Genomic DNA, 60,948 nt, shown 5'->3' with positions numbered 1-60,948 from the left:
CAGCACGCAACAAACCAGCACACAACATCACAAACAACAAGCACAAATCATTTTATTACTGCAAGGGGGGTACAACTAGGTCTCGTGCTACGCGGCCAGGGTCTTGTCTAAGGGCACGTCTTAAACTGGGGGGGTGCATCACTAGGACGGCGTCGGTCATTCTACTCGCGGGGCGTGCCTTCTCCCGGGGCGGGAAGGGTGAGAGGTCCTCGCTCGCCGTCCTCTGGGTTCCCATCTGTCAAGGGTTGCGCTGCAGCATTCGCTTCGATGGCGGCAGCGGAACATTCAGGGTTCTCGGGTGGGGCTTGTGTGTTTCCAAAAAGGGGTCCCCATCCTATGATGGGCGTCCCGAGTAAAACATGGTCCTCCCCAATTGCCGGGACTGGTGTCCCACTTCGGGTCCAATCTTGCATGCGCCGGTCTCGGGCTTGCCTGAGGCTTTCTTGGGCGACTGCTTCGCTACTGACCGCAGCTGCGGCTCTTGCCTCGGCGTGGGCGGCTCGGATCTGCTGTAATCTCACTGCGAGCTCCGCTTGCTCAGCTCGATGGGTCTGCTCCCTTAGAAGGTTGGCTTGCTCATCAAAGAGTTGGTCCAGGGCGGCTAGGTAAGTAGCCACTTGGTACAGGGGGCCTTCTTCGTAGCGTCGTCGTTCCAGGTTTCTCATGCGTGCCTCCCAGACTGGGGTTCTGATGGCCGGCGGAAAGAACTTCGCTGGTGTGGGGGCGAGGTGTTCTTCAAAAATCTGGCACAAATAACGGAGTGCTTTTCTGATGGCCAAGGGGTAGGTGTCTTGGTGTCTAAACCCCGTGGTGGTCGCTTGCCAAGGCTGAATGTCGGGGTAGCGGTTGCTCCTGGCGATGACCAGGATCACCCTGCAGCGGAGGGTACCATGGTGCTCGTACTCTCGGCTGTAGTACCTTGGGCGTTCCGTAATGCCAAGGTCTTCCAGGGTGTTGATTAAGAGGCCGGGAAAGCCAGGTGCTGCTTGGCAATCGCCCTGGGTCCATCCTTCCTCAGCCATCTGAAACATGAACAGGGTAAACAATTTTGCACAGGTACAACGAGGGAGTAGATAACATTTATTATTGCAACATGGGGGGGGTACAGTTTCCGGGGCTACGTGGCTTGTTAGGGTAGAGTTCTAGTTCAGAGTGCTAATCCTATCACGGGGATTCCTCCTCGGTCCTGATTGGGCGCTTCTTTATTGGAAGGAACCGATCCATCTCATTTTCGGTCTGAGTACCCTTATCCCAATGGGTTTCCATGGGTTCTTCTTCTTCTTCCTCTATCCATCCACCTATCCCGTTGCGGTTCTCGTATTCTTGCATCTGGGCTTGGAGGGCGGCTAAGGAATACTCGGCGCTTGCGGCTCTTGTCCGTTGTTCCTCCAGCTCCTGGGTTATCTTTTCAATCCCATGGATTAGCTGCTTCAGTTGTGCCGCCTGTTCGCGGTAGAGTGCATCCAAGCCAGTAAGATAGATGGACAGGTGGGAGACCGTATCTTCTAGGTCTTCTTCTTCTCATCCAAGTCCCCTCATCCGGGCAATCCAAGTGCGTCCTCTTCCCTCAGCGGGTGGGAAAAATCCCATAGGAGTCCGCTGAAGGTGGCGCCTGTAGAGCACACGCAGCCGTCGCAGGGCTTTACGGGCGGCCTTTCGATAAGTGTCGGGGAAACGGAAGCCAGCGGTGGAGATGAACCAAGGGTCCACATCAGGGTAGCGGGTGCTTCTCTCCACAAAAACCATCATGTCGCACCGAAGGGTGCCTCCGGCGATGTACTCACGGTAGGCATACTCCGGTGGTTCCATAATCCCGACGCGTTCCAGGCTGAGCAATAGTAACTTGGGAAGGCCGGGCTCTGCGTGACAGATTCCGTTAACCCATCCATTGCCAGCCATCTGGAACAAGGCAAAGACCAGTGGTGAGTGTTTGTGTAGAAAATTTCTAAATCGGGACAAGTTCTAGGGCCTAAAAAGGGGTCTCGCTCCTAGGGTCACGTCCTACGGCCAGTCTTCGGCTCTAATACCACCTGAAGCGTCCCCCCATCAGGGAAGACTTAAAAGTGTTACTTTATCAGTCCCAGGAGGCTGATAACACTTTTATTACATCAGATGGTACATCACCGTACAACTCTTCGCGGTAATGGGCAGTGAAGCGCCACTATCGCGAGGATTACAACTAAAACCCACACTACTACACTAGCTACGAAAAGAGGATCATCAGACTCTTGCGCCATGCAGAATCCAACAGTGGCCTCAACCACAGGCAAGACTGGGTGCAGGACGAAACCCTACTCGTTGTCTTCGGGGACGTAGTCTGGGTCTTTCACTGTAAAAGTAAGAAAGGGGTGAGTACAAACGTACTCAGCAAGTCCAATCACACCCACGGAGGGGTATAACAGAATTTAATGCACAGGATAATCCAAGGGTAGGGTTATGGTTCATTTGCGGAAAACACGGTTGTGTGCAGGGGTTCGTTTTAAAAACATTTCCAAAACAAGTTTTCTAGTTCCAAGGAGCACACGGTGTTGATCCTCACGGATCCAAGTTTTAAACTGCTACCGGACTCCCCGTCCGCCGTAGCACACGGCACAACTGCCGGACACTTTCCAAACAACTTACACCAGTTCAACCATTCCCAGAGAGAAACACTAGTTATGTGACCACACCATAACTTGCCCCGTACCGTGGGCACGGCTATTCGAATAGATTTTCAACTCTGCAGAGGTGTGCAACTTTACCCACAGGTGGGGTACCACAGCACGAACACCTTAGTGCCGGTGCAGATCCCATCGAAGCCCTTACCCACCTTAGCTGGACCTGACTAGCCACCACGGGATCTATCAAGGGGTCATTCGACCTATCACCGAGGTTTAACCGGGACATAAGTCACACAGAGCTTATCCCGTCTCCTTGATCACCCGTTGCTTCCAGCTCTCCTGATGGCTATCAGACTAACTAGTGGGGTTAGGCCAAGCCGTTGCCCATACAACGGTCAAGTGGTTTGCACGACAGGAAGCTAGGTGAGACGACACATCAACTCGGTCCTTAGGGATGACAAGATGGATATCTCCCCTCCACGCTCAACCACACAGGTACGAGCACACCAACGGCAATTCACACAGAAATGCCATCCATCCCGTCTAACTCACTTTTCAAAACCACATTTTATCCCTTCCCACACGCACACACACTTTCTTTGCAAAACCAGGTGGTCAAGGTATGGTTGTCACAACAAGGGTGGCTATCCTACCATGGTTACGGCACGCAAAACCATGCAATTTTATAAAACAGGCCATCGGGTTGTGTTTATAAAAACTAGGACAAAACATGCATCAAAGGGCGGAATTGAACTTGCCATCGTCAAATCCCTGCGGGAGGTCCTGATCGAAGCACTGTCCCTCGGGTTCGGGGTCGCAGAACTGGTCCTCGGTTGCTTGGTCGCAGTCGGGAACTTCTTCGTTCACTTCGTGTCCTACGACGCAATCAAATAAACATACAATCAAGCGAAAGAACTAAAAGCTTTTATCGTTGGGCTTGAATCGGAAATAATTTAGTTACGGAGTTAGGGGTGATATCTTTGGGTGGTTTCTTAATGGCATGGCTAAAACTATACTAGGAAGGGTGTGGTAAAGTTTTGGGTCGATCGGAGGTCGTTTCGCACATAAAATGACGAGGCGAAGGGGGTTCCAGGGATTTAAACGGGGGTCCAGGGGCTTGCTCGTAAACTTTCTAGAAACAGAAGGGCCTATTTGTAAATCTTAGAAACATAAGGGGCACAACAAAAAGTGCGAGGGATCTACTTGAAATTAAACTTATATCATGGGGGGGTCTAGTTTTGGAAATAGCAAAAGGAATAGGTTCTTTTTGCAAAGGGATCAAAGGGTGGAGGGGCCTTTAACTAAATAGAGGGGAAGGGGGGGCCTAAGGGCAAAATTGCCCCCTTTCTTCCTCCCCTCTCCAGCAGGAACAGAGGAGGGGGAGGGGAGCTCGGCGCCGGCTCAATCCGGCGGCCTAGGGCCCGGGCCGGCTCGGGGTTGAGGTGGAAAAGGGGGAGGGAGGCGCGGGGGTCCCATCCCCGTCCTTACCCCGGGCCGAGGTGGAGCGAGGAGGCGAGGCGACGGAGGGCAGCGGGCGACGGCTGTGCGGGGCGCGGCGGCGGCGCTAGGCTCGGGAAGGCGGAGGGCTGGGCGTGCGGTGGTGGTTGTGGTGGTGAAGTGCGGCGCCGGGGGGTATTTATAGAAGGAGTGGGCGGTGAGGTGGAGGGGAACGGGGCGGTGGCGGCCGGCGGGCGGTGCGGGGCGCCATCAATGGCGCTCGGCCGCTTGCGGCCGTCGCGACGCGGCGTGGCGAGGAGGGCGCCGAGCTCCGCACGTGGGGAGGAGCGGCGCGAGGAGAACGGTGAGGGGGAAAGGAAAACGTGTCGGCGCCAAACGCGGCGGCGGCCACGGCCGGTCGGCCACGCGCGTACGTCGCCTGCGCGCTGCGCGAGAAGAACAGCATCGCGCCGGCGCTGATCGCGGAAAGCGGTCGCGCGTAAGCGGTGCGAGATGTGACGGCGGTCAAGTCCGCTGTCGGACAGGAAGGGTTAGGGTTAGGGTTTCGACGACGAATGACTTTTAAACGAAGCACTCTAGCGCGTGATTTAGTCTGGTGACTTTTTTAGGGCGTCACACAAATCGGTGTTCCTAAATGGCGACCTGCAGGAGGAGGTATATGTGGAGTAGACGGCTGGATTTGTCATCGCGGGAAGGAGCACAAGGTGCTCAAGCTGCAGAAAGCATTGTACAGTCTCCACCAGGCTCCACGGGCCTGGAACGAGAAGCTGGACGACATGCTGGTATCACTCGAATTTAGGAGGAGTCCATCAGAGCACGCCATCTATGTCAGGCGGAACGTGGATGCCCAGCTGGTGCTCGGGGTGTACGTTGACGATCTGGTGATCATTGGCACCAGCTGCGACGACATCAAGCTGCTCAAGGAGGAGATGGCGGCTGCATTCAAGATGAGCGATCTCGGTCTGCTTCACTACTACCTCGGCATTGAGGTGAAGCAGAGCGCGAGTAGGATCTCGTTTAGCCAAGGCGCCTATGCTGACAAGCTTGTCGGGGTCCAATCCCAGCCAGGTGCCCATGGAAGCGCGACTAATGCTGAGCAAGCAAAGCACTGAGCCGCTGGTGGACGCCACTATGTACAGGAGCATCATCAGGAGCCTGAGGTATTTGGTTAATACTCATCCGGACCTTGCATTTTCTATTGGATATGTGAGCCGGTTCTTGGAGGAGCCACGGGAGGATCATCTTGCGGCAGTCAAGCGAATCCTTGGCTATGTGGTGGGAACCAGAAATTGGGGGCTGTGGTTTGGAAGGAAGAACGGGAATTAGGCACTGCTGACAGGTTTTAGGGATGCTGATTTTGCCGGTGATGTTGATGCTAGGAAAAGCACTACTGGGGTGATCTTTTTGGCCAGCAGCCCGATCACATGGCAGTCCATGAAGCAGAAGGTGGTGGCTCAATCTAGTTGCAAGGCAAAGTATATAGCAGCTGCAAATGCTGCTTGTCAAGCAATATAGCTAGCTCGAGTTTTGACTGAGATGCAGGGTTCATTGCCGAGCGTGCCAATGCTGAAGGTGGACAACAAATCTGCTATTGCTTTGATCAAGAATCGAGTGCTACACGGTCAAAGCAAGCACATTGAAGTGAAGTATCATCTAGTCCGGGAGTCCGCAGACAATGACCTGATCGACGTGGATTTCATCAGGAGTGAAGAACAATTTGGTGATATTCTGACAAAACCTCTTGGCAGAGTCAAATTTCATGAGCTTCGCACCAAGATCGGTCTGGTCGAGTCGATGTGAATAGCAAGCACAACAAGGCTTAGAAGGAGATTGTTGAGAATAATCCTTGTGTGCTAGATTAGTTTCTTTTTGCTATAGATGGTTAGTGGTTATTTTAGGCATGGTAATGTTGTGATCGTGTGCGTGTCGGCAATGTTTATTCTTTCCTTGTAATTGTCAATTTAAGCAAATCAATAAAGTCAAGAAAAGCTGCCAAGTTGACAGCACAAACAAGATCGTGTCCTCTGTTTTTCACGTGAGTTTGTGTGTTGGCAAAAGGAGCTTGCCGGCGATGTGGTCATCGTCGTTCTTCAGGCGAGTTCCTAACAGTCTCCTTGCTCGTCTAGCCCGAGCCCTCCGCCGCCACGCTCCCTGGCCTCCTCGTCGCTTCCCTCGTCCGAGCCTCCGCCGCCGCACTCGCCGGCCTCCTCGTCTGCTTGCTCGTTGCTGGGCTAGCTTGAGCCTACGCTACCGCGCTCGCTGGCCTCCTCATCGCCGAGCTCGTCCGAGCCTCCGCCGTCGTGCTCACTGGCCTCCTCGTCGCTATGCTCACCGAGCCTCCGCCGCGGTCACTACGGCCTCCTCGTCTCCTTGCTCGTCGCTAGGCTAGCCTGAGCTTTCGCTGCCGCACTCACCGGCCTCCTCATTGCTGTGCTCGCCCGAGCCTCCGCCACGATGCCCTGCCCATCGGGTCCCGGATCTCCGGTGCGGTGGAGGCTAGCTTGAGAGAAGCAGCCACTTGCTGTGATCTGCGGAGCAGAAGCAAAAGCGATGGTGGAGGAATCGGAGCTGAGGCAGCCAAGCAAAAGTGGCGGCAGAGGATAACGAAGCGGAGGCAGCAGCCGAGCATGGAAGAAGATGTTGGCCCAAATGAAAGGTATTGCATTTCTCTCAAAGCCCAAAAGATGGTCTGGGTAGATATATATAGGCAGCCAACCATGGTAGGTGGCTTAGAAGCTAAGCAAAGCATCTAAATAGCATCTAAAGAGCATAAATGGTGATAAGATGCACGTAGGCACGAACCAACCAGGAACAAAGGGCACACAGGCACTACTGACAGATTATTCTAATTTACCATCAAGACTTAATTCTATTAATCTTCCCCTAAGTCCTGAATGGCAAACGAACCATCTCACCTCTGGTTCGAAGTTCTTGGAACTTGAAGCTTCCAAATGACTTCATCAGGAGGCTCCCAAGCCCGGTTCTCCTGCTTCATTGCGACACACCATGCCGCGTGTCCCTCTGCCTCAACGAAGGAGCGGGGCTCGCCATCATCGTATGCGTCGACACGGCCCTTGTCGTTGGAGAGTGGCGTGGCGAACCCCTCACGACGAGCTCCGCTCTGTGGAGTAGTTGCCGAAGTCGGTGGGTAGGCACGCTTGGTGATGAAGAGTTGCCTGCTCCCCTAGCTCCCTCAAAATGGATGTAGTTGACTTTGAAGTCGTTGTACGTTGAGGTTGGACCGCCATCCAACATCTTGCCCCACACCATCTCCTTGGTGCCGCGCTGTGCCACCTTCACGTAGAGGACGTAGAGGCGGTTTGATGTAACTCGCTAAGGTTGAACCCCGATCTTTCGGTGAGAGGGGATGCATAACTTGATTAGTGGATGGAGACGACGTTCACGTCCCGACTACAATCATCCAGGGATGCTGCACCTTAGCAACTGATACACCACCTCCAATGGCTGTCGCGACCTTGTGGAGCGCGACACCAGCCACTAGGGCACTTGTCCTGCAAGCAATCGAAGAATTAGCAAAAATAATAGAACAAGTAACTCAATTGCAAATATGAAGTTAATAACCAATCTGAAAACACAAAGATGAGGTTCTGAGTCGAGTACAACAGATAGTCTAGCCGACACACGCGTCTACAAGGAAATAGCAATGGCTAAACTTTCAACAAAACAAAATCCAATCTGCTTGTGGCGGCTATGGAGGTATATGAGAGGGTAGGGGATGACTAGAACGTGGTGTGGGTCATCCCACAACCCTAGAGTGCGTCCCTATTGGTTCTCACTTGATACACAGCCCATCGAGCCAAAATCAGGTGACACATCACCGTGAACAGAAAAAGGTGTTTGTGGTAAATCAAAGATTGCGGCCAGCTCGAAGCAGATATGGACATGATTTCGGATCCATATCAAAGTAGACTTGATAAGATTTCTATCAAGTACTTGAACGCCCAAGACGGAGTCCGGATGCAGTCGTGGTGGCTGTCAGAAGTTGACGCTTTCATGCAGTCCAAATCCAGCCCTTCCAAAACATGTTTGGTTCAATCTCTTTCTTTCTTTGGGCCAAAGTGTCATGGTGGCCTGGTGAAGGACATTGGGAATACATGGAATTGGTCCCCAATCAACTTCTTTGGTCCTCCATGCCTTCCATATGTGTTTAATACTTATTTTTATCAATGTATGTATTTTAGAAAATGATAATGAACACATAACATGGCGCAGCATCAATTCATTAAATGTATCAAATACAATCATGATAAAGAACGGTTTCACCTTTGAATCAAAAGTTTGTAATATGGTTGTATCCAAGCAGGTGATGTCCTCATCATGGTTGCTCCCCCTGACCACCTTGACCAAGAGGCGCTGTCTTCGACCCCAGATGCAAAGCATCCCGCTATCGATCTCCACGCGGGACCCATTCTCATCCAGCTGCCCGAGGCTGATGATGGAGTTCCTTAGCGAAGGGATGTAGTAGACACCGGTGAGCATTCAATGCTCGTCGGTCTTCATGATGAAGACAACGGATCCGGCACCCTTAATCTCCACGGCGGAGGCGTCCTCGAACTTGATGGAGCCTTTCATGGTGGAGTCCAAATTGGAGAAGTACTCGCGCTGCCCAGTCATAAGGTGGGTGACACCGGTGTCGAGGTACCATCTGTTGATCTTCTCATCACTCGCGCGGCTGGTGTGAGCTCGCGACTCATCGAGGTGGAGAAGAGTCGTCGTGGCTGGTGTCGCGGGAAGTAACTCGATGCTCCCGTGAGCTAGGAACAGAGCCGGTTCCTCCTACTCCTCCTCCTCGGCCTGCTTGACGTGGGCCTGGCCGTGTCTCAGCTAAGGGCACTCCTTGGCCAAGTGGCTAGTCTTGCCACAGTTGAAGCACGTGTCGTCCCGTGCGTCGTCGCGCTTGCCGGTGGCGACGCCTTCGATGCCTCCTCTGGCCTTGGACGACTTGCGCGGCTTGCGCTTGCGGTCGCCTATCGAGGAAGAAGACTCCCCCTTCTTCCTATCCTTCTAGCGGGCGAGCTACCTCTCCTCAGTGAGGTGGAGCTAGCCACCGATGGTGACCTTGCCGCTAGAAAAAGGCTCATCGCGGTCGTTGGCTGTGACAGTTCATATACTTGTAAGTTAGGCACATTATTTGTTAGTGTGAAGTATGTGCTTGTTAATGCAAAGCTTGTGTATGTTTATGTGAAGCTTTTGAAAATTTAAAGTGCAAGTAAAAAGGGGTATTTTTGTAATTACAGAAAAAACTTAGGGTTGTTTTTGCAAAATGTATTTGGATAAGGGGTAACTTCAAAATAAGTGAAGGGTGGTTTTGCAAACATGTTTTTCTTACTTTAATCCCTGTAAAAAATATATATATTTATCCAAAAGTTGCATTAGGAATGCATGTGTTGAATTGTATAAAATTTTGGGTAAAGTTGTGAAAATAAGGGTATTTATGTAATTTTACAAAAGTACAAGTCCTTTTATGTAAATAGTTGAATTACAAAAGTAACTCTCAAAGTTACTCAGGACTAAAGTGTAAAAGGTGCAAGTCATCATGACATGTCTATCCAATCATTATGACGTGTCTATCCCGTCATCATGACGTGTCATAAATGCTTGCATTTAGATCCTAAATATTATGAAGTTACACTCCTTAGGACAAAAGTAATTGAAATCCAACCTTTGTCAAAATTTAATGTGTAAAGATATAAGTCTTAAGTTTTTGAACTTGATCCCTAAAGCAATGTTGTAGAGTTTGAAAAACTCTCCAACTTTCGTTTTGGGCATTTCTTCATTAGGGTTTTAAATTAATGAGAAATTATACTTTATAGAAAGGTCCCCGCAGTTTTCTAGAATTACGCACAAGTCCTTGGGAAGTCTCTTTTCTCTTTCTCCTCTGTTCCTCTTCTCCCTGGCGCCCCTTCTTTTTCTTTCCCCACCGGCGGCAGCTCCATCCAAGCGCTTCTTTTCTTCCTCTCTCCCTCTGCTCGGCACCAGGAGCAGGCGTGAGCTCGCGCAGGCGCTGGCGGCGGCTGCGGCGCGAGCAAGCAGCGCAGGCGAGCGGCGCAGCTGGCGGCAGCGGATCCAGGCGGCGCGCGGCGTGGGTGGCTCGTGGCGCAGGCGTGCAAGCCCAGGAGCGCGCGGCTCGGCCGGCGCAGGCGCGCGGCGCGGGGGCTGCGGCTCGCGCTGGAGCGGGCGGCCCCGAGCGGCTGGTGCAGGTGCGGCGCAGCGCTGGGCGCTGGAGCAGGCACGCGTGCCCGAGCGAGTGGCTGGCGGTGGCGCACGTCAGGACCAGCACCCGTGTCGCGCGAGGCAAGGGCCGACGGCGCCCGGCGACGCCCGCAGTGACGCGCGAAACAAGTCAAGGCGACGCCCGCAGTGGCACTGGCGGCTGCTGTCCAAAGACGGGAACCCGATCTTCAGGCCGGCGCCGACGTGGGCGGGCACGGGAAGGGGCAGCCGCCAGTCAGGGGCGCCGCCAGAAATGGAGCACGCACGACGAAGGCCGACGGATTGGAAGGGAGGAGGCAAGCGGCGCACGCGAGATGCAGAGGACGGGCGGTGGCCGGGAAGGGAGGACGCGAGCTCGCTCGCTCGTGAGATGCACGAGGGGTGGCGAGCCGGAAGGAGAAGCGGCGAAGTGAAGGCGGCGACCGGATGCGACGAGCTCGAAGGAGCCACGGTGCAGCCAGGCACGACGAGCTCCCTTCGTCCATGCGGAGATCGGGGCAGGAGCAACGCGGCGCGGGTTCGACGCGCAGCGCATGACCGGCGGCGGTGGTAAACCGGTCCTGATGGCGTCACAGTAGATGGAGAGGGAGGCGGAGTTACAGGATCCGGAGGTCCGAGCGGAATTGAACCGGCACGTTCGCGAGTGTGAGCGGAAGAGTTTTGCCAGTGGCCGGCTCGACTCGATTCCGTAGGCGAGTGCGCGTGCAAGGCAACAGGACACGCGCGAGCAGGTTAACAGCCAGTGATGTGAGAGCAGAACGGGAACAGCGCGCAGGAGATGCGACCGGGCGCGGCGATTCTACAGGAGGCTACGCGGGTGTGTCGGCCATGTTTCAGCAGCACACGTGCGTGAGCAGTGGAGGCTTAGCCCGTGAGCAGGAAAACCCTGAGGTTCGCGGAGGAGTTGGCATAGCGAACCAATCCGGCTCCATCATCTTGTCCCATGGTCCACGACGTCCAGCAGCTCCTATTCCTCGCCGATCGTCCGAGCAAGACCACAACACCTCGAGAAAGCTCGTTAACCCTCTTATCGAGCTTCTTCGATCCCTGTATGCCGGAACATCATCGCCGTGGCAAAGCCGACTATCGTCGCCACGGATCACCATGAGAAATACCTCTCCGGTTATCCTCCACCCACTACAAATCCCTTGGCAAGCTTCTTCGTCATCCACGGAACCTTGCCACTATCTAGTACTTCTCACCGCCGATCCTTTTCACCGCGGGAATTCACTTTCCGCCTATTCTTCTCCACAACCAAAGCTACCCCAAGGTTTGCCCTGATCCACTGAATCTTCCTAATGCCGGTGACCCCTTTTGCCGGAACATCGTCGTTATCTTTCTATTCTCTGTTTTCCCTGACCAGGGACTTAATTGCTTTGATTTAGAAAGTTCTAGGGTGTTCTCTGTAAATTTTTCAGAGCCTTCTTTATTTTCAAATCAGTGAAATTTTACATTACATAGAATTTCGTAGGAAATTCATAAAAATACAAAACCAGTTTTGTTTGAATCCTTAGGTTAAAATCTACAAGTTTTATGCTGTGATCTTGAGTTGAAAGTCTTTGATTTGTGGTCTAGGTGAAATGCTAGGAAATGAATGCTTTGTTTGTACCTTATGTGATATGCATGTGTTGTAGCTGAAAGGTAAATCATAGGATGTACGTCTCAAGTGAAGATGTGTGATATCTAGTTAATCTTTTCACACGAGTGCTCACATCCCTGCCATCAAGACTTTGTCCTTGTCTTGATTGCAGTCTCCTTAAGGTCCTTTTCATATAAGGATCCTTATTAGTCTGTGTGTATCTGCTGCTTAGCTAATACATCTTTGCAGCTATGCTTCAGCGTCGACTATCAGCTCAGCCGCTAAGCATCCGTTTCCTTTGAGTCTATGATGTTTCTATGTAACAGCTGTCAGCCGATACAATTCTTTTGATATGCTTCTACCATCGGCTGGTTAGCTGATGCGGTTGTTATCTTTCTAATATCGGCTACTGCCGATACAATTCTTTTGTTCTGTCCTACATTGGCTACACATAGTTGATGTATCAAAAGTGTGCACACAATCTTAAGATTCTTGCTATCGGCTGATCCAAGCCGATTTTAGTTGTTTTCCATATCGGTCAAATATGACCGATCAATCCTTAGTTTTCCCATCCTTATCCACATACTTCTATCAGCCGATTTATCAGCTAGGAAATCGGCTATATACCTATCACTCACATATCCTCAACCACACTCCAATCAGCGGCACATCTGTAGAACCTATCCTCATCGGCACAAACCCATCAGCCACATTCTCTTCAGTCTAAATCCACACTTGTGGTCTCACCAGCCTAGTCCGATATTAGTGTTCTGTTACACCTAGTTCTTGTAACAGGTCTGACTTAGATAACCCCATCGGCTGTACGTCACTCAATTGTTGTACTGACGTAATCAAGTCGATACAGCCACACCTAGATACCTAGGATAACACTTAAGCACATCTCAGTTAAGACACAGCTGCTTAAGGAATCACCCCTCTGCTAAAGTAATCGATGCTTTCATCGATCAATTAGGAACCCGATGCACCTATCAATCGGCTACACAAGCTAAAGTACACAACCCTAGATCAGCAAGGTAGCACCGTAGACACGCCTCTGTTAGGCACGACCTAAGCACATCAATCGGCTAAACCTGATGCACCCTCGTCGAATAAGGCAAGCCGATACACCAACCAATTAGATAGACCAAAAACATGCTGATAATCCAATCGGCAAGATCCTTCCTTTTCTATACTTAAAGTATTGTACCTTCAACGTTCCTCTCCATATCAACCGATTTGACCTCAGATGAACCCAAGTTGGCTAATCTTTTCTACTTATATATAGAGACCGTTCCTGCCGATTTCTCTTCCAAACAGAAATCAACAGATTTCCTAAAACTGTATAGAGAGCTTCTTTCTTTACCAATTCTATCGACTAAACCCCGGTTGTTTCCAATCGACTCTGCTGTAGTCTTCAACAAATAGCCAATATTAATCAGTTGTCCAACTAAAGCTCCACTCAAGTTAGTTTCTGATCTTTTTGATTGTTATGTGAGTAGTATGTTAAATGAGCGTTAGATTGCAACTTTATTGTAAAGTAAGATAGTTTCATATGCACACTTTGAATGTGATATTGTATTGCATGTAGATACGACTACTTCTGCAGACGGTACCTACGAGATCTCCCAGAAGTCTGCAAAGGATATTCCTGAAGACCAAGTGAACGTCACCAAGGGATTATCTAAAGCCCCGAACCAAAGTTAGGAAGATAACAATACTAACATCCCTGACTTCAGCCCCACCAGTAAAGGCAATCCCCGGACATATCCCACTACTTTATTTACACTGCAATCTATGTCTATCTGTCTATACTTATGCATTAAGTCCAGGAATTGTAATGAAACCCTAGATGCATGGATACTAGGAATCCAGTGTATTGTACCCGAGTCCTTATCGGATAGATGCTCCGCTAATAGGACCGGTAGAAGTCGAGTGATTTCCTGTCACTCGCGCGATATAGGAGTTGAATGTTTACTATCTTGCAATCACTATAAGGATCATGGACGGGGTCATGTGCAGTAACATGACCTGAAAGTTTACCCCGTCTGTGTTGATAAAAGTTGATAAGGTCGCAGTGTGTGGTAGTGGTGGCTAAGCGTTTGAAAGTACTAGCCACATGCCGCGAAATATGGTAAGCGGTAAGCCTAGTACCTGAATGGCCCGGCAAATGGACATGTCTCCACCACTCGATCTTTATTTTATGTTCACACGCACTGACGTGTGGGAGTACATTCTGCAAGGCAGACAGGAATACGGGTTTTGTAGTCGCGCTACAGACGTATGTCCTGCACAATTGGTGTGCGTACGGTCCTGCAGTCGCTTGTGATGGCCCTGATCCATAACCCGGAATATAAGGGAAACGGTTGCTTCGGAACGATCTTTGGATCTTCCAAGCGTGTGTGTTAGGTTTACCTTGCAAGGTTGAATTCGATTTAGAATCATCCGCCTCTCACGAGGATTGAGACTGCTTATCCCTTTTACCACATAGAGTAACAAGAGCAATCTTAAGATGAGTAATACTGAGGTATGCTGTGAAATGGCTCTACCTTGCTTGAGTAGTTATAGGTGCTTACCTAGAATGGATAATCAATTAGAACCTGAAAGCTAAAACTTAAAATTAAGAATCTACTCTTTGTTGCTTTTCAGCTGAAAATAAACCCAGAGCCTTTATAATGCCTTCATGAATCTAGTTATGGGCTAAAGTATACCCAATCCCGGGTAAGCCTTGCTGAGTATTAGTATACTCAACCTTACTAGTTATATGTTTTCAGGTAATGTCTTTGAAGACCCTACTCTTCCCTATTTCGGCCCTGTGCTCTTCCAGATGATTGGTCCGTGGAATGGGATCCGTCCCCGGCCAACACTGATGATATCAAGTGAAGTCGTGCCCGGGCTTAGCATGACATCCATCTTGACGACGCGTGGTAAATCGTCGCGTTTGTTTTCCGCTGCCAAAAACCATAACTTTAACAGTTTGTAATGTTTTCTCTAAACTTGAAACTTCGTACTACTGTTGAAAACTCTTGTAACGTAATTCTCTGTGATGTAAAATATGATGGTGACTGTATCTCTGGACTCACCTTCATGTGAGGTAACCTTATTGATCCTGTATTCGGTGGTTTATCGGGACGTTACCCGACAGGCCAAGGGATTATACCGTTTGAAGCACGTTGGAGCCCTCACGAATGGACTCACGTACTTACTTGAGCCGGTATAATTCAGGTTGATACTGCCACATTGGCCGCCTTGACCCACCCCGTCACCTCCTCGATCGACAACGCTGCAACGTCGAGCAGCGTCTTGATGGAGATGGCCAGCTGTGAGTACTTCTTAGGGACGACGCGCAGTAGCTTCTCAACGGTTTTCTCCTTGTTCATGCCGTCGTCGCCGTACCTTGCCAGCTACGTCATCAGGCTTGAGAGACAAAGGGCGAAGTCGTCGATGTCCTTGCCCGGCTTGAAAGCCAGATGGTCGAAGCTTCTGCAGCGTGGACTTGCAAGCATAGTCGCTGCTGATGCGAGCCGCCGCAATGGCATCCTAGGCATTGGCATTCCTCTTCCCTGAGATATTGGTCGCCATCTCCATCAGGACCACGGCGAGCAGCGCCTCGAGCAATCGTTGGTCCTCAGGACGGTCGACATCGCCGTACTACACCGCGTCCCACATCTGTCGCACCTGCAGCTTCACCTTCATGACCGAAGACCACTCCGTGTAGTTGGTCTTCGGTAGCATCGGGCACTGCATGGTGCCGACGATCGTCTGGACGACGGTAGAGCCGCGCCGGCCACGACGCCGCTCCAGGGAAGAAGAGTCGTGGCGGACCCTCGAAGCGTCTCGCGTCCTCCTGCTCCACAGATCAGAGTCCGAGTCGGGATTGGAGTCGAGATCGGAGTTGAGGACGCAGGTTGGAGTAGCCGGTCTCCTGTTCCGGGGACGGTCGCCATTCAGGGGCTGCCCTACCGCTCGTGCCGGCTCCACGTCCGGATCGGCCTCCAACGCGCGGAGTGCTGCCACAGTGTCGGCCACCTGGCGCCGCGCCTCGGTGACGCGCGCCTCCACCGTCTCAGGCGCGCCTCCACGCTGCTGGGGTGGCCGCTGCCCGCTCCTCCGCCACTTCCTCCTCATCTAAAGACAAGCATGAATGGTGATAGGTGCACGTAGGCAAGAACCACCCAGCGACAAAGTGCACACAGACACTACTAACAGATTATTCTAATTTACCATCAGGACTTAATTCTATCAAAAGAGTCGTACGTGATTTCTTTTATTTTGTTTTACGTGGGACCCACATTGCTTTTTGTGGAGGAGTCGATTCTATCTTTTTGCGTACCTAGCGCTCTCTCTCCTCCAAGATTCAAATCACTACTGCCGATGCCCTGAGCTTCCCTTCGACTCGCTGCTTTACCTATGCACATATATACGAGGTCTAGCGACTGAAGTAGAACGACAGAATACTCAAACTCATCCCTTAACTTTGCTCCAAGGTTCAAGTTAATCCTTAAAGTATCAAAAGGTCACCCAGGTCCTTTAAGGTTCTTTTCTTAGTCAAAATAAGCCCTAGACTTATATGGCAAGCCGCATGTTCATGCCACGTCAACCCTGGTGCTTATAGATTAATTAGCATGTTGGAATTGTCTCTTCTACCCCTAGTTTTCCATTGAACTACTGTGGCTATGTATAAAATTGATAAAATGCAACTTGAACTTTATTTGTTGACACCTTAGATATGATGGCTAACAACACGGTATTGTTCATTTATAATGATTTAAGCTGCTCAAAATATGCTTATTTTAGATTGTAATCTGAGATGCCTAGGAAACAAGCAGGCTCTAAGTGTGACAAACCTTTGTAACTTTGACACTGAGATTTTTATAACTGTCTTGACTAAATTTATGTCATTTACCATAATGAAAATACATGAAACCACTAAAAATGTGGATTTGATTTTAAGAATTATGAAAAGAGAAACAACTCAAGGTTCTTTGTGCGCTTTAGCAACAAAGCACTCATCCCTTGTTCATTCTCTTGGAAGCTCAGTCCCCTTACTTTTAAATAGCTTAACTGACTAGTGGGTTCCATATGTAAGGGTAGCATTCCTTGCTTCATCATAACTAGAGCAGCTATAGATTCACTCATAGAACGACAAACAACACACACATCATCATGTCGACTTAACATGTGTGGTGGTGATACAACAAACATGAGCACGACTTTGATCGGACATCCCATTCACTACCGGATTCAGGATCTTTGCCGAGTGTCTGGGACACTCGGCAAAGCCCCGAATACACTCGGCAAAGGCTTTGCCGAGTGTAACACTCGGCAAAGGGCACTCGGTAGAGAATATTCTGACAAAGACGTCTTTGCCGAGTGCCCTGATTTGCCGAGTGTCAGGGCAGGCACTCGGCAAAGACTGGCTCTTTGCCGAGTGCCAACCAGAGGGCGCTCGGCAAAGAGCGTGGTCTTTGCCGAGTGCCTATGATGTGGCACTCGGCAAAGTTTAGGTCATTTTGCCGAGTGTTTTTTTTATACACTCGGCAAAGAGTTTTTTAAAAAAATTTTATTTTGTTTTTTCCCACCATTTTACATAGGCACATATTCATATAAGAATATTATATATTCACACAGGTATATTATTTGAAATTTTGCATACACAACCAAATTCACACAAGTCTTATCGTCGCAACCAAATTTAACAAAGTCTCGTCATCACACAAGTAAAATCACATACACAAGTTCACCATATAAGTGTTAATAACGATAAAGGTTCATTTGAAATTCACCACACAATTCAAGTTCACCACACAAGCTCCAATATCACATATAGTCTCCAGGGGCAAGACCGTTGAAGTTGTAGCTGAAGCTGCCATAGCGTGCTGAGTGGTAAACAGAGGGACAATCACCACCTTCAGTTATGCTTTCATTCGTTTCTATCACATCCCCTCCTTCAAAGAATGAATCACCAGTAACCTTTACGTTGGAATCACAGCCTTCAATTGCACCGCCACCAGCATTAATGAAGAGAACAGAGTCGTCTGCATCATGACAGGCAACAGAGGAGGTAAGAGCATTGCAACATCATTGCATCATTTTTTTTTTGCTGGCAAAGAGAGTGCATCAATTTTAACAATATACTCACCGATTCACCACGATGTCTTGGGAATATATAACCTTGGTAGTCCACATTTCCCTTGGCTTCTTCTAGGTAAAACTGCAAATTAGTCATGGAATACCCGTTACAAGTACGTTCGAATAAGAAAACAAGGGCTTATGATACATTACAAGAACTGCATTATGCAATGATGGGAATTCAGAGTTCAGATAGAACAAGGAAGACAGAACATGCTATTATCACCATCAGATGTTTCTAATGCAACTAGAATTTCAATTGTTTATGTGGGCATAAAAATGACAGTCTTACAAGAATTAAATGGGGCGTAGCTGTGTAACAACACCATGGTTTGCTCAGATCTTTCACCAACAAGAAAGCTCAAAATGGTGTGCTACAGGTTGAGGCATTTCACAGTAATGATCCACTTACAGAAAATTTTAGCAATTATCTATGCTCAGTTCATATTCTAATTACAATCACGTTATAAAACTAATCAATAACTGACGACCAAAGAGGGAACAGTTGGCAAGTAGCATTTTTAACAGGTCACATTCTGCAACACTCAACTGACTTTTTTTATTCAGTGGCTCAGTGCATCAATAACTAGACAAAGGACCATATCTGTAAATGTCGGTTCTTGGTTGTCAGTCGGTATATAGAGACACAAGGACCTAAAAAAACAAAAGCAATAGCTTCAACATATTCACAGCTATTTATGATGAAGAAGCAAAATAAAGAAATAGAAATCAGACCTGCTGTGGTCTTCCATGGTTCTTTTTCTCACCGACGGTCTGCCAACCTCCATCATTTATCCTCTCTCCTTCCTAAAATATTCCAAATCGTAAGCTCAACAAAACACTCTAAGAAGCAACCATCGTTTGGGATTCTAATTCTTATGAATTGCTAGTTCTGATGGTATCTTTAACCAAAACGGGTAGAACAAGCTATGCATGGGCAAAGCTCTAAAAGATAACCAAGAGAGCTGTTGTGCTATTGCAATTTTGTTCTATGGAAGATTTCCAAAAGCAAATAAAAACCTTGCATCTTATGTTAGTGCATTCTCCACCCTATCAGCTCAATAGTGCATCGGAGAACCATTCATTCAACAGAACATAAACATACCACACTGTTCCTGTGACTAAAACACAAACCCAAAATTTACAATATGTGGACATCGGTTGTAAGTACGATTAACAAGTTATAATGAAAGACGAGCAGGTGAATTGCCCAATCCTTGTTACGAAAGTAAAATGAGGCAAAAAGAAAAATCAAACCTGCTGCTGCCTCCCGTATCCTTGTGACTGCTGCTGTTGCTGCGGCCGCCAGCTGCTGCCATCCCTCCTGTCGTCTCCATCGTACTGCAGAAATTGTCAAATAGAACCCAGAGCAGCTCTATCAGCACGCTGCAATCCAACGAAGAAACCAAAAACACAAACTCAAGTTGGAGATTCAGGATTTGACCTGCGGTGGCAGGGGCGCGGCGGGGGCGCGGCCGGGGGAGCGGCGGGGCCGCGGGCGGGGGCGCGACTGGGGGAGCAGCGGGGCCGCGGGCGGGGGCAGGGGCGCGGGCGCGGGCGGGGCCGCAGAGCCGGCGGGGTCGGGGGTGGGGCGGCGTGAGAGCTAATGAAAGTGTGTGGATAAGGTGGAGGGAGCCGGCGGTATATTCAAGAAATTCAATACAATGAAATAAATTATCGAAATATAGCAAACACTTCAATAAAAGAACCTAAATTACATATCTTGTTGAGGAGAATGTAGGATGGCAATAGAAAAAATTTTAGAGAAATTAAAGAAAAAAATTTGTATATTTTGCCGAGTGTCTGGTCTAGGCACTCGGCAAAAGGCCTCTTTGCCGAGTGTCTCGGACCAGGCACTCGGCAAAGAGTCATGCCATGAATATTCGTGCGCTCGTTTGCCGAGTGTCACCCTTTGCCGAGTGCTCGACACTCGGCAAAACATTCTTTGCCGAGTGTTTTTCTTTGCCGAGTGCCAAACACTCGGCAAAGCATGAGTTCACCGTGTGTTTCTCTTTGCCGAGTGTTGCACTCGGCAAAGAGGCTCTTTGCCGAGTGCCCGATATTTTGCACTCGGCAAAGCAGTTGGCACTCGGCAAAGTGCTCGTTTCCGGTAGTGATTGGCTCCTCCCTCTTGCACTACGGGAGACGGCACCTTTGCCGAGTGCAAAAAATTTTGCCGAGAGCGTTTCGTCGGGCACTCGGCGAATAAGACCTTTGCCGAGTGCCGCACTTGGCAAAAAGAAACACTCGGCGAACAATAGATTTGCCAAGTGTCAAGCGCTCGGCAAACAATAATACTCGGCAAAATCTGTGTTGGTACCTACGGTTTTCGTATCCAACAGGTGAGGGTGAGGGTATGAATACGAAATCTCACCCCACGGGAATGGTTGGGTCGAGTACAGTGGCGGAGGCATGAGGGCTGGCAGGGGCCATGGCCCCTCCTATGCATGCACGCCAACTCTAATAAGCGGTAAAAATTTGCATGTTAATTAATTGAAATCATGCACTTCCATTACAAATTGAGCTGTAAAAGGAAGTAGGATTGAGTGTTAACAATAAAAATAAATACTTTGAATGAAACAAATATGCTCTAAATGAATTAAATACAGTACTTTAAGATTTTATTTTCAGAGAAAAGTTTAGTATGATCCAATACTTCAAATTAAAATTGAATATAATTATACTACTCTAGTGCATATTTATTTTTATCATTAAGACTTGGCACAACTTTCTTCTAAAAATCTAGTTTTAATCTAAACATGTGTTTGCTTGGAGAATAAGGCAGGATGATATGAATCCATCCACCTATACTGTAGCCCCTCGATACCTGCCTTTGTTAGTCATGACTCTAGATGCGGCAGCTGGAAGGGCATCCGACGTGAATTGAATTCTAGGCCAAGCTACTCGCTTGTGCACTCTCAAATATTACCTCTCCGATGCCTAGGTTGGAGCCGCTCGCCCACGTACCCCTCAAGCCTCATCCAACGGGAGCTCACTCGAGATGCTCGTCCAGTATATTCACTTTCTAGAAGATTGTCTAAATTTTTATTGGCCCCCTTAATATGAAATCCTGGCTCCGTCCCTGATCGAGTATCGATAAGGCAGGTCGTATACAAGCATCCTATCTAAATTTACCTGTGGATGCCCATCAGTGCCCAAACACAAGTTTTGTGACCTAGAAAACCAACATTATCATCATGTTTGTCTCATTCTAATATGATTATGTGAACTACAGAGAATAAATATGTGTGACTATGTATGAGAAGTGAGATTTTGTTTAATATTTTGCTAGCGGTATATTTCGTCAGTGCTTGTTGCTCCTAAGATGAATACTTGACTCGAAACTGAATGTACAAAGGAGCCTGGAGAGTACAAAACAATGTAGGACATAGTGTTTAATTCTGTTTCTTTATTACTACTTTGAGTTGATTTGTAGGAGTGTTATATTCAAACTATACTTAATTATATGATTATGAAGACATGTCGTTTGTGCAATAGCATAAAGGATCAAAGATCTGTCAGGTACAGGTACAAAATTCTATCTGGTAGGCTTCATAAGTAAGCAGGGGTAAATTTTGGATTTAGGTCATGTTTTGATCCTCTAGCTAATAATTAGTTAGCTAAAATTAGTTATTAGGATTCAAACAGATCAGCTAATGAAATAGTTAATTATCCCTCAGCTAATTTTTACAATAATATTTCATTAGCTGATTAGACCTGGCTAATCCTAGCTACTTAGTGTTTAAAGTCCTTTTTATCCCTGATCCACTCTCCTCTCTGTTAGTCTGTCAGTTAGTCTGTCAGGATAGATCCCCAGATACTCGCAAGGAAAGAAGAAGTCGGAAGATTTCTCCGTAATCTTATTAGGAATCTACCTTGTAATCCTACTAGAACCCCTACCGTATAACCGACTAGTAACCCGTCCTTAGAGTATATAAAGGAGGGCATGGGATCGGTGGAGACATCGAAAACCAACTCGAGCCTAACCTGGGCAAAACAATATTCAGGTGCAGGGCGCAATATACAACACCTCAATTGGACGTAGAGTAATACGCAACTCTGGCGACCCGAACCTTGTATAAATCTATATCTTATGTCATCACTTTTAGCATCAAGCTTCAGGTTCAGCGATCCCACAACGAACAATCTACTACCTCAAAGTATCCCCTCAGTAGGTTGTTGGATAGAACACCGACGCTCTCTCCTCGTAAATTCGGCGCAAAAAATATAAGGGTAGCATGGTATATTCATGTTAAAAAATTAGCAATTAGATGATGGATTCAAACAGGGCCAGCTAGCTAATTTTTAGTTAGCTGATAAAAACTATTATCAATTAGCTAACTAATCATTAGTCGAGGATGATCAAAACATGATCTTTGTATTCTTCCGGACAGGTATTCGCTCTATCCCACACGGTCACATCTTACCAACATGCTACCATGTCTTGCAGCAGCGGCTTGGTTAGGAGAGAAATGGAAAAATAAGAAGCGATTCCTGCTCGGCTCAGAGGCCCGGCCCAGTTTGACTTTGACTGCTACTTTGAGCCAGCCCACCTAGCCACGCCCACGCATGGCCCCACTCGCGCCGCACGTGTCGGCGCCTGCCCGTCGGCCACTAGCGCACTTCCAATCGCGTGCCGCCACCTCAGCCGCGCCACGTACCTCCAGGCCCTCGCAGCAGCATTCCCCGACTCGCCCCGTCCCGTTCGACCCACCGACACTACGGGCCCTGTTTGTGCGGGCCCATATGTCATCCTTCATTTCCCGTGAGCAGCGTCGTCGAGCGGAGTCCAGACGCGTCCGGCCGCCCGCGCTCCCACGGCCACGCGGAGCGCGTCCCGCCAGCCCGGGCCCACGGCCCCGCGGAGGCCCGCCTGTCAGTAGCCTCCCACCCGGGTCCACCCGCCCACGTTTCATTCCCACCCCCCTCGGGTCTCGTCGTCTCGCCCCGTCTCCTCCAGCGCGACCGACCAGGACGAGGGGAGCAAACAGTGCCCAGCCGCCGACGAGCGCCGAGCGCGGCGCGCGAGGCAGAGAGGGCCTTCCCGTTCGCGAAGAGGAGCGGAGGCGGAGGGAGCGGGAGGGTCGGAGATGAACGTGTTCCGGCTCGCGGGGGACATGACCCACCTCCTCAGCGTGGTGGTGCTGCTCCTCAAGATCCACACCATCAAGTCCTGCGCAGGTAACGCGCTGCTCCTTTCCTTTCTCTCTGCTCCGCTGGGATCAGGGGGCTAGGAACGGAATCACGCTGGCATTTCTCCGGGGGTCCGCGCCCGCGTGCTGGAGCGCGACCGGAGATCTCGATCTCGTGGAGAGCAGGTGGTTGTGGCGGTGTGTGCAATGCCGTGCAGTGCGTGTCCCGCCCGTCGATCCCGTCCCGTTACCGGGGTTTCCTTTCGATGCGCGGCGCAAGGGATTTGTTGTTAGGATAGGAGGAAACGTGAAGGGGGAGGGAGGTTTGGGACCTTGAGGCTGAGGCTGTTCTGGTCCGATTGGGCGGCGGCCGGGGTTGAGGAGGCTCTGTTTGGTGTTGGGTCTTGGCTGTAGGTTACTAATCTTCATATGGACCCTGCAACTGACTGTGATCAGTTGTATTAGAATCTTCCTCGGCTGTGCTCGCCGTAACAAGCAGGGGAGGACTGCCTTTGCCATAATTTTTACCAATTTCTTTAGCTAACTTGTAATGAGGTTGTGCAAGGCTCAAATTGTCGCTGGATTGTGGGAGCTATGCTTTGCTGCAACATGTCAGCTAATAGATAGCGCAAATGAATCTTAGTACAGCAAAACATGTTTCTTTAGGCACTAAGTGTTCATTGTCACAAGCTACACTGTAAGTGTAACTGGTATACACTTCTGAAGATCCAGAACTCATTGGTTCTTGAAGATTTCCATCATTCCTATTTAAGTCACCTTCTGGGGACCATCCCATCCAGTCAGAACTTCAAGTCAATCCATTTTTTGTATTCCTCTATTCTAATAACCAATCTTAACATCACTGGTATTGTCGCAAGCTTCTATTGCTGTTTGGTTTGATGGGTCTCTATGTTTCACATGGCAATTTATTGCAGGCATATCTCTGAAGACGCAGGAGCTGTATGCACTTGTTTTTGCAGCTCGGTACCTGGACTTGTTTGTTCATTTTGTGTCTCTGTATAACACAGTCATGAAGCTCGTCTTCTTGGCAAGCTCTTTCTCAATAGTTTGGTACATGAGGAAGCATAAGATTGTGCGGAGAACCTACGACAAGGATCATGACACCTTTCGCCATTACTTTTTAGTGTTGCCTTGTCTTCTTCTGGCTCTACTCATTAATGAGAAGTTTACTTTTAGAGAGGTGAGTGTTTTTATCTTCCGCACTCTTAGCTACTAACTACTCACTCAAATACAGTACATATGCAATCCAGTCAACACTTAACCTTTCTAGATTATCTGATGGCATTTGACCTTTGGTTGTTGCGTTGTTGGACCCATTATTTCTTAGACATGATGGAAATGTTCTTCCATCCAATATTGTTGAAATTTTTCCTCCTAAATCGTGTGTTTCTTAGCATTTATGTCGTTTTCCGGAGCAGGTGATGTGGGCATTCTCCATTTATTTGGAAGCTGTCGCAATATTTCCACAACTTGTACTGCTACAGCGGACAAGGAATATTGATAACTTGACTGGCCAATACGTCTTCTTCTTGGGGTAAGATCTCCTACAGCAGTAGGCTGAAAACACATAGAAAAGGGAAGAGTATTGGAATAAAACACAGGACTGCACCTTCATGGGATAAAAGTTGTGTATGAACAGTATTTAATGCTGTATTGCGATATTGCCTACTTAGTGAAATCGATGCTAGGGGATGAATTTTCTGATTTCAGCTTCTTATATTCAATTTATCATGCTAGGAACATGTCTTATTCTTTGGGGCCTTAATTTGTCTTCTTTAGTTTATAGGACAAGGCTACTTAAGTATGTTATTCCTAAAGCACATTTATTTGGTGATGATGCAGCGCATACCGCATGCTTTACATCCTTAACTGGATCTACCGCTACTTCACCGAGCCCCATTTTGTTCACTGGATAAGTATGAATTCGCTGCATCTGTTTTCAGTTCCTATGATGGTGGATGCAACCAGTATTCATGCTGCCACTACCTTTTGTTTTGATCAATGCAGGCTGGGTTGCAGGAATTGTGCAAACTCTGTTGTATGCTGACTTCTTCTACTATTATATAATGAGGTATTTCCTTCGGCCTACCTACAACATTTTGTTACAGGTGTTCTAAATCTAACTGTTCAAACAATTTTGCAGCTGGAAGAACAATGTGAAGCTAGAGCTTCCAGCTTAAGCTTGATGTTCCTTCCAAGATAGATTAGGGTAATACATGGTAATACAATGGATATGCAGTCCCAATACACAGCATGAGCATCAATATCACCTTCAGGGTTGTGACATGCATTTTAGTTATCTGGCTTATATCCCTTTGTATCTTTCTCCTATTATTGGGAGGAGAGGCAGGTTGGGCTCACCTTGTAACTTACAATAAGCTCGGCACCAGGAAGCTAGGAGCTATGAGTGTTTTTGGGAGTTTCGTGCTGCTGTAACCCTTTTGGCAAGTGATTCCCATTCATACAATATAATCTCTACTGTGGAACGCGTTAATTGTTTTGAATCCTTCGCCGTTAGCTCCTCTGTATGTGGTGCTACCCCTGAGATTGAACATAGTTACTTATTTGAACTTATAAATACTTTAGGACAGACTATAAGAAATTATGTTTCACATATCCTCTTGGGCCTTAAGTTGGGTCTCAACCAGGCCTAATGGTTATTCAATCCAGCATTCCAGCTGTCCGAATTATCTGATCATATATCAGACGGATATTTGCCTTTTATTCTATTTTGTTGAACCTGACATCCAATAAAAATGTTTGAATTCATATCTGATATTTAAAAAATTGTTCCAAATAAGTATCAAATCCTTTAGAAATATCAACCAATTGCACCCCCTGTATGTGAAGTGATTACTTCCTATATCCACCAAGTTTTGTGAAATTACTATTGTTTTGCAAATAATTTGTTTTTAGAAAGCTAATAAGTGCTTAGATGCAATCATTCAAGAAATTCTGTAGTTTTGAAAATTGTGATATTGCTAAAACCGTAGTCTTTTGGGCTTTTAGGGCCTATTTGGGTATTATAGTTTTGAAAAACTATTGTATTGAAAATTGATGAACTTTAGTTTAAAAGACTAAAGTCATGCAAAACCATGGTTTTGGAAAATTAGGTCTTGAGTGGAGTTTCTAAACTCTAAAGACTATATGGTCTAAACAATATGATGTTTTTTAAAAAAAAAACATAGTTTGTTGCATCCAAACACTTATAGCTTTTCCAAAACCAAACATTTTGCAAAACCATAGTATTTCACAAAGGTCCAAGACAAAACTTTAACCACACAGGGTCTCATAAATTTCAGGCAGCAGTTTCTTTTCTTGCACAACTTTAGTACCTAAAATTACAGTTTCTTGATAGCACGGTTTTCTAAAACTACAATATCTAATCATGTCCTAAACCTCTTCTTTACTGTTGGAACAAGGAAAAAACTAAGAATTGCTTTGTGAAGTAGGAGAAAAAAAGGGAAAAGAAATTGCATTATTCTAGGGTGGCTTATTTTATAGATAGCAGAGTTCGTACCTTTGGGTGCTCTTCCAACCTATTCACATGCAGTTTGAGTATAAAATTGGTTTATGACCACACAGTCCAAAGAGTATTGCAGAAGTAATAGCACAAACATAATAAAAAAGGCTTTCCATGTATGGATATTTCATCCAAAGCAAGATTTCTTCATGCCATGCAATGGTTGAATAATTAAACTTCTTAGTGTCATATGAAACAACCACTTGAGTTCTACATATGCATTGTTCTTTTGCCTTGTGATAAATCTAGTATATCATGTTGGTTGTTGGATGTTTGAGGAAGAAAAGAAACATAAGAACCTTCCAAGATAGAAGTGGAATGCCATGTAATCGCATCCAAATCCAAAGAAGTTATAAAACTTTACAAATAAGGCAACATTTTAAACTAATTATCTCGTGTCTTGTGATGACATGGTCCACTCGCTAAAATGTCATCATTCCGTAGGGATCTAGAAGGCTCGTGATAGTTTAATATAGGGGAATACTTTTTTTTCAAGGGCTAAGATAGCCACCTTCAAAATGAATTACACTATCTATTGGAACTGGCAGATAGTGATTAGGATATATGCGGCAAAAGCCACAGAAGAAAAAGAAAGAGAACAACAAAGAATTATAATCACAACAAATGATTCACTGATAGAGCACCCAAGTCAAGCCTCACAAGGTTGACCAGCCCGTCGATCATCAGCTCGTACCATCATCCCATGCCATGCTTGCCGATTTTGTACTAATAAAAGTTAAACACCACCAGCTAGTAATATGAAGAACTGATTTCTTCTTTGATGAATAGTAGAGCACCTTTTTTTCTTAAAGAAGTGAAAGAGCAAGCGTGAACAAAGGATTTGTGAGAAGCCAAGCAACAATAACATCGCATGAATCCTTCACACTGCCACTTTTTTTTAGTGAGCAGTGGAGACTATTCACTCAGTGCATTTGTTGCTCATATGAGCAAAATTATCTCGTCAAGACATTTTTCTTAGTATCTATTAGTTAATTATGGAGTTCAATATAAATTGCATAGGATATCATATATATAGGTCCAAAAGATTAAAAATAAACTAATTAGGCGACTAATATATTTTGTCGAGTGAATAAACGCCCTTCACGCCCCCTGTACTACCCATACAAATGCAAAATTTGGGTCTCCTCTCTAATAAATAATATACTACTACAATAAAGTTGTCTACCTTGATGAATTGCATAAGGATAGGTGGTATGACAACTTCAACCCATATAATTTCTATAGATACGTTGTAAAAGATGATATTGCTAAACTTTCCCATCAGCTTTTGTGATGTGAGGGTTAGGTAAAGTCTGACTAAAGATGTAACATTATATCTATTTGTATAAAGTATAACTAATATTGTTCTCACTTCTCGCCCCATCAAATAAAATGTTAGTTAAAATTATATCTTGTGAAAATTTATGGGATATGGAATTTAAAACTCTACGTAGCCCTGTACAACACTGGTAAACTTTTTCGAAAAAATCGCACAGATGGCCGCCATTCCAAAATGGCAAAATCTCCATCCATGAGGGGTAGAGAAGGAAAGAAGAAAAACAAGCCTGAACACTGAACAGAAACCAGACAGCCTCCTCTCATCCCTCCCGGCCCGGAAGAACAGGAGCCTTCGCAGATCCGCCCCTCTCCCGCTCCGCTCACCTCATCGCCGTCGCCACCACTTCCAGTCTTCCACTGCCTCATCCATCCGCTCCACGACCCCCTGCTCCAGCCGCTCCCGCAGAGAGGGCGAGAGGCCCTGTGGGAAGGGGAGGAGACGGGAGGGCCCAAACCCTAGCCCGCGGGCTCCTCCTCGCCGCCGGCGGCGGGGATGGATATGGTGGTGTCGGCGCCGGTGCTCCCCGCAGAGGTGGAGATGGGGCTCATCCGGGACATCACCGTCGCAGCCGAGGCCCAAGCCAAGGAGGGCGACACCTTCTTCCTCATCACCACCAGGTCCGGCGGTGCCTGCCCGCTCTGCGTGCCTCTCCCTCCCCCAATCGTGTCGATCTAGTCCCGGGTTCCGCGGCCTTTCTCTCCGCCGTGCCTGGGAGGGTCTTACAAGGCTCAAAATCGTTTTTTTTTCCAGTTGTTTTTTTTGCCGTTCTTGCTGTTGTGCCTGGACGGAGGAATGCGCATGGCCGCCGGCGAGTGTGGCGGCGCCGCTGCGACTGCGCCTCGCGTTGGCATGGAGGTGGATTGGCGGCGCGGCGGTTTAGGTGTTCCTCTCTAATGAAAGATTTGAATCTTGGAGCTTTTCCTACTCCCAAGAGTTGTAGTCGTTCTGCGTTAGACTTACCAGTTTGGTGCGTGCCTCTTGAGCCGGTGGCGCACCTCTGGTTTGCGAAGAGAAATGGGCAGCAATGGTGCAGGGCAAGAGATTGTTTGCCGCTGGGGAAATTCTAAGACTTTTGTGTCAGGCATGACCAGAATTTGACCATTCACTTTTCCCATCTACGTTTGGGACCTGTGATTCTTATTTGGAGTCCTTGCAGTATTCTATATTTGATCTCTGAGCCCTGTTGAGCATTTCAGGACTCTGCAAAGCAATTTGATGAGATTCTGTTGAAGTTTAAATTTTTTGGGTATGGATGCACATATCCATGGGCCATGGAAGTATGTAGGCTGTGGATCAAACTCACAAGAGAAAATTGCGCTCATAACACAATCCAAATCTTCTTGCTGTAATACCATACCATCTTTTTTTCTGTCTTCCCCTCCATGTAGAATTCTGTTAGCACCTTCTTCTCCGCGAGCTGTATCCTCTGGCAGGCAGAGGGAGCTGTAGAGAGGCAATGAGAAAGGAAAAGGGTGCTTGTGGGATTGTGCGCCATGGCTCAGCCTCTGATGTTGCTGTGCATCGAGCTTCATGATCCCTTCAGCAGTTCTCTTCACTCATTCCATCGGTGACAGGGAAATGGAAATATATTGGTGGAAGGCTCGGCATTCGGGATGGGCTGTGGGAGCTCGCCCGTGTATGCGCCACCTGCTTCTCCCTTGATGGAGCTGGTTCGATTTTGGCAGCGGGATTCAGCAAGGAGAGCAGGCAGAGGAGCCAAGGGGCTATATAGGGAGGAAGGCGAGTCATGGGACGAGATGACAACCACAGGGGGGTGAGTAGGTGGCAGCCGCCAGATGCCCTCACCTCTACCAAATCCACTGGAGACGATGGAGAACAAGAGAGAAAGAGAACTGAGGTGTGATCGAAGTTAACAGAGGGCTGATTTCAGGTGTGATCTAGACCGTTGGTTTGCAATCTAATGGTCCGATGCTAGACATAGTTGGAGATGGAGCAGATATGGTGCTATTGTTGCAATTTGGCAAACATAATGGCCTGAGAAAATCCCTTCTGATAGTGCTATGAGAGCATTGCTTCAACTCACAAGTATCATCTGCCTTTTGGCCTTTCTTGTCATGTTATGACTAAAATATTTTAGAGTATGTTTTGGCAAGGTGCACTGCTAGTAGCACACCTATTATGAGATCCAAGATGTATCAAAGCAACCTGCGTCTTTAACCTGGTTCTGGAATGCTATTTTTTTCCCGTTCTCTTGATTTGCACATTTACAAGTGGTCATACAGTGGTGAGCATGAAAATATCTGTTTAAGAAGGGTTCTTCAGAAATGCAGATCCATATTATTTTATTCTCCTTTTCGCCTCATTTAATATATTAGTTTACCTGTCAGTTGCCTCTTTTGTTTACTCTCAGTTTGGATTATAAATGCGAGATTCTTTGTTTGCTTAACAGGTGGTGGCAAAGTTGGATTGATTACGTCATTCAAGATTTGACTAGTGTAACAAGTAATGGTTCACATCATCATGAGTTTGGTTCAAAAACTCCTAGAAGGCCAGGAGCTATTGACAATACTGATCTAATTGATGATGCGGCACTTGAAGTCTCCAATATGGGGATTGAGATACATGATACCTTAGTTGAGGGCCGTGATTACATACTGCTTCCTCAGCAAGTATGGGAAAAGTTGCATGGTTGGTACGTCACATTTGTTTGAACTCTATACTATATGATTCACAAAGACTAATCCTCTCCAGATCTGTCACTTTTAAAATACCTCTCTGTGCCTAATTGTGTAGCAGCTTCTTGTTGTTGGTAGTTTCCGCATAGCTTATCATTCTATTCACAGGGACATGTCTACCTTTTCATGATTCCTTATTATTTTTATGGAATGTGGATTACTGTCTTTCAAGGTGATTCTAGTCTATGTACATGTATAACTATACATTGATATATTCACTTCCCTGAACATACTGAATGAACATAAAAAATAGTTGATTTTCTAACAATGTGTAGCAGTCATTAGCTATCACTCTTTACAATTTTTGTTGGTAATTGTCAAATATATCGCTTCTTCAGATAATTATATGTAGAAAGGAGCACAAAAAATGAGTACCCTTTGATTGTAAGATGAAATGAGGCATGGAAAATTGTGCTGATTATCTCTAGATGTTTTTCATTGACGTACATGAAAGAAGGTGGATGCTATTATACTACCAATTCAAGATAAGAAGTTGGGAGCCTTTTCTGATACACAAATACAAGTTCATTCATTTGTGTTCACTATGTGAGAAGCTGTGATATCTTTTCTTTAAAAAAAGAAACAAACTACACTGCTTTTTATTTGATGTTTGGATTCCTTTTCTCATTACTCTCAAAATGCGTTAACAGGTATGGTGGAGGGCCAACATTACCAAGAAAAGCAATCAATACTGGCTTTTCTCAAACTGATTTGGCCATAGAAGTTTATCCTCTACGTCTGCAGTTACTTCTAATGTCAAGAGGAGAGCGAACCTTTATAAGGATAAGCAAGAAGGTATGCTTGAATTCTTTGGCTAGTGTTGAGCACATTGTCCTTTCTTTTAATTTGTATTTCCATTCAGACTGTACAGAATTAAATAAAATATATGGTGCCACATTGTAATCATAACCTACTGTTGAAGTTTTTCAATGTCACCAATAGCTTCTGAAGATGTTTGCTAGATGTTATGTACGAAAGAACTGAAAAGTTTACAATTTACCAAAAAAATCTACGAACCTTTTGCAGGATACAGTTGGTCAACTCCATAAAAAGGCTTGTGAGGCTTTTGACTTGATACCAGATGAGGTAGCTGTTTCTTTTGATGTTTATGTTTCTTTGGCTGCAAGGAATTATTTCATAGTTATTGTGGTGATCATTGGCAGGTATGCATTTGGGACTATTATGGACGAACAAAGCATACATTGATGGACAACTTGGAGAAAACCCTTGATGATGCCAACATTCAGATGGATCAAGATGTGAGTCAAAACTTGTATAATAACTGACAAACAGTACCCCCACATCCAATCCCAAACTATATTTGTAGAACAAATACTTTGCTAGTTCATAGGTGTTCTAGAGTAAATGATCCGACTTACTGACTATATACTTTTTTATTGTTATCACAGATTCTAGTCGAGGTTACTACTGATGCCAATGGTGGTGCAGATGGTGGATGCATGAGTTCGGTTAAAGGAAATGATTTCTTTGAGCGAGAGTCAACTTCTTTGATTGCTGATGCTCCAAGATCAGGATTGCCAAATGAGAATTTTGCAGCCAACAACTATGCTTCTAGAAGCTATAACACTAGTCTGACGCCAAACCTCTATCCGCGATCTCCCAACGGTGACCTCGATAATGTGCATGGCTCTAGTGGCATGATCACAAGGGGATCACCTTTAGGTCTTACAGGGCTACTTAATCTGGGAAATACATGCTATATGAACAGTGCCATACAGTGTCTTGTGCACACGCCGCAGTTTACTAGATATTTTTGTGAAGATTACCACCGGGAAATAAATCGGCAAAATCCACTGGGTAATGTGGTAAGTACTCTTTCCACTCACATGACCTGGAGTCCTTGATGCATGCACATAAAGTCATTTTTTTGTGGAGAAAATGCGATCGTTATTATATGCATTTGGCATAGCTTGTTTTGATTTGTTAAATTTTTCTACATGTACAATATCTTTCCTCGAGTGTGGTAGTTGTATTGCTCCTTGATCACATTTCTAGTCCAGATTTATAATTTTTTGCCATTCTAAAACTGGTCTATTAGTTTTTCCTTGGTATGTCATCTCATGTTTGTTTACCTTGACATACCAAGTAACCTATGTGTTTGCTATTATGTCCTCGCATAGGATTATTGGAAATGAGCATTTGGGATGGACATTTCCTACAGCCACAGTGTATTTTAATCCTGCAAAAAAAATCTGGCTACTACATAGTTGCCTTTTCTGGTTTCAATTTCACTAGCTTCATGTGTTAATTTTACTGAGTTCTGATGGTAGTCATGTAGGGTGAACTTGCTTTAGCTTTTGGTGAGCTACTGAGAAAACTCTGGGCTCCTGGAGGACGTGGCCCAGTTTCTCCTAGACCATTCAAAATGAAGCTTTCTCGGTTTGCATCTCAGTTCAGTGGATACAACCAGCATGATTCACAGGTTTGGTCATCTTTTTAGATTGGTGTTCCATCTTATTATTTTTTTTCTTTCCTGAATCTGTACCTTGACAAAATATTGCAGGAGCTTTTGGCATTCCTCTTGGATGGACTCCATGAGGACTTGAATCGTGTGAAACATAGACCTTACATAAATTCCGGAGATGCTGATGGACGATCAGATGAAGAAGTTGCAGATGAATATTGGGCAAATCATATTGCTAGAAACAATTCAATAATTGTTGATGTTTGCCAGGTTAGTTCTACACATTGGTACCTGATAAATTCTAATAGCCAATTGCAATTTAGAACCATCATGTTCCTCTTGGTGGTTTTGGAACAAAGTTTTCCTTTGATGACTTTGTAGTTCGCGTATGTGCATGAGCATGCAAGCACATTTTAGTTTCAGGTCTTCACAGAGATTACATGTGCTGTCGTGTGACACATGGAGCCAGAGATACATGTTATGCATATGCAGAAGAATTAGTTGCGTTAGACTCATATTGCTATCTGTGTATTTACTCTTCAGTGTAGGGTGTTTCTTGGATATATGTATACATACTTGTGTATCTTCCCTTTTGGGCACTGCAATTCATTTGAGCTGCATACCTGTCACAACTCACAACTCACAAGGTGCACGCGTCTGCATGTTGCATGCAAATTGACATGTTTTTGGATCAGGATTTAGTTCTTCCTAATTAGGTTCTCTGCCTGATTATTGCTAAGACACTTCTTTCTATAATCATTTTCCAGGGCCAATACAAGTCAACTTTGGTCTGCCCAGTCTGTGGAAAGGTTTCAGTGACTTTTGACCCGTTCATGTATCTTTCCTTGCCCTTACAATTTGCCTCAACCCGGAGCATGACTGCCGTGATTTTTTCTTGTGACGGAAGTGTTGCACCAACACAATTCACTGTAAATGTACCGAAGCAAGGTAGGTGCAGGGATCTATTACAAGCCCTCGGCAATGCATGCTCACTTAAAAATGGGGAGAAACTTCTAATTGCCGAGGTTCGTCATTATGCTTACTTGACCTAATGTACAGGTTGGCAGGTTTAATGATCATCTGTACTTATACATTTTCCTTGAATTTATCTACAGATACGGAATCATAAGATCTACCGTTTTCTTGATGATCCAGTGCTTCAACTGTCTACAGTAAGCGATGACGATCGTCTGGCAGTTTATAGGCTCCCAAAACTGGAAAAGAGAGCCAATTATATTCAGTTTGTGCATCGCCGTGAAGACTTGTAAGCAAAAGGAAAAAAAACTTATATACATTTATGTTCTTGCTAGAATTACAGCTGTAGTGGCTTGCTTGGTTTATATTGAAGTGAACCTAACATATGCCATGGGAATATGCTATTTACATGATTAACATAAATGCTTGTTGCAAGTTCTTTCTGATAATATTATTCTTTGCTATTTGTAGGGACCATGCAAACAATAACAGCTTGACATCTTGGAAACCCTATGGTGTTCCTCTTCTTGCACAAATACCTCGCAATGAAACTGTAACGGGTTTTGATATCCATGAGTTGGTTCATAAAATGCTTGTGCCCATGCTAAGAAATCAGGACTCACCACAGTTGGCTGCTCAAAATTCTCTCTCCACAAGAATGCATAGTTATAATACTGACAGCAGCAAATTTCAGCTACAATTGATTGATGATAGCAACACAGTCATTGAAAAATCGAATGATTCCATCAGGGTCCCACAATCTTCACTTGCAACAGTATTTTTTATCAATTGGTCCAAGGCAGATATCAAAAAGATTAACACTGATCATTTAGAATACCTTCCAGAGGTGTTTATGTATGCTCCCCCAGCCAAGAGAACCCGTGGTGAAGCTCTCTCACTCTATGCATGTTTGGATGCTTTCTTGAAAGAAGAACCTCTTGTACCTGAAGACATGTGGTTAGTTTTCCATTTCCACATTCTAAGATACATTTGATACTTAAACATTGACAATCCCTTCATGGGTGCATAATGTCCTTTTTGGCTGGTACATTAATACATGACGCATGCTCGGACAACATAGGTCATTACTTTGTTGTTTGCACTTGCACTTGTGTTGTTATACCAGCATAAACCTATCCAGGATTTGGTATTGGAATGGGATACCTTACTATGCTGTGCTATACAGAAAGTGAAATTTCAAAAGTTATAGGAGTTCAGCGTTCTGTCTATTTGCAAAACTATGCGGATCCTGTGAGCAACTGTAACAATTGAGGCCTGTGAAAATGTATTTGTTGGTGGGTTTTGCCAGAGCTGTTGAACAGAATTCCTTGTTCTCTGTTCCATTTTATATTGATTTTCAGTTTTGTTCCAAAACATGGGCCTGTGTGTTCAACTACTCTCTGTTTTGCCCACGATTATTTCATTCTCAAAGCAGTTACTAGTGATCACTGATCACTCACATTAACCATTGTCTCTTGTTTTACTAAGCACATGACCAAAGGGCACTCTTTAAACCTTATTTTGTAGTAGTGATGTCAGCGGATTTGCCTGCTGCAATGCACTATGCGAAAGTGCGAACATAATTAACTGCATATGCTGTCATCAATGGAATACACTTTCAGATGCTTATGTTGACATGATCAAATCTGTGAAATTAGGGAGCTTAATTACTATTGTTTGATCGTTTAGTGTAATACTGATTGGTTCTGTTGCTTATGGATTGATCTTGAAGAATAAATCACTTTCTCAGCCTATCGCTACCAACTCGAAGCCTGTTTTGGAACAAATAGTTCCTTTTCTTGGATTTTAGTAGAAACTATAGTTTTTGGACATGCACTTAAAAAATGTTCCTGCCTTATTTCTAATAGCTTCTTTATTTTTATTTCTAATAGCTTCCATTTACACATTGTATAGTGATAAAGGTATGTTATTTTGTTAGGTACTGTCCAAGGTGCAAGGAGCAAAGGCAAGCTAGCAAAAAACTGGATTTATGGAGACTTCCGGAAGTGCTAGTCATACATCTCAAGAGATTTTCATTTAGTAGGTCAACAAAACAAAAGTTAGAAACTTTTGTCAATTTTCCAATACATGACTTGGATTTGACAAATTATATTGCCAACAAGAAGAGTTCAGAGCGTCAGATGTATGAATTGTATGCTGTGAGCAATCATTATGGCAGCATGGCGAGTGGACATTATACTGCGCACATAAAGGTACATTTCTAAATTGGCGAGTTATTGATAGTGATTCCAACGTCCTATGGCTGCCTATGGCTTGTACATCCGGTTCTGCTGTTTGTGCATGTTCTTAGTGGCTTTTCTATAATTTGAGCTGAAGTTTGTTGTATCACGGTGATTGCAATGATCAGTGCAGTCTGTTAGCCCACGTTGAGTATAAGATGGCTCACCAGTTAATGTCAGTGCAACATTCTTATTTGATTTGGGAATTGTCAGTTGAGAAGTTCCTAATTTGTGCTCTGGAATCCTCATTGATGGTTCTCTATGTAGCATAGAATGCTGATGAGAACTTATCTCTATGCAGCTTGTGGATGAGAATCGGTGGTACAACTTTGATGATAGCCATGTTGCCGCCATTGATGAAGACGAGGTGAAGACTGCTGCAGCTTATGTGCTGTTCTACAGGAGAGTTAGAGAACAAGATGGAGCAACTAGTAATGGATCTCAGTTATATGCAAAGAGAAGCCACAGATCTAGCCATAGATAGACTCATCCATTGTGCAGATTCGGTGCGAGGAGATTTTGGGAATGGCACCTCCACCTCTTTTGTTGGAACTTCAAGGAGGGCATGCCTCTACTGTGTCAGGGAAAAGGCCCGTCAGGTGCATTCAATGTGATAACATTATCCAGGTGAAAGTCATGAAAGATTAAAAGCATATTTCCACTGCAGTGCTGCTGCAGATGGGCATTGTGTAAGGCACATTGAAGGAGTGGATATACTGGGTAGCTTCAACTGGAAGGTAGAGCTTGGCGGCATTTTGGTTATATGTTTTCGTCTAGAAGAGAAACAAGATGAAGCAAGAAAAGATTTAGGAACACCTTTTGGTTAATTTGATTTTTTGATTCCGTACCATTTTTAGATTTAGTTAGCCTGTACACATAGACTGTTGTTAGAGATGGGTGCGTCGGTGTTGGTTGATGCTTGTGGTGGCCAACTACACTTGCACCCAATTATACCAAGCGGTGAATGCGCCTTTGACACTCAGTCATTAGTCTTGCACTACGGAGTTCTGTTGTTACAGCAAGAGTTGTAACTTTTGTTGTACTTGTATTGTACTGGCAGCAGTTCCCAGATTGTAAAATGTATTAAATTGCTAACATCGATGGCAGGAATTCCCCTATGTTTGGGTGGAGATAAGAAATGTTTGTTGGAAGAAGTTTGAAAGCGATTTGTTTATGTCCGAGGACTGGTATTATTAGGTGCTCAAACAAGGTAGAATAGCCACTTCCGTCCCTGAATTATCAAGTGGGGCTTAATCTCATCCTTGAACTACAAAAATAACCATTCGGGTCCTCGAACTTTCGTAATTGGCTCAACTTCGCCCTTCCAACGTGGCTCGCCACATTGGCATGCTGATGAGGCATCCAGTCACCTAGGGTCTTGTGTATGAGTAAAACGTCAACATTTTCAAGTTTGTAAATCATTCACACCTCGGATCTACAAATTAATTGAATGTAATTTCCTCTGTAATCTAGTTGGCAAAGGATAAGTGGCACAAGAAGAATGATATACTCAAACAAGTATATGCAGACCACTATAACAAATGTGTGCAGATAACACAAAAGCCAGCTGCTACTACATTATTGATCTAAAAAAAAATGTTGCCACATCACTTGCCTCCATTATGTTTGCTCCATTGGGCCCAGATATCCTTCCAAGAGGCAATCTCTAGGTGAGTCAGACTATCCAAATGATCTAGTGCATTACATAAAAAAAATATGGTTTTCCATATTAACATTCATCATTTGTTAGGTGCCAAAGCCCAAAGCCAAGCTACGGTGTTCCCATATCTCTTATGAATGTGGTCTGACTCGACGCCTTGTCAGCGTGCCTACATAGCGAGCCATGTAGGAGGAAGGATGAAGTTGAGCCGATTGCAAAAGTTCGAGGACTGGGACGGTCGTTTTTTAGTTCGAGGACGAAACTGACCCTTGGTTGATAGTTTAGGGACAAAAATGAATATTCCGTCCTAAAATAAATAAAACCTTCAAGATTATTGTGATCCCTCATCTCTGGTCTGCGTCGAACTGCGTAAATGTGCACGATGCAGTATTTCAGTTGAATGCAGCTCAAGCCAGTCGCCACGGCGCTACTCAGATAATACTCACGTTTTGATGTGGCTGTGAGTTTTTAACTTAAATGGGGGCAAAACTATCAAACGCTTCTCACAAAAATTGGAGTCGTTTTGGGATGTAAGGAACTTCTAAAAAATGCCTATAGCTTGCGAAAGAAGTTTAAAAGCTTTAAATAAAGATCTAGCAAATCTAAAAAATGAGCAGGGATTTATGATGGAATCAAGCGATTGAAACTTCATTCCTTCAAAGAAACTGATTTGCACCAAAACTTTGTAAGGAAAGTCGTGTACCATGGCGATGGAGTAGGAGTTACAGAGGAGGAGCTGCTGAGGAGGGCTTGAGGTCGGCGCATGCTAGCCTCCCTTTGTCCCCATCAAAGATGATGATGAATCAAGTGGAAGCTATTTATGATACTTCCTTTTACATGATCCGGGGAGGATTCCCAAAGCTGTTAATGAACGGATCAATACTTGAATGAGCATGAGTTTTTTGCAAGTTATGGATAGTGACAACATCAATCACTACGGAGTTAAAAGGGCGTGCTTGGTTACACGTGGCAACCAACAATGCCTAACCGCAGCGGCGCCACAATAATTGGCTGTTGCGGCAGCCATAAGGAAAAACAACGCATGCATCCATGATTTGCACGGTGAAGTGTGGCGCCAATTTTCGGCACCCGCCACACCATGTCATGGCAGGTTGCGGCGTGCAACAGAGCATGTTCAAAGTTAGTTGTAATTTTGCAAACGAGCTGATAACTACTCGCTTCGTCCTATGAAGAGTGCGATTCCTCGTTTTAAAAAAATCTCACGGAGTGTAATTCTAGAGGTTGGATCTCAACTACCTGCCTAATTAAATTATTACATTTAATTTGCATGCCAAAACTACCCACATTTAGCAAACAAATAAGGGTATGAAAATCTTTTTATGCCACCACTAATATATCTAAAAAAAGATTAGAATTGCATTCTTCATCGGACGAAAAGAGTAGGCAGTGGTGTTTCCACTCGAGGAGCCGCCAGTCCTAGGCTCGAACCAGATTCACACAAAAAGGCCCCTGCCGAGCTTAGAGGCAGCTCTTTTTAATGATTTATTTTATTTCATCAACCTTTTTTCTTCCTCGGGTTAGCATTTTGCAATACAACAGAGGCGACCCAAAAGGTTACACTGTCCAGTTTTTAGTTTTTTATATTTCCAGCTACCGAACAGACTTACGGACAGAAAAGGCTTCGGCTCCACATAAATAGACACCACTGCAGATAAGTATTGATCAGACATTGGTAGAACCATTACACGCTGAGGTTGGGCCGGTAATATACACTAGCAAATTTCCTTGTGATGAAATCAACACACGCCACTTTCAGGTGTTCCCGGGTTGTCCAGCGGGAACCAGCCGAAGTGCCCCTCCTCGGCCTTTGCTGCAGAGATCGCATCCTTTATCGCAAACAAGACAGAGGATCCCAGGAAAAATGGTGGCTCTTCTACAGCCTTGGAAGAATGAATGGCCTTCGGATTTGGTAATCCCCTACGACGAAAGAGGCAACATGAAGCAAGTCAACAGAATAACAGAATCGAGCATATGGATATAATAACATCATGCGGTGACAAATAAATATGATACAAATGCTTAGTTTTTTTTTGAGGTCTAAGGCTGTCTCCAGCGATATCCTCCAAATCCCATCCTCTACATCCTTCATTTACAGAATTCTCTACAAGATTCTCTCATCTATATCTCATTTCTCTCCAACAACGTTCTCTAAATCTCGTTCTCTATACATTAAACCCTATATTAGAAACGTATTTAATTTTTATACGTACGTATTTATCATACCTCAAACGCTATGGACATATTTTATTTTTATTTAATTCAGTGTTTGAAACGTAAAGAAAAAATAGAGAAGAGGAGAGAGAATCTCTATTTTAGAGGACCATTTAGAGAACGCTGCTGGAGCAATAGAGAACGGAATCTTTCTCTATATATAGAGTACAGAACGCTTTACAGAACGCTGCTGGAGACAGCCTAAGGGCTGGTGGGATCCAATTTACCTTCAACAGTGAAATCTTGAAGTTCAGAGGTACATCGTTGACACTGGGTATTTTGTATGGGAGACCCAGGAGACCCGGGACCACAGGTGAAGAGGTGTCCAGGCCTGATCCATTTGTGGTTACTGTCCCCCCATTTTATCTCCACCAAAGCTACCCAACCCAAACCTTGGATGAGAGCTCCTTCAATCTGAAGTACTACGCCATGGTAAGCTACGACATTGGTAGGAGACATTGGTCTTCCACCTCCTTATTGGAACAAGAAAACATTTCCAGCTGTTGAGGAAATACCTGGCCAATATCAATTGTTGGATTAATTGAAAAGCCAAGATCCATAACAATATCGACTGTCCTTGTATGGAAATCCCCGGTTAGGGTTTCGACCTCAACTTCTGCAAATGCATCTCCATAGGTGAAATAGTGGTACGGAGTTCCCTTGCCGCCTGCCCAGTCAAAACCAATGTCTGGGGTGGCGTAAAACCCGTGCGCAGAGAGATCCACCCGCTCCACGTAGCATGCTTGAACCAACTGGCAAAATATAATGTCACAGATCAAAATGAATTTAGCTATACGTTTTATGAATGAAACACGATAATTTTTTAGTGTATTACTCCCTCCTCCCTGAAACGTAGGCGTTCTAGCATTTTGTGGACGGATCAAGGAGATGGTCAAATAACTAGAATAACCCTAATCAATGCCTGTTTCATTAATTCCTCAATTTACGGTGGGCTGTTGGGTAGCTGCTGTTTAACCTCCAAGCCCACCGAGAGATACCCCCGAGGTGGTAGATTGTAAATAGTGTGTCGCCGAGATCAGAAACTCGAAAGTGTAAGGAACATGAAACTTTAGATAGGTTTAGGCTGCAGTATGCGTAATACCCTATATCTTACGTGGTGGTTTCTATTACCTTAGATTGATGATCGTTTGGAGGGGGTCTCTGCTCGCCCTTATATAGTCTGGGGGACAGGGTTACGTGGAAATTCTAATCAAATACGAGCTTAGCTCCTACCCGAATACTATTCGGGTAGTTTCATTCTGTTTTGACTGGTACAACTGGTGTAGGGTGTGGGCCATATCCCATCCCTTGTCCTAGAATATGTATACCATGTGCGTAGTCCCGTGGTCTCAGGTCTGACAAGCTTCCGAGCTCTTCGTAGTCGAGTATTGCAGGCTTCCGAGTACTTCTAAAGGTGTCTTCGAGTTCTTCCGAACTTCACTTCAAGATGTCTTCCATGTACTTTCTTAGCTACATCGAGGCTGTGAGGTGCTCATGCCCCGAGTAGTTTCCAAGTCTTCTTTTATATAGGATGCGATGAAACTTGCACTCCATATGGAGTAGCCCCCGACTCTTAGGTTGAATAGAAGAATAAGACCGAGGGTCAAATTAGTCTTGAATCTTCTGCTCTTATATTCAAAAATTTTGAAAAATAAGCCGTCGATGACATGTGTCCAGCAGCCTCCGATTCTTGAATCCAAATCCCAAGGTTTGGAAAAAAGATCCAAAGAGTCGTGGCATGGATTGTGTAAAAAATTAAGAATTTGATTTGATGGTTAAAATGAGTACATTAGTTCAGAAATTCAAAAATCCCTTTTTTTCGGATAGCATCCCGGAAAAAATGGTTAAACAAATAACTTTCCCAAAGCAACCTGAAATTACAGCTCAAAATAAATCTTATCCCGAGAAAACTCTTCTCATTCCGCATAGTAATTGCTGGGCCACCACTGGTTATATAACCGTGCGGTGATTTAGGTTTACTTACCCTTTTGCTTATGCTTTCACTGCTCAAGCCCTTTGTCTTCCTCCATCTCGCAGCAGCCGCCGCAGCCTCCAGATTCAGATCCAGGCCAATCGCAGTTGATCTTCTCGTATTAGGAGTAGTCACCGAGACTTGCCTCCTCCTCTAGAGCGCTACTCCGCCACCCTCAATTCTCAACCCCCGAGCACATGCGAGTGAAGCGACTCGTGACAACAAGGATGGCCGGCAAAAAGGGCGCCACCAAGACGAAGGGGATGGATTCCCAGCCCGCCGCCACAGCGGGCGATGGGTAGAAAACAAGTAAGTGTTCTGAGGCTGACCTCAAAAGGCTGGTAGATGAGTGCTTTCTTCAGCCCAATGAGATAATCCAGTGGCGCCCTTCCACCGGTGATAAGAGGCCGTAAGAGAAGGCTGAAGAGGATAGTTTTGTTTCAATATTTTATTGAACACGGGTTAGCCCTCTGTTGTCTTCTCTTCCATTATGGCATCCAGCTCCATCATCTCAACCCCAATTCAATTCTTCACATCGCCATCTTTGTCCATTTCTATGAGGCTTTCTTAGGGATAGAACCCCATTTCAATCTTTTCTGCTACCTTTTTCACCGCAAGCCATAGCCCAATGAGGACAAAATGTATGAAGGCGGTGGGGTCGGAATCCAGCTGTGGCAGGGGATGGAAAAGTAGTACATCCCCTACAAGTTCCCAACTAGTCCGTCGGGGTGGAGGGAGAGATAGTTCTATATTGGAAACTATGAGCCCTCGCTTCCCGAGAGGACTACTGGCATGCTCAAGATTGCCGGCGAGTGGACCTTGGCGTGCCAGGACATGAGCCAAATTGAAGATCTACTCGGCATGATCAAGAAGCATAGAGATGCAGGAGTTATTGGAGCATCGGTGATGTACTCGTGGGTGGGCAGGTGAATCCAGCCGTTGCAGAAGCGTGCGCGGTTTGGCTTTGAGTACATTGGCCTCTTAGATCCATCTTGGTTTTCTGCAGAGCACATTAAGAAAAATGAAACCTTGCTGCAAGTAAGCTGTGTACTCACGGGTGCTGAAATCGTGCCATATGTGCCGAGCTTGTACCCAGCGAAGAATCCTCCCAAACAGGTAGGAGTAAGTAGTCATATGCTTCTGTTGAGTACTTCTGATATACTTTGTTTTGATTTAGTAGTGACAAGTCTTGAAATCTTACTGTAGGCTGATGTGAATGTATATTGGAGCATGCCTCCGATGCCGGACATTGACCGTCCGAGTCATATGATGCCGTCAGCGTTCCGGGCACCAAAAACCTCTCGACCCACTATCGATCCAGTTAGTGGGGAGGAAGATGAGGTATTGATGATGATCATACCTTGGCGGAGGTGATTAAAGGCAAGAGGACAAGGACCTCCTAGGAAGATGTGAGCTCTTCTCGTGGTGACCTTCTTCCTAGGCACTCAAAGAAGCCAAGAGTCGCCAGCCGGAAATGCAGGGCTTGTTAGAAACATGCCCTAGAGGTAATCATAGCGATGATCATATTTCGTTGTATCCATGATGTATTATGTGTTCATCGAATATCCATGAAAGGCAACTTGTATTGATTGCCAATTTCGTGAATTGTTTGTGAGACTCTTTACTTGTATGGTTATTCTAAAGCTGTTCCTAGTCAGAGTTCATGTATGGACACACATGAATATTAGACTAGCACATGTATTAGTTGATGATTGTGTTTCACAAGTCATAGACATGGAGATATCAAACTAATAATGTGGGCGCATGTATGACATGAGGCTGGACCGACCCAACTCGAGAAATAGTGATTTCTCATTACACAATGTGTATGTTGTGTCCTTAGACCTGAGAGTGTCGCATGTACTCAAGATTTGAACCGACCTACTTAGGAGCCAACAAACGCTACTCCGTAACTGAGTAGTCATAAAGGTAGTTCTCGGATTTGTGAAGAAGCATGCTGTGAGACATGGTCAGTCAAGATGGGATTTGTCCCTCTCTGCTTGAGAGAGATATCTTTGGGCCCCTCGAGTGATCGGATCAAGAAATGCATGGCCGTGCTAGGGTTAAGTGTTAACCAAAGATTCCGGATCACGGCATCGAGAAAGAGAGGTCAGCTTGGAGCTAGACCAAATATCGTGAGGCAAAGGGAATAGCATGTATATGAGATTATGTCAGCTCGTCTGATACCATTTTTGCGTGCGCATAGGAGTTGACATGTCTTGCTAGAGGTTGCTGTCAACTATTGGTCAAGTAGGAGTATTCGGGCCATGTCTGTTCGCGCGTGAGCCCATAGGGTCACACACTTAATGTGCTTGAAGCCTAATGAGGATATGATCCGAATTAGACTGGGCTTAGGTGCACTAATGGGCCTCGGTTATGAAGCCCATTAGTGGGCGCCTATAAAAGGAGGGGTGGGGGCGCATGGAGGGGCTAACCCTAATTCCACGTCTATTGGCAGCCATCTGTTCCCACGCCCGTGCCCATGGTTGCCCTTGCGGACCTAGCAGTCCGGATTGCGACGCTTCTTCCCCGTACGTGTGGATACCTTGGAGGTGCTGCATCTGCTGCACGAAGATGAGCCGCACGCGAGGAGGTCTTGCAACTACACTTTCGGCGATCAACTGCACTACCCCGATGCGCTACAGAAGTTCCGCACCCGCGCGTCTAGTGGTAATTCCATGATCTATAATAGCAGTTTTCCTATTTGATGCAGTGGAAATTTTTGTTTATCGCTAGCGTAGCCCACCTCATATCCCTTCAGTGGTATGAGAGCCGTAGCTGCTTTGTTCTAGGTTCAGATGTGTGCATATGGAGATATGCGTGGATGTAGATGAAACCCTAATCCCCGTTTCGTGTCCTCGCTACGATGGTCGTGTAACGACGTACTCATTCCGGTCGGGTATCCGCCATCGGAGTTAAGTGATTGTGGTAGAACCAACCTGAATTACACCAGCTCAAGTGCGCTGATCCTTTCTTGGAAGGCATTAAAGGCTCAACTGCACTTCAAACGGTGTAACCCCATGGTCTGTCGGGTAAAGTCCCGATAAAACCACCTATCACAGGATCAAAACAAGGTACCTCGCATGAAGGCGAGTCCAGAGATACAACTGCCAACCATTTTTACATCATAGGCATAATATTACATTAGTATTCAAACATCATAGCAAGACCTAGCTAGTACGAATTTGTACAATACTGTTTAGGTTGAAGTATCTGCAGCGGAAAACAAAACGCGACACTACAGACGTCGCACAACGGATGCTTGAGCTAAGCCAATGCTCAACATCACTCGGAGGGACCTGTGTTGGCTGGGGACGGATCCCACTCCACGGACCAACCATCGGGAAGAGCATAGGGCCATGGCACGGTTAGAGTAGAGTCCTCAGGGGGATTACTGTGGCAGAACCGTCTGAATTATTCCAGTTCAAGTGCACTAATCATCATTTACAAAGATAAGATGATCTCAAATGCACTTCAAACGGAACAATTCAGACGGTTCTGCCACAATTACCTGGAACAAAAGTCACAATGTAAGGCTGAGTATGCTAATACTCAGCAAGGCTTACCCGTTTCATAGAATACTTAGCCATATAACTAGATATGAAGGCTTTTAAAGGTTCTGAGTATAGTTTTCAGCTGAAAAGCAACAAAGAGTAGATCCTTAATTTCAACTTTTAGCTTTCAGGTTCTAGTTGATTATCCATTCTAGGTAAGCAACTATAACTATTCAAACATGGTAGAATCCTTTAAACAAACATCATCTTTGACCATCATCAGGTTGCTCTTGTTACTCTATATGGCAAAAGGATCAAGCAGTCTCAATCTCCACGAGAAACGGACGATTCTGAATCGAATTTCACAACCTTGCAAGGCAAACCTAACTCACACGCTTGGAACATCCAATGATTATTCCGAAGCAACCGTTTGCCTTTCATTCCGACTCGTGGATTAGTGCCACCACAAGCGACTGTAGGACCATATGCACATCCAAAGTGCAGGACGTACGTCTGTAGCGCGACTACATGATCGTACTCCTGTCCGCTGTGCGGAACGTACTCCCGCACGTCGGTGCGTGTGAAAAACAAAATTTATGAGTGGTGGGGGGTATGTCTATTCCTCGGGCCGATCGGTTACTAGGCTTACCGCTTACCATATTTCGCGGTATGTGGCTAGTACTTTCAAACGCTTAACCACCGCTACCACACACCGCGACCTTATCAATTTTTCATCAATACAGACGGGGTTCTTACCAAGGTCATGAATCATAATCACAACCCAGTCCGTCATTCTTATAGTGGTTGCAGGAATGTAAACATTTCAACTCCTAAAAAGCTCGCGAGTGACAGGAAATCACTCGACTTCTACCGGTCCTATTAGCTTAGCAGCTAGTCGGACTCAGGTTCTATTATTCAGTACCTAGGTTTCTAGGAATATGCAACTAGGGTTTCTATACAATTCCTGGAAACTTACATGCACAAGCAGGTATATATGAATATATAATTTGCAGTGTAATAAAATAGCGGTTTATGTCCGGGGCTTGCCTTCGTTGGTGGGGCTGGGGTCAGAGATGTCAATACTAAAATTGTTCGAACCGGGGTTCGGGGCTTCAGTTATATCTCCGATAATATTTCCGGGGTCTTCAGAATTATCCCTTTCTGGTTCTAGGATCAACTGGTAGTCTCCGTCAGCGAGAGTGGTCGAGTCTATATGATATGCAAACATTATAATTGAGGAATGTTCATGCTTTTATTTCACGATAAAGTTGCAATCCAATAAACAAACATTCTATTTAGCAGCATCTCATTCATTCTTATGTTGGGCAATCATTTATCGAGTATGAACATAATTACCTAATTACACTAAATGACATGTTAAGTTACCTTAAGTAACTATGCTAATTACATTAAGTGGTATTGGGAAAAGATCCTACTTTATTTAACTAATGCCCCTAAATTTTATCAATTAGATTAATGGTCTTCTTCAAAAATTATTATTATTTAAATTCTTGGTTAATATTAAAACCTTAAGTTAGGAATGATTACTGATTTGAATAAGCTTATCACAACATTCCTAGAATATTTTATTTAGTAGCTAATTCACTCAAATGTTGCATATATAAACATGAACTATTTTTATAAACTAATTTACTGCAGAAATGAAGTTGAAACTTTTACTAGGGACAAGCTGATCTGTATCTAAGCTACTGTAATTTTATCAAAGTTTTTATCCCTATAGCCATTATGCTATAAAATAAACAAAATTAGCATTATGATATTAAGATCTATTTATAACAGAAGTTTTACGCTAGATCTTGTGCTGAAATTTTGTGAACATGATAGACTACTCAAAATTAACTCTCTAACCTAAGTTCATAAATTTTCATAAACCAGAGCTTATTATTTTTGGATTATCTTTGAATCTAAGCCTAAATTCATAACTTAAGCTACTCTATGTTACTAATGTTCAAATTTTTATCATAGGTTATAAATACTGAAAGAAGGTTAGGGTAAAAATTTCAGCTACAAACACTAACAGATTCACCCTTAACTAAATCCTAAATCTCTCATCAAATTAAAACAAAGATACTTGAATACCATAGCTAGAAAATGGTGATGAGTCTACAAATTTTGCATGATACTATACATGGGATACACACCTTATGTTTCAAATTTCATTAACAGCACAGCTATGAATCAAAAGATCTAATTAACATATCCATTTCCTAGTATTAATTCTCATTCAAAATATTCACCTAATCAGTTCAAGGTTATAACACAAAAGTTGTAGAATTCGCTTCAAGGATTCAAACAAAACTAGTTTGATATTTTTCTGAATTTCCTACAAATTTCTACAAATTTCCAAATGTCACTGATTTTGAAATGAGGGGAGGGACTGGAATCTTGCAGCCAGGCCCTCGGAAAGATTCAAATCAACACAATTGGGTCCTTGCTCATCGGGACAGAGAGGCTGAGATGTGCCGGCCAAATTCCGGCGACGGTGGTCGCCGCCGGCGAGGGGGAACTGGCCAGGAATGTTCAGGGGACTAGGGCGGTCCTAGCTAGGGGTGATGTGCAGGTCGGGGTTGGCCGGAGGGGGTAGAACCACGGTGAACCGAGGCGGCAGCGATGGAGCTCAACCACGGCGGCGGTGTTCCGGCGTGATGGCTCACCGGTGGTGGACCAGAGGTGGGAGAAAAGCTCTAGGGAAGCAAGATGGTTCGGTTAAGCACCTTGGCGAAGGTCGGGGTGGTTGGGAAGGTAGATCTCCACGGTAGACCGAGGCAGCGGCGGAGAGGTCAGCGGCGACGGTGATGTTCCGATGATCGACGGCGATAATGGTCCTACACACGAGCAGCAGTGAGCCACGAAGAATGCATTGCCGCACGCAGTTGAAGCTAACAGCCACGGCAGGAGGTGACCCACGGCGATCATGATGACAGCGGAAGAGAAGGTCACCGGCGAGCGTCGGGATGGCAAAATTGGAGCTCAAAAGTAGTCGAGTGAAGGGCGGTGAGCTTCACGGGATCATGGCGAAGCTAGAGGAGGGGCTATCATGGATTGGGAGGAGCTGTGGTGGTCTGTCCACGGTGAGCGGAGAGATCGCCGGAGAAGAACTCAAGCGGCGACGGTGGATTTGAAGCTCGGTGTGAAGTGCAAGTGCAAGGGAGAGCGAAATGGAGGGAGGGGAAGCTACTGAGTGTTTTATACTAGGAAGGAAGGGTGGGTAAGCACGCACGGGCACTGGGCACGACGACGGCAAGGTGACGGCCGGGTAAAACTCGAGCAGAGGCGGGGCGGCGTGGCATGCGCGGGGAAGAGCCAGAGGGGAGGAGCTAGAGCGGCGGCCGGCCTAGAGGCGACGCAGGGGAGCTACTAGAGTAGAAAATGGCACCGGCAGAGCAGCAGCGATGGTGAGCAGCGGCGGCGACGGCAAGCAGCTGCTGGCGGCTCGGGCGGCGGCGTGGCGCGCTCGGGGGAAGCCAGCAGGAAGGAGAGGAGGCGGTGGCGGACTCAGGGGCAACGCGTGGGGGTCAGGGGTGGCAGGTGGGAGCCTCGGGCCGCGCGGCACGACGGCCTGCGTTGGGGCAGTCACGCGGCAGAGGGGAAGCAGAGGAGGAAGAAGAACGGGGGGGGGGGGGGGGGGGCAGGGGCTATTGTGAGATTTTAAAAATTCTAGGGACCTCTCTGCAAACCTAAATTTCCCACTGTTCTAAAGCTTAAATAGGAAAATGGTCAAAATAAAAGTTGTAGAACTTTTCAAAGCATACAACTTCTATTTAGGGTTCAACTACAAAAACTCAAGGGATGGAGCTTTATTTTACAACTTTGGACTCAACTTAAACTTTTCAAAGTTTTTGTCCTAAGTTAGATAAATTTCATGTATTTTTGGACTTAATTGCAAGTTCGGGTAATGTAATGATGAAAAACATTTTTACACTTTGACCCCTAGTGAAATTTAAGAGTTACCTTTGTAATTCAAACATTTTACACAAAAGGACTCATATTTTTTAAAATAATTACACATAAGTCCTTATTTTCACATATACACTCAAATTTCACACAGTTTAATATATACATTTTACATCCTTTTCTAATATTTTATGATTTTGACACCTAAGGTGTCACAGTGATACACGTAAACCCAGTCAAAGCAGGTGGAGATCAATGGGATTGGTCGAATCGAAACCTAGGATGAGTCACCAGATGCATATGATGAGTGGGGTGGCAGATTGGATTTGCTACTAGGGTGAGGAAGTTGCAGAAACATGCTGTTCGGTAAAAAAAATCATAACTTTTGCATACGAACTCGGATTGAGGCAAATTTTATATGAAAATTCATCTATAGAAAATTTTACACATGAAATTCAATCCCTTTGGTGTTTTGGCTGAAATTAGATTTCCCAAAAATGGCTTGGAAGATGGAGTTTTGGGCATTCAAAGTTTAGACGTCGTTGCTGTGGTAGAACCAATCGCTTGAATTATTCCGGCTCAAGTGCGCTAGTCATCACTATATAGGTGATACTAACTCAACGCACTTCAAACGGAACAACCCATTGGTCTGTCGGGTCACCGCCCGATTTAACCACGGTTACACGGGATCGAGGTAGGTTTACCTCGCATGAAGGCGAGTTTACAATCACACCACAGCTCACCAACTTTTAATTCATAGAAATATTAAACATTATTACAATCTGTTTCAAACTTAAAGTAATCTTATACAAACATTGTTTAAAACTACAAGCTATGCAAGCTTGTTCAGAGTCACAGTGGAAGAAATTAACACGTGACTACACACGTTGCGAAAGTTGACACCACGCTCAGCCCGAAACATGGCGTCGTTCCGGAGGGTCATTGCAAGCTGGGGACGGATCCCACTCCACGGACCAGCCAAACAGAACAGATAATGGCCAGGCTGGACTATCCGTTTGGTTCTCACAAGCCATACCTGAAAGACAGACTAGCAAGACTGAGTATGCTAATACTCAGCAAGACTTAACCGAGATTGGGTATACTTAGCCCGAAGCAAGACCATGGAGGATTGAGAGGTTCTGGTTTTCTTTTTGCTGAAAAGCAACAAAGAGTATGATCTAACTTTCATGTTTTAGCTTTCAGATTCTAGTTGTATTAACCATTCTAGGTAAGCCCCTATACTAGACAAGCAAGGTAGAGATTAGCATCCATCAAGATTATTTCAACAATAGTTACTGTTCTTACTCTATGTGGCAGAAGGAGCAAGCAGTCTCAATCTCTGCGAGAAATAGACGATTCTGAATCGAATTTCAAAACCTTGCAAGGGTAAACCTAACTCACACGCTTGGAACATCCAATGATTGTTCCGAAGCGACCATGTGCCTTTCATTCCGACTCGTGGATCAGGGCCACCACAAGCGACTGTAGGACCATACGCACATCCAATGTGCAGGACGTACGTCTATAGCGCGACTACATGACCGTACTCTTGTCCGCTGTGCGGAACATACTCCCGCACGTCGGTGCATGTGCGAAAAACCAAATTACGAGTGGTGGGGGCTATGTCCACTCCTCGGGCCGATCGGATACTAGGCTTACCGCTTACCATAATTCGCGGCATGTGGCTAGTACTTTCAAACACTTGACCCCGTCCATCATCCTTATAGTGATTGCAGAATACTAAACATTCAACTCCTATATCGCGCGAGTGGCAGGAAATCATTCGACTTCTGCCGGTCCTATTAGCGGAGCATCTATTCGATAAGGACTCAGGCACAATACATAGGTTCCTAGGATCCATGCATCTAGGGTTCCATTTCAACTTCTAGACTTAATGCATGATATAGATATATGAGTATGAAACTGTATAAGTGTAGTAATTTAAAATACTGGGTTATGCATCGGGGCTTGCCTTCTTGAGCTAGGCTGGGGTCAGGGATGTCAAAGACTTCCGAACCTTGGTTCGGGGTTTTAGTTAAATCCTCGGCGATATTCACCTGGTCTTCAGAAAACCTTTGCTCGAGCTCCTGGATTAGCTCATAGACTCCGTTGTTGAGTATCGCTGACTCTACATGATATGCAATGATTTGAATTAGGTGGTTCTTGAGTTAAAAAGTTTACTTCATGATAAAGTTGTAATCTAACAAATTGATAAACACAACTTCATAAAGAAAGAAATTTGAATTCAAACCTACTATTTGTATCTTAATTCAAGTATCATAATTATTTGGATTAATTGAATTAGGTTAACAAGTTTGATTTTTATTTTGAAATCCACAAAGGCTATGGCCTTGAATTTCTGTGGGTAAGCTTACTTCTAACAGATGAGCTTACTATGAATTTTTCATAAATTTCTGAAAAATAGAAACCAAAGCATTTGAATTAAGTTCAAATTTCAAGTTTAAATTCAAACCTTAGGCAAAACAGTGCCATAAATTCTTAAAAGATTTACTATGAACTACTCAATTACACAACATCACATGGTAAAAAGTTCTAAGCAGGAAAACCTTAGTAACATGATGGAATAGATTTAAACTATTTTAAGCTTGATTTGCATAAGTTTAAATTAGTTCAAGGTAGGGTTCAGTACTGCAAGTGAAGTTTTTACACAAACTTACTTACAACTTAACCAGGCTACACACCAAAAATCACAAGCAATAGAGCTAGTATGCAAAAGTTACACATAAGATACCCTTTTTCTAAACTTTAAAATAACTCAAAAAGCATTTGGTTTCAAACCAGACTCTAATAACCAAAGTTGTAGAACTAAACTTCTGGAGTACAACAAAACTAGTTTGACAATTTTTAGATTTTTCTACAAATTTCTATGGATTTTCAAAGTTGGCTGATTTGAAAGGGGGGTACTGATTTTTCACAGAAAGGACCTTGAAAAGGTTTGAATCCTTGCAATTGGGTCCTTGGCCGGGTTAAACAGAGAAGCCGATCGACGGCGACTAAATTCCGTGAGGGGGCTCACCGGCGGCGAGGGGAAAGTGGGGGAAAAGGTTCAGGAGCTCACGACGGTCACGGGGGTGGCCAGAGTTGAGGAAGAGAGGGGCTGAGGCGGCGAGTCGACAGTGAACAGAGGCGGGCGGCGAGGCTCCGAGGGACGACGGCGGCGTTCCAGTGGCCGGAGTGCAGGAGAGCGGCAGGGAAGTGGCTAGAAAGCTTCCACGCGATGATGTGGTGCTGGTGGTGTGCTTGGCAGGGGCTGAGAGGGGATGGAGCGTCGGGACGACGGCGAGACCGAGCGGCGGCGGAGCTCGACCTCACCGGCACGGTGGTCCGGGCTGTGTGGGCGCGGGGAATGGAATTGGACTGCTCAGTGAGCTTTAGTGGGTTGCGGCGGTGCTGTAGGAGCACTGGCTTGCGGGTGTGGGGCGGTGGAGGCGGCTGACGATGGCGAGCCGAGGCAGCGGCGGAGCTCCGGCGAGGGTAGTCGAGCGGAGGAAGGAAGGAGAAGCAATGCTGCGTGGTGGAATGGGTAAAAGAAGTCGAGAGGGACTCCTGAGCAAGCTTTAAGACCAGGAGAAGCACGGCACGCGTGAAGCAGCTGCTGGCAAGCCGGCGGTGTGCGTGGCAGCTGAGGCAGTGGCGGCGCAATGTGGAGGGGCGGGGGGAAGCCAGCGGAGGTCGGGCAAGCGGTGGGCGCGGGCGCTGGAGGGCACGTGGCGCGGAGAGGAGAGTCGTGGGGGCAGCTGGGGCTCGGGAAACGGCCGGCGAAGGCGGCGGGGTCACGGGCGCGAGCAGAGAAGGGGGAGGGGCTAGAGGTTGAAGACAGGGACCTATGTGCAATTTTTCAAAAATGCAGGAACTCCATTGTAAAGCCAAATTAACTTTCAAACCATAGCTCAAATGAAAATGTGCCCAAAAGCAAAAGTGTAGAGCTTAGCAAGATCTACAACTGTGCTTTAAGGGTCACCTTCAAAAGAGTTAAGGATTTGAATCTAATTTAAAACTTGGCAAAATTTGAAACTTCAGAGATATCCTATTTAAATTCTACACTCCAATTGAATCCTTAGGGTAGTTTCACTTCTCACAGAGGTTTAAAAGTAAGTACTTGCTTCTTGCAAAACAACCCTTTACATATTTTGATTTTACCTACCATTCTCACACATTTTGCACCAAAGGACCTAAATTTTCTAGAATTACAAAAAGACCCTTTTGCCTTTGCATTAAAGTTTTTAACACACATACAAAAGATCAAACACACAAACTCATACTAGAATCTAGTGTGTTTTCTTCCCAAGTACCTGAATGTCACAGTTGCGTCTAACTTGATCTTGCAGGATCATGTGTGATCAGTATGGCCCTTATGTGTATGTGATGCATGTATGTAATTTTCATGACCTGCGTGTCGTGAGTAATGTAATAGGACATGAGCGAAATGTATTGCTAATTTGTGTAATGGCCTGCATGCCAACCTGTGATGATCCAATCCAACAATGTAACTAGAATTCGATAGTTATAGTTCTTGGAGGTCTCGTCACTTGAAGGATGGCGCACATGGAACATGGAGATGGAGATCATCATGGTGGACAGATTCTATGGAGATGGAGATCACCATGTGAATATGGGCCATACTGATTCACAATTATGTGTTTGCCATTCTTATCGTTTTACTTCCACTTGTGATAATGTGTTTTCTGCATACGGTAGAAGTAGATCGATCGATCTCTCGCAATGTTTAAGTTTAAATGCCCTCCCAACTAAGCCTTGCTCCGTCGCGTGTCTTGTACAATTAGTGGCGGGTCTATGAAATTAGGGTGCCACTAGTTTTCCTTGACTTGATGAGTTTGTATCGGATACTTACACGCATAAAGGGTTGGTAAACTTAAACAAGGTCATCTTAACTGTTAAGGACCTTGGGGCATAAAGGTTGGGAGCCAAGACATAAAGATGTCACCCAACAACAAGGTTGGAGAAGCTGGGTTTCCCACTTGGCCAAGAGTTGGCCACTGATTTCATTCTTTCATCTTTACCGGCGAGCTATGGGAACTTCATCTCAAACTACCACATGCACGGGGCTGAAAGGGGCTTGAATGAGCTATGCGACATGCTCAAGGCAGCAGAAAGAGACATAAAAAAGAGCACGGGTAGTGGCCATGTGATGGCGGTCCAGAACAAGCCTAACTTCAAGAAGAATGGTACTTCTTGGATGAAGAAGGGCAAGGCTAAGGTTGAGAACCCCATGCCGAACCCAGATCCTAAGGCTAATACTGGACCAGTTACTGACACTGAGTGCTTTCACTGTCATGAAAAGGGTCACTGGAAGAGAAACTGCAAGGTGTACTTGGCTTCTTTGAAGAACCACGGAAGTAAGAGTATTTCCAAATCAGGTACCCTTACTGTTTATGTTATGGATATTTTGATTGCTGATTCTTTTATCAATTCTTGGGTATTGATACCGGATCGGTGGCTCACATTTGCAACTCGATGCAGGGGCTGACAAGAAGCAGAAGCGTGGCAAGAGGAGAAGTTGATTTCTGCGTGGGCAATAATGCAAGAGTTGCTGCGTTGAGCGTCGGGATGATGCAACTCCACCTCCCGTCAGGATTTATTATAGAGTTGAATAATTGTTATTTTGTTCCTAGTTTGAGTCAAAACATTATATCTCCTTCATGTTTGATGATGGATGGTTATTCGTTTGCGAGTGAAAACAATAGTTGTGTGATCTCTAAGAATGATATGTTTGTGGCTTCTGCGCCTATTAAGAATGGGTTGTTTGTTTTAAATCTTGATGATTCACCTATCTGTAATGTAAGTGCTAAAAGGCTTCGGCCTAATGATTTGAGTCCTACCTATATGTGGCATTGTCGTTTGGGTCATATAAGTGAGAAGCGCATGAAGAAGCTCCATTCGGATGGGCTTTTAACTTCGTTTCATTTTGAATCATACGAGACATGCGAAACTTGTTTGCTTGGCAAGATGACCAAGACACCATTCATAGGCTTTCCTAAGAGAGCATCGGACTTGCTGGAACTCATACATACTAATGTGTACGGACCAATGAGCATGACGGCTAGAGGAGGATTCCAATACTTCATAACTTTCACTGATGATTTGAGTAGATATGGCTATGTCTATTTGATGAAGCATAAGTTTGAAACCTTTGAAAAGTTCAAGGAATTTTAGAATGATGTTGAAAATCAACGTGGCAAGAAAATCAAGGCCTTGCAATCTGATCGAGAAGGCGAGTATTTGAGTTATGAGTTTAACAATCATCTGAAGAGTTGTGGAATTGTTCCACAACTCACACCGCCTGGAACACCTCAGAAAAATGGTGTGTCCGAGCGACATAATCAAACTTTGTTGGACATGGTTCGGTCGATGATGAGCCAGTCGGACCTACCATTATTGTTTTGGGGTTAAGCTCTAGAAACAACAGCTTTCACACTAAATAGGGTACTGTCTAAATCCGTAGTTACGACACCATATGAGATATGGACTGGGAAGACTCCCAGCTTGTCTTTTCTGAAAATTTGGGGATGTGAAGTTTTTATCAAGCAACTTCAGTCGCACAAGCTAGCTCCCAAATTGGATAGGTGCATGTTCGTGGGATATCCAAAGGAAACTTTAGGGTATTACTTCTACAACCGATTAGAGGGCAAAGTGTTTGTTGCTTGGAACGGTGTTTTCTTAGGGAAAGAGTTTCTCAAGAAGGAGAAAAGCAGAAATAAGGTGTATCTTGAAGAGGTTCAAGATGAGCCAATCGGGCAAGATTCAACAAGTGATGCTAATGTAATAGAACAAGTTGAGATACCCATGGCAAGAGAAGCACCACCGCAGCCATGAAGGTCGGCAAGGTTCCGTGTGGCGCGCGAGATATTATTGTTGGACATTGATGAGCCTGCAACATATGCAGAAGCGATGATGGACTCAGATTCCAAGAAACGGCAGAGTGCCATGAGATCCGAGATAGACTCCATGGGAGACAATCAAGTTTGGAACTTGGTTGACCCGCCTGATGGTGTTAAAGCCATAGAGTGCAGATGGATCTATAAGAAGAAGAAAGATATGGATGGAAATGTTCACATCTATAAGTCTCGACTTGTTGCAAAAGGGTTTAGACAAGTTCAAGGAGTTGACTACGATGAGACATTCTCTCCCGTAGCGATGCTTAAATCTATTCGGATCATTCTAGCAATAGCCATGTATTTCAATTATGAGATATGGCAGATGGATGTCAAAACAGCTTTCCGGAATGGAAACCTGGATGAGGACATGTATATGACACAACCCGAAGGTTTTGTCGATCTGACCAATGGTGGAAAGGTATGCAAACTTCAGAAATCCATTTATCGGTTGAAGCAAGCATCTCGGAGTTGGAATATTCATTTTGACGAAGTAGTCAAAGGGTTTGGTTTTCTTCAGAATGGAGACGAAGCTTGTGTTTACAAGAAGGAAAGTGGGAGCTCTGTTACATTTTTGATCCTGTATGTAGATGACATGTTGCTGATTGGGACTGATATTCCTATGCTAGAATCCGTAAAGACTTCACTGAAAAATAGTTTTTCCATGAAGGACTTAGGGGAAGCCGCGTACATTCTGGGCATAAGAATCTATAGAGATAGATCGAGAAGGCTTATTGGATTAAGCCAAGATACTTACATTGACAAGGTGTTGAAATGTTTCAGCATGGAACAATCAAACAGAGGGTTCTTGCCTATGTCACATGCTATACATCTCAGCAAGACTCAGTGTCCTTCAATGACTGATGAGCTGGATCCCATGAGCAAGGTTCCATACGCTTCAGCAATTGGATCTATCATGTGCGCGATGATAAGTACACGCCTAGATGTCTCATATGCTCTAAGTGCTACGAGCAAGTATAGTCTGATCCAGGTGAGAGTCACTGGACTGCAGTGAAAAACATTCTTAAGTACTTCAGAAGGACTAAAGATGTGTTCCAAGTCTATGGAGGTGAGGAGGAGCTCACTGTAATGGGTTACACTGATGCTAGCTTCCAAACTGACAAAGATGATTCAAAGTCACAATCAGGATTTGTGTTCACATTGAATGGTGGTGCTGTAAGTTGGAAAAGTTCCAAGCAGGATACAGTGGCTGATTCTACAATGGAAGCTGGGTACATCGCAGCTTCGGAAGCTGCAAAGGAAGGTGTTTGGATGAGGAAGTTCCTCATTGATCTTGGTGTGTTTCTGAATGCGTCCAGCCCACTAAAGCTCTACTGTGACAACAATGGGGCAATAGAGCAGGCTAAGGAGCCAAGGAATCACCAGAAGAACAAACATGTACTGCGGAAGTTTCACCTCAAATGAGAGTTCGTCAGACGGGGTGAGATCAAGATATGCAAGATGCACATGGATTTGAGTGTTGCTAATCCTTTGACAAAACCTCTTCCACAGCCTAAGCATGAAGTGCATATAAGAGCTATGGGTATTAGATATCTTCTAGATTAGACTCTAGCGTAAGTGGGAGACTGTTAGAAATATGCCCTAGAGGTAATCATAGACATGATCATATTTCATTGTATCCATGATGTATTATGTGTTCATCGAATATCCATGAAAGGCAACTTGTATTGATTGACAATTATGTGAATTGTTTGTGAGACTCTTTACTTGTATGGTTATTCTAAAGCTGTTCCTAGTCAGAGTTCATGTATGGACACACATGAATATTAGACTAGCACATGTATTAGTTGATGATTGTGTTTCACAAGTCATAGACATGGAGATGTCAAACTAATAATGTGGGCGCATGTATAACATGAGGCTGGACCGACCCAACTTGAGAAATAGTAATTTCTCATTACACAATGTGTACGCTGTGTCCTTAGACCTGAGAGTGTCGCATGTACTCAAGATGTGAACCGACCTACTTAGGAGCCAACAAACGCTAGTCCGTAACTGAGTATTAATAAAGGTGGTTTTCGGGTTTGTCAAGAAGCATGCTGTGAGACATGGTCAGTCAAGATGGGATTTGTCCCTCTCTGCTTGAGAGAGATATCTGTGGGCACCTCGAGTGATCGGATCAAGAAATTCATGGCCATGCTAGGTTAAGTGTTAACCAAAGATTCTGGATCACGGCATAGAGAAAGAGAGGTCAGCTTGGAGCTAGACCAAATATCGTGAGGCAAAGGGAATAGCATGTATATGAGATTGTGACGGCTCGTCTGATAGGATCTTTGCACGCGCATTGGAGTTGACACGGCTTGCTAGAGGCTGCTGTCAACTATTGGTCGAGTAGGAGTACTCGGGCCATGTCTGTTCGCGCGTGAGCCCATAGGGTCACACTCTTAAGGGGCTGGAAGCCTAATGAGGATATGATCCGAATTAGACTGGGCTTAGGTGCACTAATGGGCCTCGGTTGGGAAGCCCATTAGTGGGCGCCTATAAAAGAAGGGGTGGGGGCGCATGGAGGGGCTAACCTTAATTCCACATCTATTGGCAGCCATCTGTTCCCACGCCCGCGCCCACGGTTGTCCTTGTGGACCTAGTAGTCCGGAGTGCGATGCTTCTTCCCCGTACGTGTTAATACCTGGAGGTGCTGCATCATCTGCACGAGGACGAGCCACACGTGAGGTGGTCTTGCAACTACACTGCCGGCGACCAACTACGCTACCCCGGCGCGCTACAGAAGTTCCACACCCGCGCGTCTAGTGGTAATTCTGTGATCTATAACAACAATTTTCCTAGTTTATGGGGTGGAAATTTTTGTTTATCGCTAGCGTAGCCCACCTTATAAATCTCTTCAAATGTACCCATAGCTCTTATATGCACTTCATGCTCTCTACAAATGCACTAGAGTCTAATCTAGAAGATATCTAATACCCATAGCTCTTGTATGCGCTTCATGCTTAGGCTGTGGAAGAGGTTTTGTCAAAGGATCAGCAATATTCAAATCCATGTGTATCTTGCATACCTTGATCTCACCCCGTCTGACGAACTCTCGTATGAGGTGAAACTTCCGTAGTACATGTTTGTTCTTCTGGTGATTACTTGGCTCCTTTGCCTGCGCTATTGCCCCATTGTTGTCACAGTAGAGCTTCAGTGGGCTGGACGCATTCGGAAACACACCAAGCTCAATGAGGAACTTCCTCGTCCAAATACCTTCCTTTGCAGCTTCCGAAGCTGCGATGTACTCAGTTTCCATTGTAGAATCAGCCACTATATCCTGCTTGGAACTTTTCCAACTTACAGCACCGCCATTCAATGTGAACACAAATCCTGATTGTGACTTTGAATCATCTTTGTTTGTTTGGAAGCTAGCATCAGTGTAGCCCATTACAGTGAGCTCGTCCTCACCTCCATAGACTAGAAATACATATTTAGTCCTTCTGAAGTACTTAAGAATGTTTTTCACTGCAGTCCAGTGACTCACCTAGATCAGACTGGTACCTGCTCATATCACTTAGAGCATATGAGACATCTAGGCGTGTACTTATCATCGCATACATGATAGATCCAATTGCTGAAGCGTATGGAACCTTGCTCATGCGATCCAGCTCATCAGTCATTGAAGGACACTGAGTCTTGCTGAGATGTATAGCGTGTGACATAGGCAAGAACCCTCTGTTTGATTGTTCCATGCTGAAACGTTTCAACACCTTGTCAATGTAAGTATCTTGGCTTAATCCAATAAGCCTTCTCGATCTATCTCTATAGATTCTTATGCCCAGAATGTATGCGGCTTCCCCTAAGTCCTTCATGGAAAAACTATTTTTTAGTGAAGTCTTTATGGATTCTAGCATAAGAATATCATTCCCAATCAGCAATATATCATCTACATACAGGATCAGAAATGCAACAGAGCTCCCACTTTCCTTCTTGTAAACACAAGCTTCTTCTCCGTTCTGAAGAAAACCAAACCCTTTGACTACTTCGTCAAAATGAATATTTCAAAGTGAAGTCTTTACGGATTCCAGCATAAGAATATCATTCCCAATTAGAAATATATCATCTACATACAGGATCAGAAATGCAATAGAGCTCCCACTTTCCTTCTTGTAAACACGAGCTTCTTCTTCGTTCTAAAGAAAACCAAACCCTTTGACTAGTTCGTCAAAATGAATATTCCAACTCCGAGATGCTTGCTTCAACCCATAAATGGATTTTTGAAGTTTGCATACCTTTCCAGCATTGGTCGGATCGACAAAACCTTCCGGCTGTATCATATACACGTCCTCATCCAGGTTTCCGTTCAGGAAAGCTGTTTTGACATCCATCTGCCATATCTTATAATCGAAATACGTGTCCAGGGGTCTTGCACACCCCTAAACATGTTATATTCAATAGAGTCAC

The 60,948-nt window shown here is 45.2% G+C and overlaps 2 protein-coding genes and 1 long non-coding RNA gene across 3 annotated transcripts; 2 read left to right on the top strand and 1 right to left on the bottom strand.

The window, feature by feature from the left end:
• Positions 1 to 18,591: 18,591 nt before the first annotated feature.
• On the bottom strand, positions 18,592 to 19,492 carry LOC112903384. The gene is made up of 4 exons (XR_003230796.1): positions 19,445 to 19,492; positions 19,258 to 19,341; positions 18,736 to 18,807; positions 18,592 to 18,654 (listed from the first exon to the last, which is right to left on the bottom strand). It is a non-coding gene; the product is annotated as an uncharacterized LOC112903384 (long non-coding RNA).
• Positions 19,493 to 22,935: 3,443 nt separating this feature from the next.
• Positions 22,936 to 25,670, top strand: LOC112902665 (ER lumen protein-retaining receptor-like). The gene is made up of 6 exons (XM_025971822.1): positions 22,936 to 23,181; positions 24,068 to 24,333; positions 24,572 to 24,687; positions 24,996 to 25,069; positions 25,161 to 25,224; positions 25,297 to 25,670. The coding sequence occupies exons 1-6, from the start codon at positions 23,091 to 23,093 to the stop codon at positions 25,331 to 25,333; spliced, it is 648 nt and encodes a 215-aa protein (XP_025827607.1). The 5' UTR covers positions 22,936 to 23,090; the 3' UTR covers positions 25,334 to 25,670.
• Positions 25,671 to 28,247: 2,577 nt separating this feature from the next.
• On the top strand, positions 28,248 to 37,513 carry LOC112902427 (ubiquitin carboxyl-terminal hydrolase 5). Its single transcript, XM_025971497.1, has 13 exons — positions 28,248 to 28,632; positions 30,426 to 30,668; positions 31,362 to 31,506; positions 31,738 to 31,797; positions 31,875 to 31,970; positions 32,121 to 32,537; positions 33,011 to 33,154; positions 33,236 to 33,406; positions 33,904 to 34,161; positions 34,252 to 34,400; positions 34,583 to 35,068; positions 36,051 to 36,324; positions 36,653 to 37,513. Exons 1-13 carry the CDS (start codon positions 28,508 to 28,510, stop codon positions 36,833 to 36,835), a joined length of 2,751 nt encoding a protein of 916 aa, XP_025827282.1. The 5' UTR covers positions 28,248 to 28,507; the 3' UTR covers positions 36,836 to 37,513.
• The last annotated feature ends 23,435 nt before the right edge of the window (positions 37,514 to 60,948 follow it).

This window comes from Panicum hallii, chromosome 8 (genome assembly GCF_002211085.1).
Source record: "Panicum hallii strain FIL2 chromosome 8, PHallii_v3.1, whole genome shotgun sequence".
NCBI classification, from domain to species: Eukaryota; Viridiplantae; Streptophyta; class Magnoliopsida; order Poales; family Poaceae; genus Panicum; species Panicum hallii.
The sequence above is the reverse complement of the archived record's forward strand: the minus strand, read 5'-3'. Positions and strand labels throughout refer to the sequence as shown.

Coding starts and splice junctions, on each gene's coding strand:
- LOC112902427 (XM_025971497.1), top strand. CDS start 28,508: ATGGATATGGTGGTGTCGGCGCCGGTGCTCCCCGCAGAGGTGGAGATG. Junction 32,538..33,010: donor AAAATCCACTGGGTAATGTG/GTAAGTACTCTT, acceptor GTAGTCATGTAG/GGTGAACTTGCTTTAGCTTT. Junction 33,407..33,903: donor TAATTGTTGATGTTTGCCAG/GTTAGTTCTACA, acceptor ATCATTTTCCAG/GGCCAATACAAGTCAACTTT.
- LOC112902665 (XM_025971822.1), top strand. CDS start 23,091: ATGAACGTGTTCCGGCTCGCGGGGGACATGACCCACCTCCTCAGCGTG. Junction 24,688..24,995: donor CAATACGTCTTCTTCTTGGG/GTAAGATCTCCT, acceptor GTGATGATGCAG/CGCATACCGCATGCTTTACA. Junction 25,070..25,160: donor CCATTTTGTTCACTGGATAA/GTATGAATTCGC, acceptor TGATCAATGCAG/GCTGGGTTGCAGGAATTGTG.